Raw genomic sequence first — 67,670 nt, 5'->3', positions numbered from 1 at the left:
GCCAAGGCAACACAGGACGAGCGGACCCAGGCAAAGTCCGGGCTTTCCTCCCGTCATGAAAGGTGATCAGCTAGCTCCGTGTCGATCCCAGGCGCGAAGGGATTGCACTCGCTGCACTTTGGCACGGGAGCCCCCCCTTACTCACCAAGTCAGGAAAGCCCCCAGTCTCTTTCCTTCGCTTGCCAACGGCCTACACACACTCACTCAGGCACAAAGATGCACGGCCACGCGGCACGTGGACACAGACACGTGCACGCTGCCAGCACAAACGCTAGGTCTCAGGCAAAAGTACTCACAGGCGCCAGCCACAATACATTCACAGACACACTCTAGTGGACCTGTGCACTCACTCATGCCCTCTGCCACATCCCACTCACGAGGCTAGCTCCTCCTCACGACTCACACTTGCTTTCCCCCCTCACACAGCACGTGCATTTGTCCTGGGGCCCAACCTGGCTGAAAACTAGGGCAGATTCAGGACCTCCATTGGGTCACGGAAGCTTGCATTGAGATGCCAAGGAAAGAGAGCCACAACTGATACCAACCTTCCAGTACCAATGGCACCGGAACATGGCATGTGGAGAAACACCAGCTACGACTAGGTTCCCTGGCTCCTCGGCTCCTGCCCTTTCTTCAGACCCTCTCAACACTGGGCAGTCCCTTGGGTTTCAGTACCTCCCAGCTGGCTGCAACCTACAGGGCAAGGGCCAAGGGACTGACCTTTCTCAGTTCACATGTATACCCAGCTTGTGTGGGCTGCCTGGAGGCAGTCACGGCTTAGGAGGTCTGGATGTGCTCTGACCCCTGGTACTTGTGCGTTCCTTTGTGTGTTCCCCTGCAGCCCTGTGCCATCAGCAGCCTACTCCGTCCATATGGACACGCACAGCTCACGGAAACCCAGATGCACTGATACTGTGCAAGGACAGCACAGAGACAGAGAAAGAGAGATGGAGGTGCGGGAGGGAGGAAGCGTTCCCTCAAGAAAATGATCACAGGGACTCAGAGACAGACAGAGGCCAGAGGGACATGGAAGGAGGCCGAAGAAGGAGAGTAAGTCGCCACTAGAGACAGCCACAGAGGGGGAGTGTGTGTGTGTGTGCCCGTGCCCGTGCGTGTGCGTGTGAGTGCGTATGAATGAGTGAAATTGTCTGGGACTGAGACAGGGGTGTTGCCACGATTCCTGGACTCTCGAACGCCCTCTTCCAGCAGAATGGAGGCCCGGTATTGTCAGCAATCTCAGCGTTTTCCGGAACAGGACTCCCTTGCTTTGGGGCCCTAGCCCATCCTCAGGCTAGGGCCATAGAGCAGAAGGAGTGGGAACTTGAGGCATGAGGCTCCAGACTAGGCCCAGCAGGTGGAGTGTCAAGGCCCAAGGTTTTTAAATGCCTGCTGCCTCCTTCTGGAGCCCACCAGCATTTGGGAAGCACGCCCACGGCCCCGTGGCCCTTCGGACACTGAAGTGGCTGTGGCTGTGGCTGTGGCTGTGGCTGTGGCTGCGGTGGAGGTGGGGGAGAGGCAGAGGCAGAGGCAGTGAACTTTTTGACCATGGGTCCTTGGGGTGAAGGCGCTCCAGGCCAGACCCAGACAGTTGGCTGCTGTTCAGGAACAATCAGCTGGAGGGCAGTGGGCGTGGCTCCAGCATTTGAGCCCCTGCCTCCCCTCCCAGGTCTGGAGCAGGTTCTCTGCCTCCCCCTCCAGGGTGACCTCCCTGTTTGGTACATGCCCTTTTCCGCTTTGTCACCGACCACAACTTTCCTGTGGGATGTCTCATATCGGAGAACTGGTGCTACAGATCTCACCTCTTTGGGGAGGAGCCCGGATGGCAGACAGCATGGAAGCTTCTTAAGTGTCTCGCGTGCATGAGATACAGCCAGACCAACACTAAACCATCCTACCCACCCAGGAAACTGACTGGAGGATTAGCACAGCAATCTGCATATCCTGAACCACCGAATTCAGCAGGTACGTGGCATGCAGAAGTGAACTTGGAGAGCGAGGAGGCATGGGAAGGGAGGTGCTTTTGTGCGCGGAGAGGCGAAGGAGACTGGGCAGGTGGAAATTTTACTAACTTTCTTTAATACTCTTCTACATGATTCTTTCCTTTTGTGTCTATATTCACAGATTCTATTTTACTCCCATCTTCTCCTTTTAGTCTACTTCAGTGTATTGGTTTTTCAAATTCTCACAACATTTCCCTTTTTAATATTTTTTATTAGTATTTTCTAAATTTTTCTCCACTCCCACGTTTTTTTCTCTCCTGTGTCAAAACCACTTTCAACACCCAGGTGAAACATGCCTAGAATCTAGCATCATTCATTCCATTATTCACATGTGTGTTTTTAAGTTTTTACTTTTAACATTTTATAATTTGAATATTTCATTGAATTTTCTACCTCATGAGTTCCTTTTCTCCATTCAAAATGACAAAGGGAAGGAATTCACCCAGAAAGAAAGAGCCTGAAGAAACGAGAGCCAGGGATTCAACCAACACAGACACAAGCAAGATGTCTGAAGCAGCATTTAGAAGCACGATTATGAGAATACTAGCTGCAGTCCAATGTAGATTAGAGTCCCTTTGTGCAGAGAAAAAATGCAGTAAAAACTGGCCAGAATGAAATTAAAAATGATATAACTGAGCTGCAATGACGGATGGATGCAGCGGTGTCAAGGATGGATGAGACAGAACAGAGAATCAGCGATTCAGAGGACCAACTTATGGAGACTATGGAAGCAGCAAAATCGAGGGAGATTAAGGAAAAGAGCACGATTGAAGAATTGGAGAAATCAGTGACTCATGCAGAACGAAAAACAACATCAGAATCATAGGGGTCCCGAAGAGGAAGAGAGAGAAAAAGGGGTAGAAAGGTTATGTGAGCAAATCATAGTGGGAAATTTTGCTAACCTGGGGAAAGACACACCATCAAAATCCAGGAAGCACCGAGGACCCCATCAGATTCAACAAAAACTGACCCTCAGCAAGGCATATCATATTCAAACTCACAAAGTACTCAGGCAAAGAGAATCATCAAGGCAGCAAGGGAAACAAGTCCCTAAACTACAAGAGAAGACAGATCAGGTTTGCAGCAGACCTATCCAGAGAAACTTGGCAGGCCTGAAAGGAGTGGTAGGATACGTTCAAAGTGCTGAATTAGAAACATCCACAGTGAAGAATTCTTTATGCAGCAAGGCCATCATTCAAAATAGAAACAGAGGAAAAAGGTTCCCAGATACACAAAATTTAAAGGAGTTTGTGACCGCTAAATCACACCTGCATGCAATTTTAAGGGGGGACACTCAGAGGGAAATTGATATCTATCTATCTATCTATCTAACTATCTATCTATCTATCTATCTTTATAATTATATTTATATATACAAATAGATATAGAATTATATATATAGATGTATATAGACATATACATATCGATATAGATATAGATATATAGATACAGTTAATACAATACATATACATATACATACATACACATACACATACACATATACATACACATACACATATACATATAGATGGAGATGGAGACGTAGATACAGATATAAAGATATATAGATATGTTTTCCTCCAACTCTTCAAACAAGATAATGGCCATAAAATCGTGTCTTTCAGTACTACTTTAAACGTCAGTGGACTGAATGCTCCAATCAAAAAACATAGGGGAACAGAATGGATGAGAAAACAAGTTCCATCGATATGCTGTTTACCAGAGACCCACTTTAGATGTGAAAACAACTTCAGAGTGAAAAGAAGGGGATGGAGAATCATCTGTCATGCTACCCGTCAACAAAACAAAGCCAAAGTAGCCATACTTCTATCAGACAATCTAGACTTTAATTTAAGACTGTGTCAAGTGGTACACAAGGGCATGATGTCATAATTCAGGGGTCTATCCACCAAGAAGACCTAGCAAATGGATACATTTATGTGGCGTATTTGAGAGCAACCAAATATACAAACCAATTAAACGCAAACATAAGGAACCTCATTCTTAGTAATGCCATCATAGGAGGAGACTTCTATGCACTCACTCACTGCAATAGACAGATCATGTAAACGAAAAATCAACAAGCAAACGGGGGCTTTGAATGACACACTGGACAAGATGGGCTTCACAGATATGTTCAGAACATTTCATAATAAAGCAGCAGAATATACATTCTTCTCCGGTGCTCACGGAATATTCTCCTCTATAGATCATATGCTGGGGAAAACAGTCATCCCTAAGGAAGTTCAAAGAGATCGAGGTCACACCGTGCATATTTTCAGACCACAACACTAAGAGACTCGAAATCAACTACAAGAAACAATTTGGAAAGGTAACAAATACTGGGAGACTGAAGAACATCCTACTAAAGATTGAACGGGCTAAGCAAGGGTTGAAAGAGAATATAAAAAGTATACGGAAGTCAATGAAAATGTATATGGAAGTCAGTGATAACACCACAACCCAAAACCTCTGGGACGCACCAGGGTCGGTTATAAGAGGACCTATCTAGCAAGTCAGGTCTTGCTAAAGAAGAAAGAAAGATCTCAGAGACACAACCTCACCTTACGCCTTAAGAGGCTGTAAAAAGAACACCATACGAAACCCAAAACATTCAGGAGACAGAAAATAACAATGATTAACGGAAATTAATGCTATTGAAACCAAAAATCAAACAAAACAAAAACAAAAACAACCTCAAACAAACAAACAAAGAAACAAACCAAAATAGGAGAACAGATCAATGAGCCCAGAAGCTGCTTCTTTGAAGGAATTACCAAAATTGATAAGCCAGTCATCAGTTTGATGAAAAAGAAAAAGGAAAGGGCCCAAATAAAGAAACGCAAGAATGAAAGAGGAGACATCACAACCAACACAGCAGAAAGGCAAACAATAAGAAGAGAATATTAGGAGCAATTATTTGCCAATACAATGGGCAATCTGGAAGAAATGGACAAATTCCTAGAAATGTATACACTACCAAAGCTGAAAGAGGAAGAAAAGGAAAATTTGAACAGACCCATCGCCAGTAAAGAAATCAAATTAGTAATCAAAAACCTGCCGGAGGAAGAAGACTGCAGGGCCAGATGGCTTTCCAGGGGAGTGCCAGCAAACATTTAAGGAAGAGTTAACACTTATTCTCTTGAAGCTGTTCTCACAATAGAAATGGAAGGAAAACTTCCAAACTCTTTCTATGAAGCCAGCGTTACCTTGATTCCAAAACCGGAAAGAGACCCCACTGAAAAGGAGAACTATAGGCCAATTTCCCTGATGCACATGGATGCAAAACTCCTCAACAAGGTATTAGACACTCGGATCCAACAATACATGAAAATGTTATTCACCACGACCCAGTGGGATTTGTACCTGGGACGCAGGGCTGGTTCAACATCTGCAAAACAATTAACGTGATTCCTCACATCAATAAAAGAAAGGACGAGAACCACAGGATCCTCTCAATCGATGCAGACAGAGTGATGGACAAAATACAGCATCCTTTCCTGGTAAAACCCCTCAAGAAAGTAGGGATAGAAGGAGCACACATCGAGATCATAAAGCCATGTATGAACGACCCAACGTGAATATCATCTCAAGGAGCAAAAGCTCTCAGCTCAAGTCACGAACGAGACAGGAATGTCCACCGCCTCCACTGTTATTCAACACAGTATTGGAAGTCTTAGCCTCGGGCCTCTTCATCCTTCTGCTCCCCCTCTGCAGCTACTGCTCTTCCAGCCCTGGCTCTACCTTTCCTCCTCCTCCTCTTCTTCCCTCTGCTCACGTCCTCCTCAATTTCCTCCCCAGCTACTACTGCTCTTCGACTCGTGCTCCTCCTCTTGCTCGTCCTGGACTTCCTCCTCCTCCACTTCTTCCCTCGCCTGCACCCGATCATTCACTCGTCTTCCTCCTCCTGTAACTCCTCCCAGTCCTCTTCCTCCATCTGATCCTCCTCGTCCTTCACCTCTTCCTCCTCCTCCTCCAACTCTTCCTCCTAGGACTCTTCCTCCTTCTCCAGGTCCTCTCCTGCTACTGCCCTTCCTGCCCTACCTCTGACCTTTCACCTCTTCTTCCCTCTGCTCTCGTCCTAGTCGACTCCGTCCTCCAGCTGCTCCTGCTCCTCTGGCCCGTAATCCTCCTCTTCCTGGTGCTGGACATCATCCTCTTCCATTTGTCCTTCTCCTGCACCCAGTCATTCACTGCTCCTTCTCCTCCTCCTCTTCTTCTAACCCCACCCAATCCTCTTCCTCCAACTCCTCCTGCTCCTCCTCTCCCTCCACCTCTTCCTCCTCGGGCTCTTCCTCCTTCTGCTCCTACACTTCTACTCATGCTCTGGAACCCTGGCTCTATCTTTTCTCCCCACCCTCTTCCCTCTGCTCTCGTCCTCCTCAACATCCTCCCCCAGCTGCTCCTGCTCCTTTGGCTCGTGCTCCTCCTCATCCTGGACATCCTCCTCCTCCACTTGTTCCCTCTCCTGCACCCAATCATTCACCCTTCTCTTCCAGCTCTAACTCCTCCCAATCCTCTTCCTCCAACTCCTCCTCATCCTCCTACTCCTCCTCGTCCTCTTCCTCCTCCAATGCTTCCTCTGGACATCCTTCTATTCTCCAGGCACATCTTTGTCCCTTAAGACTACCACAATCTCCTCTAAGGACGGGAGCAATAGATCTCGCACTGCCCCCAAGTCATCCGCAATGAGCACCGGACCCTGCGGATGGGCTCTCACAGGCCTTTGTGTCCCTGCAAAAGGAGCCTGGCAACCTCCCAGGCCTCCCGGGGAGACTCGGTAGTGGGAACCTGGGAGCAGCGACGGGATCCCCGGTGCAGCGACACCCAAGGGATGGTCATATCGTGCTCTGTCTTTTCAACAACACCTACAGCAGTATCGGACCTAGAGGCCGGGACCCAACGGGCCTCCCACGCGACCCCTGACCAGCCAGCCTTGTGTCGGCAGCGCCATCCAGGAGGAAGCTCACCGACACGTATGCCAGGCCTGGGACCCCAAGGCGCTTCGATCACCCCCTAGGCGGATAAGGTCAGGCCTAGGTTACTGCATGGGACCTGATGCATCCGTACAGTCGTCCCCAGTTCCTTGTAGGACAGGTCGGACATCCTCCACTGGGCCATGGGGTCTCCATGCTGTCAGCTGGCAGCAGCCAACACATGACCAGCGGTACTGGGACACCGTCAAGCCTTTCCTCTCATGCTGGACGGTGGCCGTGTGTTTACCGAAAGCCCTGTATGGGGGCCACGGGCTGCGGGGAAGGCAGGTAGGTGGGTGGCCAGGCACAGACGAGACCACCCGCTGTGATCCCGCAGGGTCACTGGGACTTCACTTCCATCTGGCCCACACGCAAATTCTAGGGATGGGGCTTTGGGGGCAGTGCGGAAGCCTTGCAGCTTCAGCGTCAAGGAGCTGGGCACACACACCTGTGGGCACAGCCGGCAGCAGACTGGGACCAGTGTTCCTCCCTAGGCCCCTTTGACCGTCCACCACCTGAGAAGAATACTGGAGGGGCTGTACGGCTTTAGCCTCCCCAAAGCGCACACACAGTGGGCCATGTGCTGCCCACTGTGGTTTGGGGCAGGGCGGGGGGAGCCCGGTCAGAATCCTGACCACAATGTCCACAGCATCCTCTGTCGACATGCAACCGCTGAGACACTGAGAAAGGAACCCAGTTCCCCATTTACATGAGGCCAGGAGTCGACAAAGCCTGAGGCTAATCAGGGTCACCCGCACAGGGACTGAGAGGCGCATTCTGGCACCACTTACATGCAAGGGGAACACAGTTCTGGGACACACCTTGACATGTCCCCAGCCCAGCTGCAGCGACAGTGGTGATCTTGTGCTGCGGGGAGAGGTGTTGCTGGCAAGGAACTGTCCCCTCAGAGAGCAGCTGGCAGGCTGCTCACCTGCCCATCCACACATGGATCACGCACACCACCCTGCTATGGCACCCCTGGGGGACTCAAGTCACCTGAGGTCTAGGGTCCCAGCTCCTCCCTTTCCCTGGGCCTGGTGCACAGGAAGCAGAGAGGAGAGCCCCAAGGAAGAGCTGACTGGCGACAAAACATGGCTCGTCTGCCAAGAGCAGAGATTTTTGCTAGACGGCTCCCTCCAGGGAAATACCTACGCCCTCTGCACACCACGTAGCCTGACAGGTTGGGTTCCCTAGCTACCCTGTGCACAAAGCCTGGGCACACCATGTAGCCCCTACGTATTTGCTACTGTCGGCCCACCAGAGCCACTCACACACACACACACACACACACACACACACACACACACACACACACACTCACTCCCACATAGACACACACTAACACACACACAAGCACACTTACTCACAAGTGGTCCACTGGCCACTGGACACAGGCTGTCCTCCCCTCGGCCCCCCTCTTGACCTTGCACCAATCTCCCTTTTGCATCCTGACTTGAGCCCCCTGGCACAGCAACGATTGCACCCATCCCAGCGATTACCATCAGGACTCAGGAGGGAAGGGACTGCACTCTTGTATTCTGGCACCTGACCGTCCCACATAAGCACCTCATTCACACAGACCGCTGTGTCTCTCCTTGTCTCTCCAGTGGCCTAACCACCCACTCCTGCACACACAGAGACACACGGCTACGCAATCGCACGAACATATGCACGCTCACACTGCCGGCACCACCACGGATCTCAGGCCCAGTTTGCCACAGACGCCCACACACACTCGCACGAACTCACGCTGGATCTCTGCCCTCGTGCGTACTCTCTCCATGAATTCCCACTCATAAGCCTCGCTGCTGCCCACAACCCACACCTGCCCCTCCCCCTCACACATCTCCCATCCTGAGCCACTGTCTGAGGACAGGGCTCGGGGTCAAAGGAGCCCCGGGTGTGGGAGGCAGCAGCAAGGTATACTGCCATCGACTATGAGAAGGCTGCCTGCTCCTGAGTTGTCCGGGGACATGTGGTCTTAGCTCTGATCCTGACTGGAGGCTTTGCTGACTGGATTCTATCTCACCAAGGACACAACACCCCTCTGGGAGCAAGGGTCCTGGATGAAACCCCCCCGAGTCCTGGCCACACTGTACCACGACCCAATGGACCAATTTGGTCCCACTGTGCAATCCCCTTCCCTGCCTTTCGGCTCTGGCCTATACAATAAATCTCCAAATAACAGGTCTGTCTCTTCCTCCTCCTCCTTCCAGGCTCTTCCTGCCCAAGAAGGCAGGCCTCTGTGCACATGGCAACACCGGCCCCACCCCAGTACCGCACCTCTCCTGCACACACAGAATCACCCGGGCAGCGGCTAGGACAGTCACACTCAGGTCCCGTTCTCGTCGAGCCTCCTTGCGTCCCCCATAAACACACACAAACACATACACAAAAACAGAAGGGTTTTTAGCTTCCTGTATGTGTCCACATAAACATCGTGGAACCTCTTCAAGGCTGCCACACGTTATCTCTTCCTCAATTCTCTCCGGGGCACGTAGAAGACAGGAGACTCATCCACCCATCTCTTCCAGCACTGGTGGCGTCCTCCATTGTTTCTGCATGGGCAAAGATAGAAGCTCTGCGCCATTCACGCCCACACAGATGCAGAGCCCCTGACGCATGTGGGCACACGCAGACACATTTGCGTACACGCGCACACACGCACCCCCACGCAACAGACACCAAGAATGATACGGGATATTTGCAGATACATCCCAGATGGTGTCACTCTTGTGCCTCGCCCTTTTGCGATCCCCCTTGCTTTCTCACCCAGGGATTCATTTCCAGCCCCCAATGGCCTTGGACCAGTTCTAAGAATGGCTGTCGGGTTGCGGGAGGACATGGCGTGGTGGGGCACATGGAAGGAAGTGCGAGATTCTCACCACAGTGGCGCCTGGGGACACGGCAGCTCCTGACCCAAAGACTGGCAGGCAAATCCAGACTGAAGGAGCAGGGGGAAGCCCGGGACAGGGCGGACATCCACGGGGAGCATTTGTGGTGAAGCACTGCTCCTCCCCAGTTGCTCTCCAAAGCCCCAGCCCACAGCACAACTGCATTTGGTTTGCAGGCTTCGACCCTCTGTGTGTTTGCAGCTGAGTCTCTGCAGGTCCCCTGTCATCCTCCCACCCTCTCCCCATGCTACCTGTGTCCCTGTGTCGGCGGACCTTCCATTTCCAAGCCAATGTGTGGCCCACGTTCCCTTGCCCATACAACACGCAGGTCAACACACCGCATACTGGGGTCCTCACCGACACGTGAGCACGTCAGATCACTGTCTTCTGGTCCCTTCCTCCCTCAGGTAGTACTGCAGGGGATTGGGCCACAGGTCCTCGATGATGATCTGGAAGAGGACACAGGCCGGCGCCACATTGGGCATAGCCCACTCTCCTCTCTGGCCGGGGGCCACCCACATCCCCACTGCTGACGAAGGCCTCAGGGGCCCCACCTCGGCAATCCTGTTCGCCCCTGGGCAGCTGTGCTCACACAGCCAGTTGAACAAGTTAAGGCTGGTGGGGTCATGCCTGCGACTGGGAGCTCCACGTTCATAATCCCAGAACCACTGGACTGGAGTGGAACGCGATACCCTGTAGCCTGCAGGAAGAGAGGATTTGAGGAGCAAGCTGATGGCCTCCTCCCCACCCACCTGCCCCTCCCCCTCCCCCTCCCTCCTGCCCCTGATTCATGCTCCTCATCCCCCTGCCCCGCACCATCATGGGACCCACACCCTACCAGCAAAGCTCAGCTGATACTCCTTAATGATCACTGGGTTCCGGAAGTACGGGTTGGCCCCAAAGAAAAACATCACTCTGCAGCGGTACTTGGGATGGCCCACTTCTTCCACCTGCCGTGAGCAATGGGACAGGAGGGGGCAAGTGTCCTCCCTCGGGGTCCTGAGCTACTTGCCTGGCTGTGAGGGTGAGCACCTTTGCCTCACCTTCTCCTGCCCAAATCCCACACCCGACGGGACGGCCCCCAGCCACAGCCTCCCCGGTCTCACCTCCAAGTCGACCACATAGCTGAGCACGTCTTTGTCCTGGGCACCGATCATGGCCGACAACCGGGGGTGATTCAGAATCTGTGCTGTGTCAAGGAGCTGTGCCTTCAGATGCTGTGGAAACAGACACAGCCCCCCTCCAACCCTCCCAGGCTAAGAGCAAGGGACTAGATCACGGCATGTGCAGAAAGACCAGGAAACACTAGTCCCCACACTCCTCAGCCTCTGCAGATGCATCAGACCCCATCGACACTGGGCAGTCCGTTGGCTTCCTGTACCTGCCACGCTGTCTGCACACAGCAGGGAGAGACTCCACTGCCTGCACGCCTCACAGTTCCTTCCTATATCTGACCTGTGTGGGCTGCCAGCAGCCCATCATAGCTTGTGATGTCGGCATGTGCTCTGACCCCTCCTCACGGCTGGGTTTCTTGGCATATTCCCGTGAAGACCTATGTTGTCACCAGCCTCCTGAGTCCAGATGGAATAACATGGCTTACAGGAACCCGACTGCACACTTACGCTGCAAGCAGAGGGTGTGGGAGGGAGAAAGAGATCGAGAAGCACGGACGAGGAGGGCCGAGGAGGGAAAAGGATTAGACACAGTGACACAGCCAGTCCGGAGAGAAAGACATGGGTGGGACCGAGCCGGAGCCTGAGGACAGAGAGGGAAGCAGGGGTGGAGATACCAGGAGAGAATCCTCTGTGTGTGTGTGTGTGTGTGTGTGTGTGTGTCATGTGTCAGGGTCTGGGGAGGCAGCTTGTACCCCATTCGGAGTGGGTCTCAGTCGTCCTACTGTCTGGCAAAGGGGCGTGGCGTGGTTCCACTAAAGGTCATGAGTGTGTGTCTGAAATGCTCTCTTTTGAAGGAACTGCTAGGAAACGTGCACAGCCTGTGAATGTGAAGGTGGGTGTGCGGCCTGCGTAACTCTCCCATTTTGCAGCGAAATGTTTCCTTGCCTTATCTGCTCTGAGTGAAGGCTGCTTTGTGCTACCCTAGCTCTGGTAGCATGGGGACACATGGCTCGTGTCTGCAAGTAATATTTGAGACCAGCCTGCAGGCCAACGTTGGCGGAGACCTAGAGGAAACAGACCCAGTCACCAAGTCCCCCCATCCCCAACAACCGCCCCTGTCCAAGGCCTTACACTGGATCCCAGACCACACCAACCCAGGGCCAGGGACCATTCCCCAGCTCTCCTCTCTGGGGGCCATCGCCCTGAGGCACCCTGCTCTCAGTGCCCAGCCCTCCTGCACAACAGCCCCCGCCATCACCCACCAGCACAAGGAAGGATACCGCCTGGGCCCAGAAGCCAGGGATGTGCTTGATGATGGCCCTTCTGTGATCCAGGTAAGAAATCTGCCTCCGAAGAATCCTGCGCTTCAGCCGCCATAAGGCCCTGGAATCCTGGGCATTCCCAGCGCTGATCTCCAGCTGAAGACGCTCCAGTGCTGCCAGCGGGTCCTGGGCTGAGGCAGGACGCAGCGCTGGCTCTTGCTGCTGCAGCGGCTGTGAGAGCTGGGGCCCCTCCTCCGCCTCTGCATCTGCCTCGCGCTTCTCCTCTTGCTCCTGAAACTCCTCCTGCTGCTGTCTCTCAACTTCCACCTCCTCCTCCTCCTCGTGCATGTCCTCTGCTTCTGGCTTGGCTTCCTCAGAATTCTCCTCTCCAGCCACCTCATCCTTGGTCGCCTCGCCGTCCTCTTCCTCCTCCCCGATCACCACCTCAGCCGCCACCATTCCGTCATCCAATATCAGCACCAATTCCTCCGCTGGGCTTGCCACCTGTATCTCACACCCGGCCTGGGTTTCCTGCACAGGATGGGCGCTTGCCGCCCCTGAACCTGGGGACTGCGGCCAGCCCACGCCCTCCAGCGCCCCTGCATTCCCGCGGGGCCGGGACTCTCCACCTTTCGCATCCGGGACGATCAGGGCCCAGGGTCGGCGGGAATCTCCGCTTTGTCCGGACCGCGACACGCTGGCCATGACGCTCGGCCCCGGCCCCAGTGTAGCTAGGGCAGCCTCAGGACAAGGACAGGAAACGGCAGCAGGTGGGGGGAGCCTTGGCCGCAAGACCATTAGCTCCCTGAAGCCTCCCGCCGCAGCCCGCCAAAGTTGAGCGCAGGCGCACAGGCTCTGGGATTTGAGGACTCCGCATTGGCTGTGGCTGCTGTGGAGGAGGGGCCGAGACAGAGGCAGTGAAGAGTGTGCGCATGCGGCCTGGGGGCGAAGTGGTTCCAGGGCAGGTCAGGCCAGCTGGCCAGGTTCGGGGAGCAATCAGTTGCAAGACAGCAAGACAGGGTGCTGGCCGCCAGCAAGCGCGCGCCAATGGCCGGTCCAGGCTCTGGAGCGAGTGCCAAGGTGCCAGCGTGGCCCCCGTTTGCCGCATGTCCTCTTCAGCGCTGTCACCTTCCAGCCTTCACTTGCGAGGTCCCCGGTATCGCGCAGTCTGTGGTCGCTTGTACACCCTTTCCCCAGAGGCCTCACTACGGGCACCAGAGCATTCAGCACAGGATCGTCCACGCCGTGAGCCACTCCCTGCTCCGTGCCTTGCCCCTTCTTCATGAAGCTGGGGCAAAGCCTGGAGAAGTCCTTAGTGTCACGCCTACCGGGGCCACATGGCCGTCCCCACGGTATCTCCTCGTTGGCCGTCAGGCTGAGGGCGGCGGTAAGGTGGGTGCCCACCCAGAACCAGTGACACCCACCCTAGACCCACCCCACCGCCATGTCCTTGCAAGAACACAGCTCAGTAGACCTCACTGCACTGCAATGCAGAGCAAAGAACAACCCCCAGAGCACCATCTGCCACTGGTGCCCTACTGATCTCCGTACAGAGCGCCAGGGAGATGGGGTAGTAGGATTTAGCAGCTTGCTCCGGTCCTGAAATCTAACCTTCCACTAAAAGGAGGACGACTCCAACCACGCAGGGCACGTAGGGGCCCTTCACCGAGAATTGCAGACTTGTCTGTGTCTGTCTCTGAGAAAGCCCCGTGCCTGCTTTCACTAGTACACACGAAAGCAGACGAGTTCCCTTCCCATTTCCCAGGCACCAACAAGAATTCTGAAGAAGCATGCACCCAGACACAGAAGGTCCACTGAGAGAGACAGTGAAAAAGAGACACACAGAGAGACAGAGCTATAGAGGGAGAGAGAGAGACACGTGCTAGCAGAGCAGATGAAGGAAGGACGAGTGGAGGGGAAGACCAGCCTGGAGAGGGAGAGTCTGGGGAGATTGGCGGGAGAGACAGGGAGGAGGAGCAAGACAAGAAGAGACAGAGGGGCACCTATTACAAGGAAGACAGGCGGAGACAGGGGGAGGCATTAGTGATGGAGAGGAGGGAGACGAAGACAAAGAGAGCTGGAAGGAAAGTGGGAGGGAGGGACAGGAAGAAGACAAGGGAGGGGGAGGCAAGGAGAGGGTAGGAGGAAGGAGAGCAGGGGCAGCCGAGGCGGAGACAGGTGGGCTGACTCTGAAGACAGGGCAACTGCAGTGTGCACTCTCTTTCACCTGGTGAAATTCACCTGTGCAATTTGCACAGAGACGAATGCTCTACAGTGGTCAGCCCTCAGCACAAAAGGCACCGCTCCCACCTGGACCTTAAGGGCAGTCTGAAACGATTGCTGAACTAGAAGGAAGCTGCAGTGAGGTCATTCGGGGTGAGGAAGAGGGCACCGCAGGGAAGAAAACAAGGACCCGTTCCCCACAGGGCTGCTGGAAGTCCTGTACTTACCAGCAGGAGACAGCAAACGGGACTGCCGGAAAGACACAGCAGAGATTTAGGCACAGCACATGCGGGAAGAAATCACGTCCCAAAGCTCGGCAAATTCAAGCAAAAGCAGAGGCTGCACATCCATGAATGTCAATGCTTTCCGAGTGGAACCAACGAAGTTCTCACAGATGCCCAGGAAATGTGCTCAACTCTGAGGCCCCCTCGCCTCTGGCAAGCTTCTCATCCAAAGCGACTCATTACAGAGAAAGTGTGGACCGTGAGCAAAAGAGCCAAGGTCTCCTTCGGATCCCCGGACGCAGACAGGTGATCCGCCCAGTAATTTCAAGCCAACGTATGGTGATAAAGGTTACCTTCCACCACAGTGATGGAGGAAACTCGCACCCGAGGGGAGGACAATGAGTGAGAACCGCATCCCAGGCTGTAAGCTAAGGACAGACCATCAAGCTGTATTGGAAGGTCACGAGACCGTGACTCAAATGTCTGTACAGACACAGAGGGTCTGCAGAAGCACGAGGGCTGGATAGTTGTAAGCAGGTAGCAGGATTTCTAAGTCTGGGCTGCCTGTATGATACGAAAGGCTAACACGTACAAGCAGAGCTATGCCCATGTGATGCGGATCAGCCTCCTGAGGCGGTACTTTGTACCCTGTGGAGGACCTGGGAGACGCATGCAGGCAGGCTCCTTGTGCACCTCTGCCACCAGGCACACGTGTGGGAAACGTAGGGCCAAAGGGTTTGCCGCCGGGCTTAGTGTGGCTCACCCTTCTGCGGGTGCATTGAGCATCAGTGCAGAAAGCACTGGGCTCACTGAAAGAAGCCAGCCCCTGACAGAAGCACAGTGGTGGTGAGCCCTGCCTGATGGATTCCTGAGGAGACTAAAGGAGTTAAAGGCATGCAGTCCACCAGAGAGTAGAGTGGTGCTAATCAGGGGAGGGTGCGATGAGGAGGTGTCGGGGCTCGGGTGTGAAGATGCAGTCATGCCATGTGCATGAGTTCTGGAGATTTAACTTGCACAGGGCAGCCGTAAGCAATGCTTCACCGCCTCGTCAGATTTCTCAGAGGCAAGTGCTCTCACCACACACAAAGAGGGGTCGCTGAGAAATGTCCCGGTGAAGGTGGCTGGACGGAGCGCTTGCACGTGAAGGATACGGGCACATCCGTCACTGCCCGTTGTGTCCCTCAGGCACGCACTAGTCCTGGTGGACTAAGCTGAGCTCAGAACCCAGCAGTCAAAGGTGTCAGCCTCGTTCCTGCAAACATGGATCAGACTCCCAGGTAGGACGTAATGGACAAATTAGGGACCAGAACACACAGGAGGCACAGGGAAACGAGACACACACTGGCAGGGGGAAGTCTCTCCCAGCCAGGAACATGCCACGTGGCAAAAGAGTAAGTGGGAAAACGTTGCCGGTCCGCTTTTCACAATTTACGCCTGCATCTGCAATGTGCAGGCCAGTGACGTTTGAGCCCCTCGGGCGCAAAGGGTTTGAAAACAGAAGGACAGAAAATAGAGGTGTGACGGAATGCTCACAGCAAGCCAGCTGCATTTGGGGACATTAACTGGCTGGCAGTGAGTGCATGGCCAATCCTCTGACGAAGGTCCTACAGGCACGGAAGGATTTCTGGCTCCTGGAACATAGAACAGAACACGCAGAAGCCCCTCCACCTGACAGCAGGACAGCAACTGGATCTGTCAGTGGAAGAAAGGGGTTGAATGCAGAGGGAAGCACACTCAAGCGCAGAAGCATACACCAAAGACAAGACAGGCCACCAGAGCCACAGCTGACCCAACACACAGGTGTGCAGAGACGAAGGCGGTTACACGGGTACAGCTGTGCCCACTTAGGCCAGGCAAGGAGGCATCACCAGAGAGGTGTCGGCACAGGCAAAGCCAGGAAAAGACACAAACACGCCAGGGCTCACTCAGGGAGACAGAGGAGCACAGGCAATGCGAGACATTTCCTGTGAACAGAGAACAACGTGACGATCCCGACAGGCCAATGAGACACGTGTGGTTCAGAGACATGGAAGTCAGAAGGCTCCTGAATTGCTGAGGGTGTCCTCTCTCGAGGGACAGCACTCTGGAGCCCACACACGCTGATGTTGGGGTGGAAGAGGCCGCTGGGCAGCAGATACAGTTGTGCAGGGGGTTTAGCAGCTCCTGGACCCTAGGGCTCCCCGGGGAGAGCTGCGGATACGGGAGGACACCCGGGGATGCCGGGTGTGCAGCATGAGGGCTGTAATCCCTCGGACACAGAGCACCGAGGCCTCTGCCCACGGACCTCAAGTGTCCACACTCGAGGGTTTGGCTCTGGGTGCCGTGAGTGCATTCCACACCCACACCTTGTCCGTACCTTGTCTTTGGGACAGGCCGGGCGGAAACGTCACCCTGGCCCCTAAGGAGGTATTGGCTGGAGATATTAACATGTGGGGGACCCTGTGTTCACCTGTCCCCTAAAGTGTTCCTGCTCGGCAAGACCTATCAAGTAACGGCCTGCTTGTGCAGGAAGATGCCCCAAAGGGCCCAGCCTCATGACCACTGAGGCCGTATTCCCACTGCACAATCACTGGCCATACTTTCTTTGGATGTTCACACCCAAAGACTCGGGTCAGCACTGGGAGCTTTTCCAGGGTACCCTGACATTTACCCATCAAGCAGCTGAGAAGACGTGCCTCTCCAGCCAGTGTGCAGACAGCAGCGAGAGAAAGGCCTCCTTCCCTTCTAGAGAGTGCGACAGCCTCTGCCCTGGAAGAGGTAAGGCTTGGTCGCACAGATCCTCAACTCCACAGCGTGCTGACACCCCGCTGACCGTGTTGTCTGCATATGATAGGGGCAAGAGGCCTCCATGCATTGGGACTGCCCACGCCTTCTCTGGAATAGAGCCACTGCAGAGAAGGCTCTTGTACTGCAGAGCTGTGCAGTGGGGATCCTGGGGAGCTTGGGCAGCTTGGGAGACAGGAATATTAGTGTCGGGAGGTCAGTGTCAGGCACGCTGTGCTGGGGGCCGTGTTACATGGGGATACAGAAGAGCCTGCGATGGACAAGGCTGAACTCTGTCGACTGCACTGCTCGCACGGTGGAGCTTTTGCCCCATCCCTAGCACAGACATCTCTGGCAAGCAGCCATCTGCTGTGTAAGGAGTATCCCAGCACTCACGTCTTCGCAGGTGAGGCTCGTCCCAGTCCTTTCTAAGCTCCAGGCCTGCCGGGGACCTCTGCACAGAATGCTAAGGCCTCACAAGTCCATCGTTCCCTATGTGGCTGAGGCAGCCTTTGTCCTGGCACTCAGGCAAAGGAACACAGGCTGCCTGGGACGAGGCGACCTCCCTGAGCGCCTGCTGGTGTTTGCACTTGGGAGTCTTCTCACAAGTCTCACATGGCGTGTTGGACACACGGCTTAAGCCTGTGGACACAGAGGAAGAGCATCACCCGACTCATCACGGCTGATGATGAGAGGGCAGAGGGCACACGGGAGAGGTTGGCGTGTTCGTGCCCTTGAAGAGCCCCACCTCCCCGCGACCCTCCCCTCTGTTGGCTTGCAATCCGGGCCACCCATTCGTAACCAGAGGTCTTTTCAGAAACAGCAAAGTTCACACAAGGGCATCAGCACTAGGACTCCTTCAGGAGTCTTGTGTGTGTGTGTGTGTGTGTGTGTGTGTGTGTGTGTGTGAGAATAAGTGAAGCGGTGTTTGGGAGGCTCAGCTTCAGGAAGTGGAACCAGAAAAGTTCGCTGTGATTTTGGAGTTGCGTGAGACTGTAGTGGGCTGTTTTCTCTGCAGTGTGTATGTTGTCCCTGTCAACTCTGCCTGAAGCAGAACTTCATCGGTCTTACCCACCCACTCTGCCTCTGGTCCCTCGGTTCCTTCCCCTGGACGCCAATCTTACAACCTGCTCACAATCCCTCAAATATGTGTGGCTGGTCCTGAGATCCTGACCTTGTCCACAAGACAGTCTGCATTGGTAGACGTCTGAAAACCAGAGGGTAATCAACCCTGGGAATTCCTCCCTGTGTGGCGGTTCAGTCAACATGACTGAGGGTGTCCCCATGCGGGATTCTGGGGGCACCATCATGGACATGCCCAATCCCTGAATATTGGACATCCCTGGCCTGTGCTGGCCTCTCCGTTTCCTTGAATTTCCTCATTTTCACAGGAAAGCTATGAACCTGGGCACTGGCCTTTCTCTCAGGTTTGTGCCCTGGCCTCCCTCACTCAAGTCCCCATTGCTTCAATCTTACTGACCTCACATGCAATCCCAATGTGTGACCCATCCCTACGGACAATGTCCTACGTCCCGCCCTTCCTTGGAACTCCAATGTGCAGGCACAGAACACTTACACCTCTGGACAGCCGCATGTATACATGGACACGCCCCAGAGCGAACCTGAGAGGAAGACACACACAAACACTTCATGCTGTTTATCCTCCATTCTATATTTCTTCAAATGTATTGGACCCCCGCCCTGCGCCACGTGTCACCACCACCCTTGTCCTTATTTCATGGCCAGGAGAATCTTGTGGACCATCGGTGAGCATCGGAAGGGTTTCCACTGGGGTCGATGAAGTGCGACGCTCCTTCATACTCTTCTCAAGATCGTGCATATCCCTGGGATATATGGGTACACACAGACAGACAGACAGACAGACACACACACATACACACACACACACACACACACACACACACACGCACACACACACACACACACACACACACAGGACAGGTGAGAGTCTTATCTTGGCCCTGAGTAAGGTTGCTTGAATGTTTCCAAACGGAAAGTAGGATGGGAGGGTGTGATAAGCTGTGCCAAAGCTGACAAGGGGATCCAGAAGCCAGACAACATGTGGGATGGTGGTAGGAGGCCTGAGGGTGGGGTTCATGGTCCGGGAATGACAGTTGTCACCGTGCTATGTGATGAGCCAGCTTTGGTTGTCCCGCTTTGCTCATTCTTTTTGTCTAGCCCCCTTCCCACCTTCAGGCTCCCCAAAGGGGCAAAGCCTCTTTGACACGTTACTTCTTAAGACTCCCTGTCTCAGGCTGATGCCCTTTTGACCTGGGGTCACCTCCTGTGCCGCTGTGAGTCTCGGTGCCTCCATGCAGAAGAGAATTGTGCCCTGGACCCCATGACACACATTTCCGTGCCCACACCCTTGGCTGCTCACCTCTTTCCCTCTCAGTTCTCTCTCCTGGGGCCTCCTTCATCTTGAAATACGGCAGGGGGTTGGGCCAAAGATCCTCTATGATTATCTGGTAGGGGAGACAGGCCAGGCCTCAGGTAGCTATCCCACGCAGTGGGGGAACCCATGAAAATCACCTCCCTTCCTTGTTACAGGGCCCCACCTCAGCAATCCTGCTAGAGCCGGCAAAGCTGTGGTCAGAGAACCAGTTGAAGAAGTTGAGGCTGCTGTTGTCATGCCTGCGTCTGTAGGCCTCCTGTCTGTACCTTGGGTACCACTGGATGGGACTGGAATGAGACGCCCTATACCCTGCAGGAAGACGAGTATGTGAGAAGGCGCCAGAGAACTAATCACATTCAACCCTGCACCCACTGCCGCCCATGCAGTCAGTGGACACTTACCATCAAGGCCTAGGACATACTCCTTCGTAACGACTTCATTCTGGAAGTAGGAGTTCTTGCCAAAAAACAGCAGGATCTTCCGGCATTCCCTGGGAAACTTGTGTTCCTCCACCTGCCGTGGTACAGTGGGGCAGAAATGTGAAATCTTGTTCCAGGAGACCCGCCCTCCCCTGAGGAAGGAACACATCACTTCTCCCCACCACCTCCCCTCCCCACACAGCCAGCCACCCACACCACCTCCCACTCCCAGGCCGACCTTCAAATTGGTCATGTGGCGAAGCATGCTTTCATCGGGCTTACTAATCAGGGCTGACATCTGAGGGTGGTTCACAAACTGCCGCAGGTCAAAGAGCCTTCAGGTGCTGGGCGTGAGAGAGCTCGAACCAGAGAACCAGTGTGGACAGCATCCAGGCGTCCTCCCCCCGGGACTGGCGTCCTCCCCCAGGGTCTCAAGCCCTCCCCACAGGCTGCGTCCAGGCCCACGGGGTCTCAGGATCGCGCAGGGCTCTGCTAGACACGCACAGGAGGCTGTGCATGCCCAGACGCCCGCAACCACGCCTAGCTTTGTGTGCTCGTGAGGACACTGAGGACGCTTACTTCCACACAGCCAGACAGCACACATCCGGTCTCGCGCCGACCAGTGGGCATTCACATCGCCTTCCCCGCAGCAAGATGCTTAGCGGGACCCAGAAACGTGCCCCCACGCGGCTTTGTGTGGGAAGAAGCCCTCGGTCATTTCCCCGACCTGGCCTGGACCTCCACCGCCACTCCCCACTCTCCCAGCGCTGTTTCCGTGCCAGGTGCGACGTAAAGCACACATGCCTCCCCCACCCCGGCACTGCCCTCCTCCCACACTCATTGCAGAGCCAGGACCACCGGATGGGATCACGTTTGCACGTTCCCGGCCACTGGAGCGTGGCTTAGCTCCAGTCCCTGTCCTGGGTTCCTCTAAATGGCACCTCCCTTTCCTTCCTCTTGCGCAAGCCCAGCCCCCTGTGGACCCTCCACCAGCAGCAGGAAGGATACAGCCTTGGCCCAGAAACCACGGATGCCCTGGATAAGGGCACCTCTCTGCTGCAGATGTCGCTGCCGCCTCTGCCACATCCTGAGTTTGAGTCGAGCGTGCTCCCGGCTGGCTTGTTTATTCACCGGCTGTAGCTCTATCTGAAGGGCCTCCAGAGCCTCCAGAGCCTCCAGTGGGGAAGGGCAAGGACGGAGGCCTGACTCTACCTGCTCCTTCTTAGCCTGCTTCACCTGCAGCTCCTGGGCTTCTTCCACCCATCGGCCTTCCTGCTCACTCGGCTTCTGTTCCTCCTCCACCCGCTCCTCCTTGTCCTCCTTGCCCTCCACCTCCTCCTCGCCCTGCTGCTGCTCCTCCAGCGCTTCCTTCTCCTGCTCCTCTTCCTCCTCGGTTTGCAATTCTGCTCTCCCTTTAATGGCTCGCACGCCTTCCCTTCCTCCTCCTGCTCCTCCTCCTGGTCCCCTTCCCCTGCCACTGCCGCCGCCAATGCCTCCACCGCCACCGCCGCGGCCGGCGCCGTGGCCGCCGCCGCGCCCGCTTCTATACCCTGCTGCTCCTGCTCCTCCCCTTTCATTTCCGCCAACTCCTCCTCCTTCCGCTCTTCCTCCTTCTGCTTGGGCTTCTGCTGCTCCTCCTCCTTCTAATCTTTTACTCCTGCTGCCTCTCCCCCTCTTCCTCCTCCTCCTCCTCCTCCTTCTGCTCTTCTGGTCCTGCTGCTCCCCCTCGCCCTTCAGGTCCTCCTCCTCGTGAACTTGGACCTTCTCCTTCCCCGGCTCCTGCTCCTCGTCCTCCTCCCCCTTCTTCCTCTGCTCATGCCCCTCTTCCCCAGGCGCGTCCTCTTCCGCGGCCGCCACCTCAACCTCCTCCTCCGCCAGGCCCCACAGCGCCTCCACCGCCACTATGTCATGCACCAGCGGCACCGATATCTCGCTGGGGCCGCCCACCTGCCTCTCGGGTCGGGCCTGGCCTTCCTGCACAGGCTGTTCGCTTGTGGCCTGCGAGCCTTCGGCCTGCGGCACCTCCGGCCCTGCCGGAGACCCAGTGTCCCCACGGGCCCTCGTCTCTCGACCGCCCCGTTCCCGGTCGAAGGCGGCATGGGGGCTCCGGGCATCCCCAGTGTTTCGGAAACACGAGTCGCGCAACATGCGGCCCCGGCCCGAGACACCAACTGTGGCTCCTACCGACGACGAAGCGGGAGGTGAAAGCACGGCCCCCCTCCCCAGACCCAGTGAGTGGAGCCCTGAGGGCAATGGCTGGCAACTCGCTCCCCCTTCCTCCCAGAGCCCAAAGGTCGAGGGGGCGCATGCGCATGCGCATGCGCATGGTGCTGTACCCAGGATGCCTCGGCGGTGGCTATCGCTATGCCGATGCTGCCTCGGAGGCCTTTGTGGTGAGAGGTGTGCGCCTGCGGCTTTGAGGCTGAGGGAGCTCCAAGCCACGCCCAGGCCGCTTCACTGCCTTCAGGACCAATCATAGGGACGGTGGCGTGCGTGGCTTCGGCGGTCCCGCCCCTAGGTCACCCGGAAACTGGGGCGCGTCTGTTGCATAGGCAGGAAGGCTCTGGGCCCCGTGCAGTGCAACTCCTCCGGGGGGCTTGCAGCCGGCCCTCTGTGCGCTCTGGGTGCCCTGTTTGGCTTCTGGCCATGCGAAAGCGACCTTTGCATTCCACGCTGCGCTGGGCACGCGGCTATCTACACACACGGGTAAAGGGGGACCTCCCCGCTTTGCCCATTTACACCGCCACCTTTGTTCATTGTGCCCCTAGTCCGACAAATCCACTCAGCGGATCACCTTGGCTGTCCGGGAGACGCATGTCAGCTGTGCGCCTGCTGTCTGTGCACCCCGGTTTTCCATCTGCTCAGCCTCCTTTGCATACTCTCTACGTCCATCCTTGCTCCCAGAAGACATGTATGTCATGACAGCAGTCTAGCAGTGCACCGGCTAGGGAAGGTCGGTGACCAGAGGTGTGTGACGTGGAGAGGACGCCACACTAGGGGAGGCTGCGTATCATGCGCGCCGCTCTTGCCGTTTGTCCCCGTTGCCTGGAAAGTGACACACTGGCAAGCACACACCCCCCTCTCATGATGGGCTGCCCATTGCTCCCGTGTGTGGCAGTGCACAGGAAAGACCCGTGACCGTGGGCCCTGGGATTCCTGGAGCTTGTGTCTGTCCCACAGACAGCGGTCCCCTTCCTCCCACAATGCTTGGCCATCTTCTCACAGGGACCCTCCCCAGGCCTTCGTTGGCCGTATGTCTGTTCATCCTGGTCCCATTTCCTTTACCACTCACTTAGGCGGCAGGCTGCCATGAGCGTGGGCGCTGGCTCAAAACACTGTCCCCCTGTGCCACAGGCAGCGTGATTTCAAGGGTCTCCGAGAGGTATCGGGGGGTTGGGGGATGCAGTGTTGGGACCCAAGTGAGGGACACGCCCCAGGGTCTACATGAAGCCACATGACCACTTTGGGGAAGCAATAAGCTGCAGACGGTGTGCAGTGAGGGCGATGATGTGGTCTCCCTCCCTGTCAGGGCAGTGGTGATGTGGACTCCCTGCCGGTCTATGTCAGACAGCATAAGCTACACACACACACACCACACAGAGCCACTGCAGGATTGGAGGCTCGAGATGCATTGCCTGGCCAGGCACCACACTCATGCATTGCCTTTTCCCTTTGGTGGAATGCAGTGTTCCCCTACCTCTTTATGGGACCAGGAGGCTGCCAGGCAGGCGGGGGATTCTAGGATTTCCAAATTCGTGTGCCGGGCCCTCTGGCCAACATGTTGCTTCCGTGACACAGAAGAGGTTCCTCCAGACTCGCTGGGCTATGTCAGGATACGAACGGGGTACAGAAATGCTCCAGGGTGGCTGTGATATATGAGGCAGCACACCACCGCTTCAGGTGACAGCAATGCATAGAAACGCAGGTGGATGGGGGGAGGCTGAACAGGTGGTAGGGGGCTGAGAGGGGGTGGCCAGTGTGACCGACAGAGAGGCAAACTCTTACCCAGAAAGGGAGAGGAACAGGTCCAGTGGTGAGCCCTCAAGCTGCCCTCAGCAGAGGACGTAGCGGGTGGGCAAGACAGGAAAGCAGGCCCAGACCCTGGTGCACCTGACCTATGCAACTCACTCCCTCCAGAGAAATGGGGCCTGTCAAACTCCCACGCATCGCCGGGAGACCCCGTGGCAGGAACGTGGGAACAAATCTGGGTCCCAGGTGCAGGGACTGTCTGGGACAAGCAGGCAATGCCTTTCAGTTTGAACAACACCTACCACAGTATTGGGGTCCCGGGGCCGGGCCCCAACTTCGCAAGGGACTCTAGACCAGCCAGGCCTGTCTCTGCAGGGTCATCCAGGAGGATGTTCACCGAGACACATACCCTGGCTGGGACCACAAGGCCTTGCGATGATCCCCTAGGCCGCTCCAGGAGCAGGGCCAGACTTACTCATGCTCTCTGCTGCCTCCCTCCACTAACGCCCACTTCCTTGCAGGGAACTTTGGTCCTCCTCCACTGCGCCATGGGTGGCCCAACCCCAACTTGCCCCTGGCCAAGGCAACACAGGACGAGCGGACCCAGGCAAAGTCCGGGCTTTCCTCCCGTCATGAAAGGTGATCAGCTAGCTCCGTGTCGATCCCAGGCGCGAAGGGATTGCACTCGCTGCACTTTGGCACGGGAGCCCCCCCTTACTCACCAAGTCAGGAAAGCCCCCAGTCTCTTTCCTTCGCTTGCCAACGGCCTACACACACTCACTCAGGCACAAAGATGCACGGCCACGCGGCACGTGGACACAGACACGTGCACGCTGCCAGCACAAACGCTAGGTCTCAGGCAAAAGTACTCACAGGCGCCAGCCACAATACATTCACAGACACACTCTAGTGGACCTGTGCACTCACTCATGCCCTCTGCCACATCCCACTCACGAGGCTAGCTCCTCCTCACGACTCACACTTGCTTTCCCCCCTCACACAGCACGTGCATTTGTCCTGGGGCCCAACCTGGCTGAAAACTAGGGCAGATTCAGGACCTCCATTGGGTCACGGAAGCTTGCATTGAGATGCCAAGGAAAGAGAGCCACAACTGATACCAACCTTCCAGTACCAATGGCACCGGAACATGGCATGTGGAGAAACACCAGCTACGACTAGGTTCCCTGGCTCCTCGGCTCCTGCCCTTTCTTCAGACCCTCTCAACACTGGGCAGTCCCTTGGGTTTCAGTACCTCCCAGCTGGCTGCAACCTACAGGGCAAGGGCCAAGGGACTGACCTTTCTCAGTTCACATGTATACCCAGCTTGTGTGGGCTGCCTGGAGGCAGTCACGGCTTAGGAGGTCTGGATGTGCTCTGACCCCTGGTACTTGTGCGTTCCTTTGTGTGTTCCCCTGCAGCCCTGTGCCATCAGCAGCCTACTCCGTCCATATGGACACGCACAGCTCACGGAAACCCAGATGCACTGATACTGTGCAAGGACAGCACAGAGACAGAGAAAGAGAGATGGAGGTGCGGGAGGGAGGAAGCGTTCCCTCAAGAAAATGATCACAGGGACTCAGAGACAGACAGAGGCCAGAGGGACATGGAAGGAGGCCGAAGAAGGAGAGTAAGTCGCCACTAGAGACAGCCACAGAGGGGGAGTGTGTGTGTGTGTGCCCGTGCCCGTGCGTGTGCGTGTGAGTGCGTATGAATGAGTGAAATTGTCTGGGACTGAGACAGGGGTGTTGCCACGATTCCTGGACTCTCGAACGCCCTCTTCCAGCAGAATGGAGGCCCGGTATTGTCAGGAATCTCAGCGTTTTCCGGAACAGGACTCCCTTGCTTTGGGGCCCTAGCCCATCCTCAGGCTAGGGCCATAGAGCAGAAGGAGTGGGAACTTGAGGCATGAGGCTCCAGACTAGGCCCAGCAGGTGGAGTGTCAAGGCCCAAGGTTTTTAAATGCCTGCTGCCTCCTTCTGGAGCCCACCAGCATTTGGGAAGCACGCCCACGGCCCCGTGGCCCTTCGGACACTGAAGTGGCTGTGGCTGTGGCTGTGGCTGTGGCTGTGGCTGTGGCTGCGGTGGAGGTGGGGGAGAGGCAGAGGCAGAGGCAGTGAACTTTTTGACCATGGGTCCTTGGGGTGAAGGCGCTCCAGGCCAGACCCAGACAGTTGGCTGCTGTTCAGGAACAATCAGCTGGAGGGCAGTGGGCGTGGCTCCAGCATTTGAGCCCCTGCCTCCCCTCCCAGGTCTGGAGCAGGTTCTCTGCCTCCCCCTCCAGGGTGACCTCCCTGTTTGGTACATGCCCTTTTCCGCTTTGTCACCGACCACAACTTTCCTGTGGGATGTCTCATATCGGAGAACTGGTGCTACAGATCTCACCTCTTTGGGGAGGAGCCCGGATGGCAGACAGCATGGAAGCTTCTTAAGTGTCTCGCGTGCATGAGATACAGCCAGACCAACACTAAACCATCCTACCCACCCAGGAAACTGACTGGAGGATTAGCACAGCAATCTGCATATCCTGAACCACCGAATTCAGCAGGTACGTGGCATGCAGAAGTGAACTTGCAGAGCGAGGAGGCATGGGAAGGGAGGTGCTTTTGTGCGCGGAGAGGCGAAGGAGACTGGGCAGGTGGAAATTTTACTAACTTTCTTTAATACTCTTCTACATGATTCTTTCCTTTTGTGTCTATATTCACAGATTCTATTTTACTCCCATCTTCTCCTTTTAGTCTACTTCAGTGTATTGGTTTTTCAAATTCTCACAACATTTCCCTTTTTAATATTTTTTATTAGTATTTTCTAAATTTTTCTCCACTCCCACGTTTTTTTCTCTCCTGTGTCAAAACCACTTTCAACACCCAGGTGAAACATGCCTAGAATCTAGCATCATTCATTCCATTATTCACATGTGTGTTTTTAAGTTTTTACTTTTAACATTTTATAATTTGAATATTTCATTGAATTTTCTACCTCATGAGTTCCTTTTCTCCATTCAAAATGACAAAGGGAAGGAATTCACCCAGAAAGAAAGAGCCTGAAGAAACGAGAGCCAGGGATTCAACCAACACAGACACAAGCAAGATGTCTGAAGCAGCATTTAGAAGCACGATTATGAGAATACTAGCTGCAGTCCAATGTAGATTAGAGTCCCTTTGTGCAGAGAAAAAATGCAGTAAAAACTGGCCAGAATGAAATTAAAAATGATATAACTGAGCTGCAATGACGGATGGATGCAGCGGTGTCAAGGATGGATGAGACAGAACAGAGAATCAGCGATTCAGAGGACCAACTTATGGAGACTATGGAAGCAGCAAAATCGAGGGAGATTAAGGAAAAGAGCACGATTGAAGAATTGGAGAAATCAGTGACTCATGCAGAACGAAAAACAACATCAGAATCATAGGGGTCCCGAAGAGGAAGAGAGAGAAAAAGGGGTAGAAAGGTTATGTGAGCAAATCATAGTGGGAAATTTTGCTAACCTGGGGAAAGACACACCATCAAAATCCAGGAAGCACCGAGGACCCCATCAGATTCAACAAAAACTGACCCTCAGCAAGGCATATCATATTCAAACTCACAAAGTACTCAGGCAAAGAGAATCATCAAGGCAGCAAGGGAAACAAGTCCCTAAACTACAAGAGAAGACAGATCAGGTTTGCAGCAGACCTATCCAGAGAAACTTGGCAGGCCTGAAAGGAGTGGTAGGATACGTTCAAAGTGCTGAATTAGAAACATCCACAGTGAAGAATTCTTTATGCAGCAAGGCCATCATTCAAAATAGAAACAGAGGAAAAAGGTTCCCAGATACACAAAATTTAAAGGAGTTTGTGACCGCTAAATCACACCTGCATGCAATTTTAAGGGGGGACACTCAGAGGGAAATTGATATCTATCTATCTATCTATCTAACTATCTATCTATCTATCTATCTATCTTTATAATTATATTTATATATACAAATAGATATAGAATTATATATATAGATGTATATAGACATATACATATCGATATAGATATAGATATATAGATACAGTTAATACAATACATATACATATACATACATACACATACACATACACATATACATACACATACACATATACATATAGATGGAGATGGAGACGTAGATACAGATATAAAGATATATAGATATGTTTTCCTCCAACTCTTCAAACAAGATAATGGCCATAAAATCGTGTCTTTCAGTACTACTTTAAACGTCAGTGGACTGAATGCTCCAATCAAAAAACATAGGGGAACAGAATGGATGAGAAAACAAGTTCCATCGATATGCTGTTTACCAGAGACCCACTTTAGATGTGAAAACAACTTCAGAGTGAAAAGAAGGGGATGGAGAATCATCTGTCATGCTACCCGTCAACAAAACAAAGCCAAAGTAGCCATACTTCTATCAGACAATCTAGACTTTAATTTAAGACTGTGTCAAGTGGTACACAAGGGCATGATGTCATAATTCAGGGGTCTATCCACCAAGAAGACCTAGCAAATGGATACATTTATGTGGCGTATTTGAGAGCAACCAAATATACAAACCAATTAAACGCAAACATAAGGAACCTCATTCTTAGTAATGCCATCATAGGAGGAGACTTCTATGCACTCACTCACTGCAATAGACAGATCATGTAAACGAAAAATCAACAAGCAAACGGGGGCTTTGAATGACACACTGGACAAGATGGGCTTCACAGATATGTTCAGAACATTTCATAATAAAGCAGCAGAATATACATTCTTCTCCGGTGCTCACGGAATATTCTCCTCTATAGATCATATGCTGGGGAAAACAGTCATCCCTAAGGAAGTTCAAAGAGATCGAGGTCACACCGTGCATATTTTCAGACCACAACACTAAGAGACTCGAAATCAACTACAAGAAACAATTTGGAAAGGTAACAAATACTGGGAGACTGAAGAACATCCTACTAAAGATTGAACGGGCTAAGCAAGGGTTGAAAGAGAATATAAAAAGTATACGGAAGTCAATGAAAATGTATATGGAAGTCAGTGATAACACCACAACCCAAAACCTCTGGGACGCACCAGGGTCGGTTATAAGAGGACCTATCTAGCAAGTCAGGTCTTGCTAAAGAAGAAAGAAAGATCTCAGAGACACAACCTCACCTTACGCCTTAAGAGGCTGTAAAAAGAACACCATACGAAACCCAAAACATTCAGGAGACAGAAAATAACAATGATTAACGGAAATTAATGCTATTGAAACCAAAAATCAAACAAAACAAAAACAAAAACAACCTCAAACAAACAAACAAACAAAGAAACAAACCAAAATAGGAGAACAGATCAATGAGCCCAGAAGCTGCTTCTTTGAAGGAATTACCAAAATTGATAAGCCAGTCATCAGTTTGATGAAAAAGAAAAAGGAAAGGGCCCAAATAAAGAAACGCAAGAATGAAAGAGGAGACATCACAACCAACACAGCAGAAAGGCAAACAATAAGAAGAGAATATTAGGAGCAATTATTTGCCAATACAATGGGCAATCTGGAAGAAATGGACAAATTCCTAGAAATGTATACACTACCAAAGCTGAAAGAGGAAGAAAAGGAAAATTTGAACAGACCCATCGCCAGTAAAGAAATCAAATTAGTAATCAAAAACCTGCCGGAGGAAGAAGACTGCAGGGCCAGATGGCTTTCCAGGGGAGTGCCAGCAAACATTTAAGGAAGAGTTAACACTTATTCTCTTGAAGCTGTTCTCACAATAGAAATGGAAGGAAAACTTCCAAACTCTTTCTATGAAGCCAGCGTTACCTTGATTCCAAAACCGGAAAGAGACCCCACTGAAAAGGAGAACTATAGGCCAATTTCCCTGATGCACATGGATGCAAAACTCCTCAACAAGGTATTAGACACTCGGATCCAACAATACATGAAAATGTTATTCACCACGACCCAGTGGGATTTGTACCTGGGACGCAGGGCTGGTTCAACATCTGCAAAACAATTAACGTGATTCCTCACATCAATAAAAGAAAGGACGAGAACCACAGGATCCTCTCAATCGATGCAGACAGAGTGATGGACAAAATACAGCATCCTTTCCTGGTAAAACCCCTCAAGAAAGTAGGGATAGAAGGAGCACACATCGAGATCATAAAGCCATGTATGAACGACCCAACGTGAATATCATCTCAAGGAGCAAAAGCTCTCAGCTCAAGTCACGAACGAGACAGGAATGTCCACCGCCTCCACTGTTATTCAACACAGTATTGGAAGTCTTAGCCTCGGGCCTCTTCATCCTTCTGCTCCCCCTCTGCAGCTACTGCTCTTCCAGCCCTGGCTCTACCTTTCCTCCTCCTCCTCTTCTTCCCTCTGCTCACGTCCTCCTCAATTTCCTCCCCAGCTACTACTGCTCTTCGACTCGTGCTCCTCCTCTTGCTCGTCCTGGACTTCCTCCTCCTCCACTTCTTCCCTCGCCTGCACCCGATCATTCACTCGTCTTCCTCCTCCTGTAACTCCTCCCAGTCCTCTTCCTCCATCTGATCCTCCTCGTCCTTCACCTCTTCCTCCTCCTCCTCCAACTCTTCCTCCTAGGACTCTTCCTCCTTCTCCAGGTCCTCTCCTGCTACTGCCCTTCCTGCCCTACCTCTGACCTTTCACCTCTTCTTCCCTCTGCTCTCGTCCTAGTCGACTCCGTCCTCCAGCTGCTCCTGCTCCTCTGGCCCGTAATCCTCCTCTTCCTGGTGCTGGACATCATCCTCTTCCATTTGTCCTTCTCCTGCACCCAGTCATTCACTGCTCCTTCTCCTCCTCCTCTTCTTCTAACCCCACCCAATCCTCTTCCTCCAACTCCTCCTGCTCCTCCTCTCCCTCCACCTCTTCCTCCTCGGGCTCTTCCTCCTTCTGCTCCTACACTTCTACTCATGCTCTGGAACCCTGGCTCTATCTTTTCTCCCCACCCTCTTCCCTCTGCTCTCGTCCTCCTCAACATCCTCCCCCAGCTGCTCCTGCTCCTTTGGCTCGTGCTCCTCCTCATCCTGGACATCCTCCTCCTCCACTTGTTCCCTCTCCTGCACCCAATCATTCACCCTTCTCTTCCAGCTCTAACTCCTCCCAATCCTCTTCCTCCAACTCCTCCTCATCCTCCTACTCCTCCTCGTCCTCTTCCTCCTCCAATGCTTCCTCTGGACATCCTTCTATTCTCCAGGCACATCTTTGTCCCTTAAGACTACCACAATCTCCTCTAAGGACGGGAGCAATAGATCTCGCACTGCCCCCAAGTCATCCGCAATGAGCACCGGACCCTGCGGATGGGCTCTCACAGGCCTTTGTGTCCCTGCAAAAGGAGCCTGGCAACCTCCCAGGCCTCCCGGGGAGACTCGGTAGTGGGAACCTGGGAGCAGCGACGGGATCCCCGGTGCAGCGACACCCAAGGGATGGTCATATCGTGCTCTGTCTTTTCAACAACACCTACAGCAGTATCGGACCTAGAGGCCGGGACCCAACGGGCCTCCCACGCGACCCCTGACCAGCCAGCCTTGTGTCGGCAGCGCCATCCAGGAGGAAGCTCACCGACACGTATGCCAGGCCTGGGACCCCAAGGCGCTTCGATCACCCCCTAGGCGGATAAGGTCAGGCCTAGGTTACTGCATGGGACCTGATGCATCCGTACAGTCGTCCCCAGTTCCTTGTAGGACAGGTCGGACATCCTCCACTGGGCCATGGGGTCTCCATGCTGTCAGCTGGCAGCAGCCAACACATGACCAGCGGTACTGGGACACCGTCAAGCCTTTCCTCTCATGCTGGACGGTGGCCGTGTGTTTACCGAAAGCCCTGTATGGGGGCCACGGGCTGCGGGGAAGGCAGGTAGGTGGGTGGCCAGGCACAGACGAGACCACCCGCTGTGATCCCGCAGGGTCACTGGGACTTCACTTCCATCTGGCCCACACGCAAATTCTAGGGATGGGGCTTTGGGGGCAGTGCGGAAGCCTTGCAGCTTCAGCGTCAAGGAGCTGGGCACACACACCTGTGGGCACAGCCGGCAGCAGACTGGGACCAGTGTTCCTCCCTAGGCCCCTTTGACCGTCCACCACCTGAGAAGAATACTGGAGGGGCTGTACGGCTTTAGCCTCCCCAAAGCGCACACACAGTGGGCCATGTGCTGCCCACTGTGGTTTGGGGCAGGGCGGGGGGAGCCCGGTCAGAATCCTGACCACAATGTCCACAGCATCCTCTGTCGACATGCAACCGCTGAGACACTGAGAAAGGAACCCAGTTCCCCATTTACATGAGGCCAGGAGTCGACAAAGCCTGAGGCTAATCAGGGTCACCCGCACAGGGACTGAGAGGCGCATTCTGGCACCACTTACATGCAAGGGGAACACAGTTCTGGGACACACCTTGACATGTCCCCAGCCCAGCTGCAGCGACAGTGGTGATCTTGTGCTGCGGGGAGAGGTGTTGCTGGCAAGGAACTGTCCCCTCAGAGAGCAGCTGGCAGGCTGCTCACCTGCCCATCCACACATGGATCACGCACACCACCCTGCTATGGCACCCCTGGGGGACTCAAGTCACCTGAGGTCTAGGGTCCCAGCTCCTCCCTTTCCCTGGGCCTGGTGCACAGGAAGCAGAGAGGAGAGCCCCAAGGAAGAGCTGACTGGCGACAAAACATGGCTCGTCTGCCAAGAGCAGAGATTTTTGCTAGACGGCTCCCTCCAGGGAAATACCTACGCCCTCTGCACACCACGTAGCCTGACAGGTTGGGTTCCCTAGCTACCCTGTGCACAAAGCCTGGGCACACCATGTAGCCCCTACGTATTTGCTACTGTCGGCCCACCAGAGCCACTCACACACACACACACACACACACACACACACACACACACACACACTCACTCCCACATAGACACACACTAACACACACACAAGCACACTTACTCACAAGTGGTCCACTGGCCACTGGACACAGGCTGTCCTCCCCTCGGCCCCCCTCTTGACCTTGCACCAATCTCCCTTTTGCATCCTGACTTGAGCCCCCTGGCACAGCAACGATTGCACCCATCCCAGCGATTACCATCAGGACTCAGGAGGGAAGGGACTGCACTCTTGTATTCTGGCACCTGACCGTCCCACATAAGCACCTCATTCACACAGACCGCTGTGTCTCTCCTTGTCTCTCCAGTGGCCTAACCACCCACTCCTGCACACACAGAGACACACGGCTACGCAATCGCACGAACATATGCACGCTCACACTGCCGGCACCACCACGGATCTCAGGCCCAGTTTGCCACAGACGCCCACACACACTCGCACGAACTCACGCTGGATCTCTGCCCTCGTGCGTACTCTCTCCATGAATTCCCACTCATAAGCCTCGCTGCTGCCCACAACCCACACCTGCCCCTCCCCCTCACACATCTCCCATCCTGAGCCACTGTCTGAGGACAGGGCTCGGGGTCAAAGGAGCCCCGGGTGTGGGAGGCAGCAGCAAGGTATACTGCCATCGACTATGAGAAGGCTGCCTGCTCCTGAGTTGTCCGGGGACATGTGGTCTTAGCTCTGATCCTGACTGGAGGCTTTGCTGACTGGATTCTATCTCACCAAGGACACAACACCCCTCTGGGAGCAAGGGTCCTGGATGAAACCCCCCCGAGTCCTGGCCACACTGTACCACGACCCAATGGACCAATTTGGTCCCACTGTGCAATCCCCTTCCCTGCCTTTCGGCTCTGGCCTATACAATAAATCTCCAAATAACAGGTCTGTCTCTTCCTCCTCCTCCTTCCAGGCTCTTCCTGCCCAAGAAGGCAGGCCTCTGTGCACATGGCAACACCGGCCCCACCCCAGTACCGCACCTCTCCTGCACACACAGAATCACCCGGGCAGCGGCTAGGACAGTCACACTCAGGTCCCGTTCTCGTCGAGCCTCCTTGCGTCCCCCATAAACACACACAAACACATACACAAAAACAGAAGGGTTTTTAGCTTCCTGTATGTGTCCACATAAACATCGTGGAACCTCTTCAAGGCTGCCACACGTTATCTCTTCCTCAATTCTCTCCGGGGCACGTAGAAGACAGGAGACTCATCCACCCATCTCTTCCAGCACTGGTGGCGTCCTCCATTGTTTCTGCATGGGCAAAGATAGAAGCTCTGCGCCATTCACGCCCACACAGATGCAGAGCCCCTGACGCATGTGGGCACACGCAGACACATTTGCGTACACGCGCACACACGCACCCCCACGCAACAGACACCAAGAATGATACGGGATATTTGCAGATACATCCCAGATGGTGTCACTCTTGTGCCTCGCCCTTTTGCGATCCCCCTTGCTTTCTCACCCAGGGATTCATTTCCAGCCCCCAATGGCCTTGGACCAGTTCTAAGAATGGCTGTCGGGTTGCGGGAGGACATGGCGTGGTGGGGCACATGGAAGGAAGTGCGAGATTCTCACCACAGTGGCGCCTGGGGACACGGCAGCTCCTGACCCAAAGACTGGCAGGCAAATCCAGACTGAAGGAGCAGGGGGAAGCCCGGGACAGGGCGGACATCCACGGGGAGCATTTGTGGTGAAGCACTGCTCCTCCCCAGTTGCTCTCCAAAGCCCCAGCCCACAGCACAACTGCATTTGGTTTGCAGGCTTCGACCCTCTGTGTGTTTGCAGCTGAGTCTCTGCAGGTCCCCTGTCATCCTCCCACCCTCTCCCCATGCTACCTGTGTCCCTGTGTCGGCGGACCTTCCATTTCCAAGCCAATGTGTGGCCCACGTTCCCTTGCCCATACAACACGCAGGTCAACACACCGCATACTGGGGTCCTCACCGACACGTGAGCACGTCAGATCACTGTCTTCTGGTCCCTTCCTCCCTCAGGTAGTACTGCAGGGGATTGGGCCACAGGTCCTCGATGATGATCTGGAAGAGGACACAGGCCGGCGCCACATTGGGCATAGCCCACTCTCCTCTCTGACCGGGGGCCACCCACATCCCCACTGCTGACGAAGGCCTCAGGGGCCCCACCTCGGCAATCCTGTTCGCCCCTGGGCAGCTGTGCTCACACAGCCAGTTGAACAAGTTAAGGCTGGTGGGGTCATGCCTGCGACTGGGAGCTCCACGTTCATAATCCCAGACCCACTGGACTGGAGTGGAACGCGATACCCTGTAGCCTGCAGGAAGAGAGGATTTGAGGAGCAAGCTGATGGCCTCCTCCCCACCCACCTGCCCCTCCCCCTCCCCCTCCCTCCTGCCCCTGATTCATGCTCCTCATCCCCCTGCCCCGCACCATCATGGGACCCACACCCTACCAGCAAAGCTCAGCTGATACTCCTTAATGATCACTGGGTTCCGGAAGTACGGGTTGGCCCCAAAGAAAAACATCACTCTGCAGCGGTACTTGGGATGGCCCACTTCTTCCACCTGCCGTGAGCAATGGGACAGGAGGGGGCAAGTGTCCTCCCTCGGGGTCCTGAGCTACTTGCCTGGCTGTGAGGGTGAGCACCTTTGCCTCACCTTCTCCTGCCCAAATCCCACACCCGACGGGACGGCCCCCAGCCACAGCCTCCCCGGTCTCACCTCCAAGTCGACCACGTAGCTGAGCACGTCTTTGTCCTGGGCACCGATCATGGCCGACAACCGGGGGTGATTCAGAATCTGTGCTGTGTCAAGGAGCTGTGCCTTCAGATGCTGTGGAAACAGACACAGCCCCCCTCCAACCCTCCCAGGCTAAGAGCAAGGGACTAGATCACGGCATGTGCAGAAAGACCAGGAAACACTAGTCCCCACACTCCTCAGCCTCTGCAGATGCATCAGACCCCATCGACACTGGGCAGTCCGTTGGCTTCCTGTACCTCCCACGCTGTCTGCACACAGCAGGGAGAGACTCCACTGCCTGCACGCCTCACAGTTCCTTCCTATATCTGACCTGTGTGGGCTGCCAGCAGCCCATCATAGCTTGTGATGTCGGCATGTGCTCTGACCCCTCCTCACGGCTGGGTTTCTTGGCATATTCCCGTGAAGACCTATGTTGTCACCAGCCTCCTGAGTCCAGATGGAATAACATGGCTTACAGGAACCCGACTGCACACTTACGCTGCAAGCAGAGGGTGTGGGAGGGAGAAAGAGATCGAGAAGCACGGACGAGGAGGGCCGAGGAGGGAAAAGGATTAGACACAGTGACACAGCCAGTCCGGAGAGAAAGACATGGGTGGGACCGAGCCGGAGCCTGAGGACAGAGAGGGAAGCAGGGGTGGAGATACCAGGAGAGAATCCTCTGTGTGTGTGTGTGTGTGTGTGTGTGTGTGTGTGTGTGTGTGTCAGGGTCTGAGGAGGCAGCTTGTACCCCATTCGGAGTGGGTCTCAGTCGTCCTACTGTCTGGCAAAGGGGCGTGGCGTGGTTCCACTAAAGGTCATGAGTGTGTGTCTGAAATGCTCTCTTTTGAAGGAACTGCTAGGAAACGTGCACAGCCTGTGAATGTGAAGGTGGGTGTGCGGCCTGCGTAACTCTCCCATTTTGCAGCGAAATGTTTCCTTGCCTTATCTGCTCTGAGTGAAGGCTGCTTTGTGCTACCCTAGCTCTGGTAGCATGGGGACACATGGCTCGTGTCTGCAAGTAATATTTGAGACCAGCCTGCAGGCCAACGTTGGCGGAGACCTAGAGGAAACAGACCCAGTCACCAAGTCCCCCCATCCCCAACAACCGCCCCTGTCCAAGGCCTTACACTGGATCCCAGACCACACCAACCCAGGGCCAGGGACCATTCCCCAGCTCTCCTCTCTGGGGGCCATCGCCCTGAGGCACCCTGCTCTCAGTGCCCAGCCCTCCTGCACAACAGCCCCCGCCATCACCCACCAGCACAAGGAAGGATACCGCCTGGGCCCAGAAGCCAGGGATGTGCTTGATGATGGCCCTTCTGTGATCCAGGTAAGAAATCTGCCTCCGAAGAATCCTGCGCTTCAGCCGCCATAAGGCCCTGGAATCCTGGGCATTCCCAGCGCTGATCTCCAGCTGAAGACGCTCCAGTGCTGCCAGCGGGTCCTGGGCTGAGGCAGGACGCAGCGCTGGCTCTTGCTGCTGCAGCGGCTGTGAGAGCTGGGGCCCCTCCTCCGCCTCTGCATCTGCCTCGCGCTTCTCCTCTTGCTCCTGAAACTCCTCCTGCTGCTGTCTCTCAACTTCCACCTCCTCCTCCTCCTCGTGCATGTCCTCTGCTTCTGGCTTGGCTTCCTCAGAATTCTCCTCTCCAGCCACCTCATCCTTGGTCGCCTCGCCGTCCTCTTCCTCCTCCCCGATCACCACCTCAGCCGCCACCATTCCGTCATCCAATATCAGCACCAATTCCTCCGCTGGGCTTGCCACCTGTATCTCACACCCGGCCTGGGTTTCCTGCACAGGATGGGCGCTTGCCGCCCCTGAACCTGGGGACTGCGGCCAGCCCACGCCCTCCAGCGCCCCTGCATTCCCGCGGGGCCGGGACTCTCCACCTTTCGCATCCGGGACGATCAGGGCCCAGGGTCGGCGGGAATCTCCGCTTTGTCCGGACCGCGACACGCTGGCCATGACGCTCGGCCCCGGCCCCAGTGTAGCTAGGGCAGCCTCAGGACAAGGACAGGAAACGGCAGCAGGTGGGGGGAGCCTTGGCCGCAAGACCATTAGCTCCCTGAAGCCTCCCGCCGCAGCCCGCCAAAGTTGAGCGCAGGCGCACAGGCTCTGGGATTTGAGGACTCCGCATTGGCTGTGGCTGCTGTGGAGGAGGGGCCGAGACAGAGGCAGTGAAGAGTGTGCGCATGCGGCCTGGGGGCGAAGTGGTTCCAGGGCAGGTCAGGCCAGCTGGCCAGGTTCGGGGAGCAATCAGTTGCAAGACAGCAAGACAGGGTGCTGGCCGCCAGCAAGCGCGCGCCAATGGCCGGTCCAGGCTCTGGAGCGAGTGCCAAGGTGCCAGCGTGGCCCCCGTTTGCCGCATGTCCTCTTCAGCGCTGTCACCTTCCAGCCTTCACTTGCGAGGTCCCCGGTATCGCGCAGTCTGTGGTGCTTGTACACCCTTTCCCCAGAGGCCTCACTACGGGCACCAGAGCATTCAGCACAGGATCGTCCACGCCGTGAGCCACTCCCTGCTCTGTGCCTTGCCCCTTCTTCATGAAGCTGGGGCAAAGCCTGGAGAAGTCCTTAGTGTCACGCCTACCGGGGCCACATGGCCGTCCCCACGGTATCTCCTCGTTGGCCGTCAGGCTGAGGGCGGCGGTAAGGTGGGTGCCCACCCAGAACCAGTGACACCCACCCTAGACCCACCCCACCGCCATGTCCTTGCAAGAACACAGCTCAGTAGACCTCACTGCACTGCAATGCAGAGCAAAGAACAACCCCCAGAGCACCATCTGCCACTGGTGCCCTACTGATCTCCGTACAGAGCGCCAGGGAGATGGGGTAGTAGGATTTAGCAGCTTGCTCCGGTCCTGAAATCTAACCTTCCACTAAAAGGAGGACGACTCCAACCACGCAGGGCACGTAGGGGCCCTTCACCGAGAATTGCAGACTTGTCTGTGTCTGTCTCTGAGAAAGCCCCGTGCCTGCTTTCACTAGTACACACGAAAGCAGACGAGTTCCCTTCCCATTTCCCAGGCACCAACAAGAATTCTGAAGAAGCATGCACCCAGACACAGAAGGTCCACTGAGAGAGACAGTGAAAAAGAGACACACAGAGAGACAGAGCTATAGAGGGAGAGAGAGAGACACGTGCTAGCAGAGCAGATGAAGGAAGGACGAGTGGAGGGGAAGACCAGCCTGGAGAGGGAGAGTCCGGGGAGATTGGCGGGAGAGACAGGGAGGAGGAGCAAGACAAGAAGAGACAGAGGGGCACCTATTACAAGGAAGACAGGCGGAGACAGGGGGAGGCATTAGTGATGGAGAGGAGGGAGACGAAGACAAAGAGAGCTGGAAGGAAAGTGGGAGGGAGGGACAGGAAGAAGACAAGGGAGGGGGAGGCAAGGAGAGGGTAGGAGGAAGGAGAGCAGGGGCAGCCGAGGCGGAGACAGGTGGGCTGACTCTGAAGACAGGGCAACTGCAGTGTGCACTCTCTTTCACCTGGTGAAATTCACCTGTGCAATTTGCACAGAGACGAATGCTCTACAGTGGTCAGCCCTCAGCACAAAAGGCACCGCTCCCACCTGGACCTTAAGGGCAGTCTGAAACGATCGCTGAACTAGAAGGAAGCTGCAGTGAGGTCATTCGGGGTGAGGAAGAGGGCACCGCAGGGAAGAAAACAAGGACCCGTTCCCCACAGGGCTGCTGGAAGCCCTGTACTTACCAGCAGGAGACAGGAAACGGGACTGCCGGAAAGACACAGCAGAGATTTAGGCACAGCACATGCGGGAAGAAATCACGTCCCAAAGCTCGGCAAATTCAAGCAAAAGCAGAGGCTGCACATCCATGAATGTCAATGCTTTCCGAGTGGAACCAACGAAGTTCTCACAGATGCCCAGGAAATGTGCTCAACTCTGAGGCCCCCTCGCCTCTGGCAAGCTTCTCATCCAAAGCGACTCATCACAGAGAAAGGGTGGACCGTGAGCAAAAGAGCCAAGGTCTCCTTCGGATCCCCGGACGCAGACAGGTGATCCGCCCAGTAATTTCAAGCCAACGTATGGTGATAAAGGTTACCTTCCACCACAGTGATGGAGGAAACTCGCACCCGAGGGGAGGACAATGAGTGAGAACCGCATCCCAGGCTGTAAGCTAAGGACAGACCATCAAGCTGTATTGGAAGGTCACGAGACCGTGACTCAAATGTCTGTACAGACACAGAGCGTCTGCAGAAGCACGAGGGCTGGATAGTTGTAAGCAGGTAGCAGGATTTCTAAGTCTGGGCTGCCTGTATGATACGAAAGGCTAACACGTGCAAGCAGAGCTATGCCCATGTGATGCGGATCAGCCTCCTGAGGCGGTACTTTGTACCCTGTGGAGGACCTGGGAGACGCATGCAGGCAGGCTCCTTGTGCACCTCTGCCACCAGGCACACGTGTGGGAAACGTAGGGCCAAAGGGTTTGCCGCCGGGCTTAGTGTGGCTCACCCTTCTGCGGGTGCATTGAGCATCAGTGCAGAAAGCACTGGGCTCACTGAAAGAAGCCAGCCCCTGACAGAAGCACAGTGGTGGTGAGCCCTGCCTGATGGATTCCTGAGGAGACTAAAGGAGTTAAAGGCATGCAGTCCACCAGAGAGTAGAGTGGTGCTAATCAGGGGAGGGTGCGATGAGGAGGTGTCGGGGCTCGGGTGTGAAGATGCAGTCATGCCATGTGCATGAGTTCTGGAGATTTAACTTGCACAGGGCAGCCGTAAGCAATGCTTCACCGCCTCGTCAGATTTCTCAGAGGCAAGTGCTCTCACCACACACAAAGAGGGGTCGCTGAGAAATGTCCCGGTGAAGGTGGCTGGACGGAGCGCTTGCACGTGAAGGATACGGGCACATCCATCACTGCCCGTTGTGTCCCTCAGGCACGCACTAGTCCTGGTGGACTAAGCTGAGCTCAGAACCCAGCAGTCAAAGGTGTCAGCCTCGTTCCTGCAAACATGGATCAGACTCCCAGGTAGGACGTAATGGACAAATTAGGGACCAGAACACACAGGAGGCACACGGAAACGAGACACACACTGGCAGGGGGAAGTCTCTCCCAGCCAGGAACATGCCACGTGGCAAAAGAGTAAGTGGGAAAACGTTGCCGGTCCGCTTTTCACAATTTACGCCTGCATCTGCAATGTGCCGGCCAGTGACGTTTGAGCCCCTCGGGCGCAAAGGGTTTGAAAACAGAAGGACAGAAAATAGAGGTGTGACGGAATGCTCACAGCAAGCCAGCTGCATTTGGGGACATTAACTGGCTGGCAGTGAGTGCATGGCCAATCCTCTGACGAAGGTCCTACAGGCACGGAAGGATTTCTGGCTCCTGGAACATAGAACAGAACACGCAGAAGCCCCTCCACCTGACAGCAGGACAGCAACTGGATCTGTCAGTGGAAGAAAGGGGTTGAATGCAGAGGGAAGCACACTCAAGCGCAGAAGCATACACCAAAGACAAGACAGGCCACCAGAGCCACAGCTGACCCAACACACAGGTGTGCAGAGACGAAGGCGGTTACACGGGTACAGCTGTGCCCACTTAGGCCAGGCAAGGAGGCATCACCAGAGAGGTGTCGGCACAGGCAAAGCCAGGAAAAGACACAAACACGCCAGGGCTCACTCAGGGAGACAGAGGAGCACAGGCAATGCGAGACATTTCCTGTGAACAGAGAACAACGTGACGATCCCGACAGGCCAATGAGACACGTGTGGTTCAGAGACATGGAAGTCAGAAGGCTCCTGAATTGCTGAGGGTGTCCTCTCTCGAGGGACAGCACTCTGGAGCCCACACACGCTGATGTTGGGGTGGAAGAGGCCGCTGGGCAGCAGATACAGTTGTGCAGGGGGTTTAGCAGCTCCTGGACCCTAGGGCTCCCCGGGGAGAGCTGCGGATACGGGAGGACACCCGGGGATGCCGGGTGTGCAGCATGAGGGCTGTAATCCCTCGGACACAGAGCACCGAGGCCTCTGCCCACGGACCTCAAGTGTCCACACTCGAGGGTTTGGCTCTGGGTGCCGTGAGTGCATTCCACACCCACACCTTGTCCGTACCTTGTCTTTGGGACAGGCCGGGCGGAAACGTCACCCTGGCCCCTAAGGAGGTATTGGCTGGAGATATTAACATGTGGGGGACCCTGTGTTCACCTGTCCCCTAAAGTGTTCCTGCTCGGCAAGACCTATCAAGTAACGGCCTGCTTGTGCAGGAAGATGCCCCAAAGGGCCCAGCCTCATGACCACTGAGGCCGTATTCCCACTGCACAATCACTGGCCATACTTTCTTTGGATGTTCACACCCAAAGACTCGGGTCAGCACTGGGAGCTTTTCCAGGGTACCCTGACATTTACCCATCAAGCAGCTGAGAAGACGTGCCTCTCCAGCCAGTGTGCAGACAGCAGCGAGAGAAAGGCCTGCCTTCCCTTCTAGAGAGTGCGACAGCCTCTGCCCTGGAAGAGGTAAGGCTTGGTCGCACAGATCCTCAACTCCACAGCGTGCTGACACCCCGCTGACCGTGTTGTCTGCATATGATAGGGGCAAGAGGCCTCCATGCATTGGGACTGCCCACGCCTTCTCTGGAATAGAGCCACTGCAGAGAAGGCTCTTGTACTGCAGAGCTGTGCAGTGGGGATCCTGGGGAGCTTGGGCAGCTTGGGAGACAGGAATATTAGTGTCGGGAGGTCAGTGTCAGGCACGCTGTGCTGGGGGCCGTGTTACATGGGGATACAGAAGAGCCTGCGATGGACAAGGCTGAACTCTGTCGACTGCACTGCTCGCACGGTGGAGCTTTTGCCCCATCCCTAGCACAGACATCTCTGGCAAGCAGCCATCTGCTGTGTAAGGAGTATCCCAGCACTCACGTCTTCGCAGGTGAGGCTCGTCCCAGTCCTTTCTAAGCTCCAGGCCTGCCGGGGACCTCTGCACAGAATGCTAAGGCCTCACAAGTCCATCGTTCCCTATGTGGCTGAGGCAGCCTTTGTCCTGGCACTCAGGCAAAGGAACACAGGCTGCCTGGGACGAGGCGACCTCCCTGAGCGCCTGCTGGTGTTTGCACTTGGGAGTCTTCTCACAAGTCTCACATGGCGTGTTGGACACACGGCTTAAGCCTGTGGACACAGAGGAAGAGCATCACCCGACTCATCACGGCTGATGATGAGAGGGCAGAGGGCACACGGGAGAGGTTGGCGTGTTCGTGCCCTTGAAGAGCCCCACCTCCCCGCGACCCTCCCCTCTGTTGGCTTGCAATCCGGGCCACCCATTCGTAACCAGAGGTCTTTTCAGAAACAGCAAAGTTCACACAAGGGCATCAGCACTAGGACTCCTTCAGGAGTCTTGTGTGTGTGTGTGTGTGTGTGTGTGTGTGTGTGTGTGTGTGTGTGTGTGTGTGAGAATAAGTGAAGCGGTGTTTGGGAGGCTCAGCTTCAGGAAGTGGAACCAGAAAAGTTCGCTGTGATTTTGGAGTTGCGTGAGACTGTAGTGGGCTGTTTTCTCTGCAGTGTGTATGTTGTCCCTGTCAACTCTGCCTGAAGCAGAACTTCATCGGTCTTACCCACCCACTCTGCCTCTGGTCCCTCGGTTCCTTCCCCTGGACGCCAATCTTACAACCTGCTCACAATCCCTCAAATATGTGTGGCTGGTCCTGAGATCCTGACCTTGTCCACAAGACAGTCTGCATTGGTAGACGTCTGAAAACCAGAGGGTAATCAACCCTGGGAATTCCTCCCTGTGTGGCGGTTCAGTCAACATGACTGAGGGTGTCCCCATGCGGGATTCTGGGGGCACCATCATGGACATGCCCAATCCCTGAATATTGGACATCCCTGGCCTGTGCTGGCCTCTCCGTTTCCTTGAATTTCCTCATTTTCACAGGAAACCTATGAACCTGGGCACTGGCCTTTCTCTCAGGTTTGTGCCCTGGCCTCCCTCACTCAAGTCCCCATTGCTTCAATCTTACTGACCTCACATGCAATCCCAATGTGTGACCCATCCCTACGGACAATGTCCTACGTCCCGCCCTTCCTTGGAACTCCAATGTGCAGGCACAGAACACTTACACCTCTGGACAGCCGCATGTATACATGGACACGCCCCAGAGCGAACCTGAGAGGAAGACACACACAAACACTTCATGCTGTTTATCTCCCATTCTATATTTCTTCAAATGTATTGGACCCCCGCCCTGCGCCACGTGTCACCACCACCCTTGTCCTTATTTCATGGCCAGGAGAATCTTGTGGACCATCGGTGAGCATCGGAAGGGTTTCCACTGGGGTCGATGAAGTGCGACGCTCCTTCATACTCTTCTCAAGATCGTGCATATCCCTGGGATATATGGGTACACACAGACAGACAGACAGACAGACACACACACATACACACACACACACACACACACACACACGCACACACACACACACACACACACACACAGGACAGGTGAGAGTCTTATCTTGGCCCTGAGTAAGGTTGCTTGAATGTTTCCAAACGGAAAGTAGGATGGGAGGGTGTGATAAGCTGTGCCAAAGCTGACAAGGGGATCCAGAAGCCAGACAACATGTGGGATGGTGGTAGGAGGCCTGAGGGTGGGGTTCATGGTCCGGGAATGACAGTTGTCACCGTGCTATGTGATGAGCCAGCTTTGGTTGTCCCGCTTTGCTCATTCTTTTTGTCTAGCCCCCTTCCCACCTTCAGGCTCCCCAAAGGGGCAAAGCCTCTTTGACACGTTACTTCTTAAGACTCCCTGTCTCAGGCTGATGCCCTTTTGACCTGGGGTCACCTCCTGTGCCGCTGTGAGTCTCGGTGCCTCCATGCAGAAGAGAATTGTGCCCTGGACCCCATGACACACATTTCCATGCCCACACCCTTGGCTGCTCACCTCTTTCCCTCTCAGTTCTCTCTCCTGGGGCCTCCTTCATCTTGAAATACGGCAGGGGGTTGGGCCAAAGATCCTCTATGATTATCTGGTAGGGGAGACAGGCCAGGCCTCAGGTAGCTATCCCACGCAGTGGGGGAACCCATGAAAATCACCTCCCTTCCTTGTTACAGGGCCCCACCTCAGCAATCCTGCTAGAGCCGGCAAAGCTGTGGTCAGAGAACCAGTTGAAGAAGTTGAGGCTGCTGTTGTCATGCCTGCGTCTGTAGGCCTCCTGTCTGTACCTTGGGTACCACTGGATGGGACTGGAATGAGACGCCCTATACCCTGCAGGAAGACGAGTATGTGAGAAGGCGCCAGAGAACTAATCACATTCAACCCTGCACCCACTGCCGCCCATGCAGTCAGTGGACACTTACCATCAAGGCCTAGGACATACTCCTTCGTAACGACTTCATTCTGGAAGTAGGAGTTCTTGCCAAAAAACAGCAGGATCTTCCGGCATTCCCTGGGAAACTTGTGTTCCTCCACCTGCCGTGGTACAGTGGGGCAGAAATGTGAAATCTTGTTCCAGGAGACCCGCCCTCCCCTGAGGAAGGAACACATCACTTCTCCCCACCACCTCCCCTCCCCACACAGCCAGCCACCCACACCACCTCCCACTCCCAGGCCGACCTTCAAATTGGTCATGTGGCGAAGCATGCTTTCATCGGGCTTACTAATCAGGGCTGACATCTGAGGGTGGTTCACAAACTGCCGCAGGTCAAAGAGCCTTCAGGTGCTGGGCGTGAGAGAGCTCGAACCAGAGAACCAGTGTGGACAGCATCCAGGCGTCCTCCCCCCGGGACTGGCGTCCTCCCCCAGGGTCTCAAGCCCTCCCCACAGGCTGCGTCCAGGCCCACGGGGTCTCAGGATCGCGCAGGGCTCTGCTAGACACGCACAGGAGGCTGTGCATGCCCAGACGCCCGCAACCACGCCTAGCTTTGTGTGCTCGTGAGGACACTGAGGACGCTTACTTCCACACAGCCAGACAGCACACATCCGGTCTCGCGCCGACCAGTGGGCATTCACATCGCCTTCCCCGCAGCAAGATGCTTAGCGGGACCCAGAAACGTGCCCCCACGCGGCTTTGTGTGGGAAGAAGCCCTCGGTCATTTCCCCGACCTGGCCTGGACCTCCACCGCCACTCCCCACTCTCCCAGCGCTGTTTCCGTGCCAGGTGCGACGTAAAGCACACATGCCTCCCCCACCCCGGCACTGCCCTCCTCCCACACTCATTGCAGAGCCAGGACCACCGGATGGGATCACGTTTGCACGTTCCCGGCCACTGGAGCGTGGCTTAGCTCCAGTCCCTGTCCTGGGTTCCTCTAAATGGCACCTCCCTTTCCTTCCTCTTGCGCAAGCCCAGCCCCCTGTGGACCCTCCACCAGCAGCAGGAAGGATACAGCCTTGGCCCAGAAACCACGGATGCCCTGGATAAGGGCACCTCTCTGCTGCAGATGTCGCTGCCGCCTCTGCCACATCCTGAGTTTGAGTCGAGCGTGCTCCCGGCTGGCTTGTTTATTCACCGGCTGTAGCTCTATCTGAAGGGCCTCCAGAGCCTCCAGAGCCTCCAGTGGGGAAGGGCAAGGACGGAGGCCTGACTCTACCTGCTCCTTCTTAGCCTGCTTCACCTGCAGCTCCTGGGCTTCTTCCACCCATCGGCCTTCCTGCTCACTCGGCTTCTGTTCCTCCTCCACCCGCTCCTCCTTGTCCTCCTTGCCCTCCACCTCCTCCTCGCCCTGCTGCTGCTCCTCCAGCGCTTCCTTCTCCTGCTCCTCTTCCTCCTCGGTTTGCAATTCTGCTCTCCCTTTAATGGCTCGCACGCCTTCCCTTCCTCCTCCTGCTCCTCCTCCTGGTCCCCTTCCCCTGCCACTGCCGCCGCCAATGCCTCCACCGCCACCGCCGCGGCCGGCGCCGTGGCCGCCGCCGCGCCCGCTTCTATACCCTGCTGCTCCTGCTCCTCCCCTTTCATTTCCGCCAACTCCTCCTCCTTCCGCTCTTCCTCCTTCTGCTTGGGCTTCTGCTGCTCCTCCTCCTTCTAATCTTTTACTCCTGCTGCCTCTCCCCCTCTTCCTCCTCCTCCTCCTCCTCCTTCTGCTCTTCTGGTCCTGCTGCTCCCCCTCGCCCTTCAGGTCCTCCTCCTCGTGAACTTGGACCTTCTCCTTCCCCGGCTCCTGCTCCTCGTCCTCCTCCCCCTTCTTCCTCTGCTCATGCCCCTCTGCCCCAGGCGCGTCCTCTTCCGCGGCCGCCACCTCAACCTCCTCCTCCGCCAGGCCCCACAGCGCCTCCACCGCCACTATGTCATGCACCAGCGGCACCGATATCTCGCTGGGGCCGCCCACCTGCCTCTCGGGTCGGGCCTGGCCTTCCTGCACAGGCTGTTCGCTTGTGGCCTGCGAGCCTTCGGCCTGCGGCACCTCCGGCCCTGCCGGAGACCCAGTGTCCCCACGGGCCCTCGTCTCTCGACCGCCCCGTTCCCGGTCGAAGGCGGCATGGGGGCTCCGGGCATCCCCAGTGTTTCGGAAACACGAGTCGCGCAACATGCGGCCCCGGCCCGAGACACCAACTGTGGCTCCTACCGACGACGAAGCGGGAGGTGAAAGCACGGCCCCCCTCCCCAGACCCAGTGAGTGGAGCCCTGAGGGCAATGGCTGGCAACTCGCTCCCCCTTCCTCCCAGAGCCCAAAGGTCGAGGGGGCGCATGCGCATGCGCATGCGCATGGTGCTGTACCCAGGATGCCTCGGCGGTGGCTATCGCTATGCCGATGCTGCCTCGGAGGCCTTTGTGGTGAGAGGTGTGCGCCTGCGGCTTTGAGGCTGAGGGAGCTCCAAGCCACGCCCAGGCCGCTTCACTGCCTTCAGGACCAATCATAGGGACGGTGGCGTGCGTGGCTTCGGCGGTCCCGCCCCTAGGTCACCCGGAAACTGGGGCGCGTCTGTTGCATAGGCAGGAAGGCTCTGGGCCCCGTGCAGTGCAACTCCTCCGGGGGGCTTGCAGCCGGCCCTCTGTGCGCTCTGGGTGCCCTGTTTGGCTTCTGGCCATGCGAAAGCGACCTTTGCATTCCACGCTGCGCTGGGCACGCGGCTATCTACACACACGGGTAAAGGGGGACCTCCCCGCTTTGCCCATTTACACCGCCACCTTTGTTCATTGTGCCCCTAGTCCGACAAATCCACTCAGCGGATCACCTTGGCTGTCCGGGAGACGCATGTCAGCTGTGCGCCTGCTGTCTGTGCACCCCGGTTTTCCATCTGCTCAGCCTCCTTTGCATACTCTCTACGTCCATCCTTGCTCCCAGAAGACATGTATGTCATGACAGCAGTCTAGCAGTGCACCGGCTAGGGAAGGTCGGTGACCAGAGGTGTGTGACGTGGAGAGGACGCCACACTAGGGGAGGCTGCGTATCATGCGCGCCGCTCTTGCCGTTTGTCCCCGTTGCCTGGAAAGTGACACACTGGCAAGCACACACCCCCCTCTCATGATGGGCTGCCCATTGCTCCCGTGTGTGGCAGTGCACAGGAAAGACCCGTGACCGTGGGCCCTGGGATTCCTGGAGCTTGTGTCTGTCCCACAGACAGCGGTCCCCTTCCTCCCACAATGCTTGGCCATCTTCTCACAGGGACCCTCCCCAGGCCTTCGTTGGCCGTATGTCTGTTCATCCTGGTCCCATTTCCTTTACCACTCACTTAGGCGGCAGGCTGCCATGAGCGTGGGCGCTGGCTCAAAACACTGTCCCCCTGTGCCACAGGCAGCGTGATTTCAAGGGTCTCCGAGAGGTATCGGGGGGTTGGGGGATGCAGTGTTGGGACCCAAGTGAGGGACACGCCCCAGGGTCTACATGAAGCCACATGACCACTTTGGGGAAGCAATAAGCTGCAGACGGTGTGCAGTGAGGGCGATGATGTGGTCTCCCTCCCTGTCAGGGCAGTGGTGATGTGGACTCCCTGCCGGTCTATGTCAGACAGCATAAGCTACACACACACACACCACACAGAGCCACTGCAGGATTGGAGGCTCGAGATGCATTGCCTGGCCAGGCACCACACTCATGCATTGCCTTTTCCCTTTGGTGGAATGCAGTGTTCCCCTACCTCTTTATGGGACCAGGAGGCTGCCAGGCAGGCGGGGGATTCTAGGATTTCCAAATTCGTGTGCCGGGCCCTCTGGCCAACATGTTGCTTCCGTGACACAGAAGAGGTTCCTCCAGACTCGCTGGGCTATGTCAGGATACGAACGGGGTACAGAAATGCTCCAGGGTGGCTGTGATATATGAGGCAGCACACCACCGCTTCAGGTGACAGCAATGCATAGAAACGCAGGTGGATGGGGGGAGGCTGAACAGGTGGTAGGGGGCTGAGAGGGGGTGGCCAGTGTGACCGACAGAGAGGCAAACTCTTACCCAGAAAGGGAGAGGAACAGGTCCAGTGGTGAGCCCTCAAGCTGCCCTCAGCAGAGGACGTAGCGGGTGGGCAAGACAGGAAAGCAGGCCCAGACCCTGGTGCACCTGACCTATGCAACTCACTCCCTCCAGAGAAATGGGGCCTGTCAAACTCCCACGCATCGCCGGGAGACCCCGTGGCAGGAACGTGGGAACAAATCTGGGTCCCAGGTGCAGGGACTGTCTGGGACAAGCAGGCAATGCCTTTCAGTTTGAACAACACCTACCACAGTATTGGGGTCCCGGGGCCGGGCCCCAACTTCGCAAGGGACTCTAGACCAGCCAGGCCTGTCTCTGCAGGGTCATCCAGGAGGATGTTCACCGAGACACATACCCTGGCTGGGACCACAAGGCCTTGCGATGATCCCCTAGGCCGCTCCAGGAGCAGGGCCAGACTTACTCATGCTCTCTGCTGCCTCCCTCCACTAACGCCCACTTCCTTGCAGGGAACTTTGGTCCTCCTCCACTGCGCCATGGGTGGCCCAACCCCAACTTGCCCCTGGCCAAGGCAACACAGGACGAGCGGACCCAGGCAAAGTCCGGGCTTTCCTCCCGTCATGAAAGGTGATCAGCTAGCTCCGTGTCGATCCCAGGCGCGAAGGGATTGCACTCGCTGCACTTTGGCACGGGAGCCCCCCCTTACTCACCAAGTCAGGAAAGCCCCCAGTCTCTTTCCTTCGCTTGCCAACGGCCTACACACACTCACTCAGGCACAAAGATGCACGGCCACGCGGCACGTGGACACAGACACGTGCACGCTGCCAGCACAAACGCTAGGTCTCAGGCAAAAGTACTCACAGGCGCCAGCCACAATACATTCACAGACACACTCTAGTGGACCTGTGCACTCACTCATGCCCTCTGCCACATCCCACTCACGAGGCTAGCTCCTCCTCACGACTCACACTTGCTTTCCCCCCTCACACAGCACGTGCATTTGTCCTGGGGCCCAACCTGGCTGACAACTAGGGCAGATTCAGGACCTCCATTGGGTCACGGAAGCTTGCATTGAGATGCCAAGGAAAGAGAGCCACAACTGATACCAACCTTCCAGTACCAATGGCACCGGAACATGGCATGTGGAGAAACACCAGCTACGACTAGGTTCCCTGGCTCCTCGGCTCCTGCCCTTTCTTCAGACCCTCTCAACACTGGGCAGTCCCTTGGGTTTCAGTACCTCCCAGCTGGCTGCAACCTACAGGGCAAGGGCCAAGGGACTGACCTTTCTCAGTTCACATGTATACCCAGCTTGTGTGGGCTGCCTGGAGGCAGTCACGGCTTAGGAGGTCTGGATGTGCTCTGACCCCTGGTACTTGTGCGTTCCTTTGTGTGTTCCCCTGCAGCCCTGTGCCATCAGCAGCCTACTCCGTCCATATGGACACGCACAGCTCACGGAAACCCAGATGCACTGATACTGTGCAAGGACAGCACAGAGACAGAGAAAGAGAGATGGAGGTGCGGGAGGGAGGAAGCGTTCCCTCAAGAAAATGATCACAGGGACTCAGAGACAGACAGAGGCCAGAGGGACATGGAAGGAGGCCGAAGAAGGAGAGTAAGTCGCCACTAGAGACAGCCACAGAGGGGGAGTGTGTGTGTGTGTGCCCGTGCCCGTGCGTGTGCGTGTGAGTGCGTATGAATGAGTGAAATTGTCTGGGACTGAGACAGGGGTGTTGCCACGATTCCTGGACTCTCGAACGCCCTCTTCCAGCAGAATGGAGGCCCGGTATTGTCAGCAATCTCAGCGTTTTCCGGAACAGGACTCCCTTGCTTTGGGGCCCTAGCCCATCCTCAGGCTAGGGCCATAGAGCAGAAGGAGTGGGAACTTGAGGCATGAGGCTCCAGACTAGGCCCAGCAGGTGGAGTGTCAAGGCCCAAGGTTTTTAAATGCCTGCTGCCTCCTTCTGGAGCCCACCAGCATTTGGGAAGCACGCCCACGGCCCCGTGGCCCTTCGGACACTGAAGTGGCTGTGGCTGTGGCTGTGGCTGTGGCTGTGGCTGTGGCTGCGGTGGAGGTGGGGGAGAGGCAGAGGCAGAGGCAGTGAACTTTTTGACCATGGGTCCTTGGGGTGAAGGCGCTCCAGGCCAGACCCAGACAGTTGGCTGCTGTTCAGGAACAATCAGCTGGAGGGCAGTGGGCGTGGCTCCAGCATTTGAGCCCCTGCCTCCCCTCCCAGGTCTGGAGCAGGTTCTCTGCCTCCCCCTCCAGGGTGACCTCCCTGTTTGGTACATGCCCTTTTCCGCTTTGTCACCGACCACAACTTTCCTGTGGGATGTCTCATATCGGAGAACTGGTGCTACAGATCTCACCTCTTTGGGGAGGAGCCCGGATGGCAGACAGCATGGAAGCTTCTTAAGTGTCTCGCGTGCATGAGATACAGCCAGACCAACACTAAACCATCCTACCCACCCAGGAAACTGACTGGAGGATTAGCACAGCAATCTGCATATCCTGAACCACCGAATTCAGCAGGTACGTGGCATGCAGAAGTGAACTTGCAGAGCGAGGAGGCATGGGAAGGGAGGTGCTTTTGTGCGCGGAGAGGCGAAGGAGACTGGGCAGGTGGAAATTTTACTAACTTTCTTTAATACTCTTCTACATGATTCTTTCCTTTTGTGTCTATATTCACAGATTCTATTTTACTCCCATCTTCTCCTTTTAGTCTACTTCAGTGTATTGGTTTTTCAAATTCTCACAACATTTCCCTTTTTAATATTTTTTATTAGTATTTTCTAAATTTTTCTCCACTCCCACGTTTTTTTCTCTCCTGTGTCAAAACCACTTTCAACACCCAGGTGAAACATGCCTAGAATCTAGCATCATTCATTCCATTATTCACATGTGTGTTTTTAAGTTTTTACTTTTAACATTTTATAATTTGAATATTTCATTGAATTTTCTACCTCATGAGTTCCTTTTCTCCATTCAAAATGACAAAGGGAAGGAATTCACCCAGAAAGAAAGAGCCTGAAGAAACGAGAGCCAGGGATTCAACCAACACAGACACAAGCAAGATGTCTGAAGCAGCATTTAGAAGCACGATTATGAGAATACTAGCTGCAGTCCAATGTAGATTAGAGTCCCTTTGTGCAGAGAAAAAATGCAGTAAAAACTGGCCAGAATGAAATTAAAAATGATATAACTGAGCTGCAATGACGGATGGATGCAGCGGTGTCAAGGATGGATGAGACAGAACAGAGAATCAGCGATTCAGAGGACCAACTTATGGAGACTATGGAAGCAGCAAAATCGAGGGAGATTAAGGAAAAGAGCACAATTGAAGAATTGGAGAAATCAGTGACTCATGCAGAACGAAAAACAACATCAGAATCATAGGGGTCCCGAAGAGGAAGAGAGAGAAAAAGGGGTAGAAAGGTTATGTGAGCAAATCATAGTGGGAAATTTTGCTAACCTGGGGAAAGACACACCATCAAAATCCAGGAAGCACCGAGGACCCCATCAGATTCAACAAAAACTGACCCTCAGCAAGGCATATCATATTCAAACTCACAAAGTACTCAGGCAAAGAGAATCATCAAGGCAGCAAGGGAAACAAGTCCCTAAACTACAAGAGAAGACAGATCAGGTTTGCAGCAGACCTATCCAGAGAAACTTGGCAGGCCTGAAAGGAGTGGTAGGATACGTTCAAAGTGCTGAATTAGAAACATCCACAGTGAAGAATTCTTTATGCAGCAAGGCCATCATTCAAAATAGAAACAGAGGAAAAAGGTTCCCAGATACACAAAATTTAAAGGAGTTTGTGACCGCTAAATCACACCTGCATGCAATTTTAAGGGGGGACACTCAGAGGGAAATTGATATCTATCTATCTATCTATCTAACTATCTATCTATCTATCTATCTATCTTTATAATTATATTTATATATACAAATAGATATAGAATTATATATATAGATGTATATAGACATATACATATCGATATAGATATAGATATATAGATACAGTTAATACAATACATATACATATACATACATACACATACACATACACATATACATACACATACACATATACATATAGATGGAGATGGAGACGTAGATACAGATATAAAGATATATAGATATGTTTTCCTCCAACTCTTCAAACAAGATAATGGCCATAAAATCGTGTCTTTCAGTACTACTTTAAACGTCAGTGGACTGAATGCTCCAATCAAAAAACATAGGGGAACAGAATGGATGAGAAAACAAGTTCCATCGATATGCTGTTTACCAGAGACCCACTTTAGATGTGAAAACAACTTCAGAGTGAAAAGAAGGGGATGGAGAATCATCTGTCATGCTACCCGTCAACAAAACAAAGCCAAAGTAGCCATACTTCTATCAGACAATCTAGACTTTAATTTAAGACTGTGTCAAGTGGTACACAAGGGCATGATGTCATAATTCAGGGGTCTATCCACCAAGAAGACCTAGCAAATGGATACATTTATGTGGCGTATTTGAGAGCAACCAAATATACAAACCAATTAAACGCAAACATAAGGAACCTCATTCTTAGTAATGCCATCATAGGAGGAGACTTCTATGCACTCACTCACTGCAATAGACAGATCATGTAAACGAAAAATCAACAAGCAAACGGGGGCTTTGAATGACACACTGGACAAGATGGGCTTCACAGATATGTTCAGAACATTTCATAATAAAGCAGCAGAATATACATTCTTCTCCGGTGCTCACGGAATATTCTCCTCTATAGATCATATGCTGGGGAAAACAGTCATCCCTAAGGAAGTTCAAAGAGATCGAGGTCACACCGTGCATATTTTCAGACCACAACACTAAGAGACTCGAAATCAACTACAAGAAACAATTTGGAAAGGTAACAAATACTGGGAGACTGAAGAACATCCTACTAAAGATTGAACGGGCTAAGCAAGGGTTGAAAGAGAATATAAAAAGTATACGGAAGTCAATGAAAATGTATATGGAAGTCAGTGATAACACCACAACCCAAAACCTCTGGGACGCACCAGGGTCGGTTATAAGAGGACCTATCTAGCAAGTCAGGTCTTGCTAAAGAAGAAAGAAAGATCTCAGAGACACAACCTCACCTTACGCCTTAAGAGGCTGTAAAAAGAACACCATACGAAACCCAAAACATTCAGGAGACAGAAAATAACAATGATTAACGGAAATTAATGCTATTGAAACCAAAAATCAAACAAAACAAAAACAAAAACAACCTCAAACAAACAAACAAACAAAGAAACAAACCAAAATAGGAGAACAGATCAATGAGCCCAGAAGCTGCTTCTTTGAAGGAATTACCAAAATTGATAAGCCAGTCATCAGTTTGATGAAAAAGAAAAAGGAAAGGGCCCAAATAAAGAAACGCAAGAATGAAAGAGGAGACATCACAACCAACACAGCAGAAAGGCAAACAATAAGAAGAGAATATTAGGAGCCATTATTTGCCAATACAATGGGCAATCTGGAAGAAATGGACAAATTCCTAGAAATGTATACACTACCAAAGCTGAAAGAGGAAGAAAAGGAAAATTTGAACAGACCCATCGCCAGTAAAGAAATCAAATTAGTAATCAAAAACCTGCCGGAGGAAGAAGACTGCAGGGCCAGATGGCTTTCCAGGGGAGTGCCAGCAAACATTTAAGGAAGAGTTAACACTTATTCTCTTGAAGCTGTTCTCACAATAGAAATGGAAGGAAAACTTCCAAACTCTTTCTATGAAGCCAGCGTTACCTTGATTCCAAAACCGGAAAGAGACCCCACTGAAAAGGAGAACTATAGGCCAATTTCCCTGATGCACATGGATGCAAAACTCCTCAACAAGGTATTAGACACTCGGATCCAACAATACATGAAAATGTTATTCACCACGACCCAGTGGGATTTGTACCTGGGACGCAGGGCTGGTTCAACATCTGCAAAACAATTAACGTGATTCCTCACATCAATAAAAGAAAGGACGAGAACCACAGGATCCTCTCAATCGATGCAGACAGAGTGATGGACAAAATACAGCATCCTTTCCTGGTAAAACCCCTCAAGAAAGTAGGGATAGAAGGAGCACACATCGAGATCATAAAGCCATGTATGAACGACCCAACGTGAATATCATCTCAAGGAGCAAAAGCTCTCAGCTCAAGTCACGAACGAGACAGGAATGTCCACCGCCTCCACTGTTATTCAACACAGTATTGGAAGTCTTAGCCTCGGGCCTCTTCATCCTTCTGCTCCCCCTCTGCAGCTACTGCTCTTCCAGCCCTGGCTCTACCTTTCCTCCTCCTCCTCTTCTTCCCTCTGCTCACGTCCTCCTCAATTTCCTCCCCAGCTACTACTGCTCTTCGACTCGTGCTCCTCCTCTTGCTCGTCCTGGACTTCCTCCTCCTCCACTTCTTCCCTCGCCTGCACCCGATCATTCACTCGTCTTCCTCCTCCTGTAACTCCTCCCAGTCCTCTTCCTCCATCTGATCCTCCTCGTCCTTCACCTCTTCCTCCTCCTCCTCCAACTCTTCCTCCTAGGACTCTTCCTCCTTCTCCAGGTCCTCTCCTGCTACTGCCCTTCCTGCCCTACCTCTGACCTTTCACCTCTTCTTCCCTCTGCTCTCGTCCTAGTCGACTCCGTCCTCCAGCTGCTCCTGCTCCTCTGGCCCGTAATCCTCCTCTTCCTGGTGCTGGACATCATCCTCTTCCATTTGTCCTTCTCCTGCACCCAGTCATTCACTGCTCCTTCTCCTCCTCCTCTTCTTCTAACCCCACCCAATCCTCTTCCTCCAACTCCTCCTGCTCCTCCTCTCCCTCCACCTCTTCCTCCTCGGGCTCTTCCTCCTTCTGCTCCTACACTTCTACTCATGCTCTGGAACCCTGGCTCTATCTTTTCTCCCCACCCTCTTCCCTCTGCTCTCGTCCTCCTCAACATCCTCCCCCAGCTGCTCCTGCTCCTTTGGCTCGTGCTCCTCCTCATCCTGGACATCCTCCTCCTCCACTTGTTCCCTCTCCTGCACCCAATCATTCACCCTTCTCTTCCAGCTCTAACTCCTCCCAATCCTCTTCCTCCAACTCCTCCTCATCCTCCTACTCCTCCTCGTCCTCTTCCTCCTCCAATGCTTCCTCTGGACATCCTTCTATTCTCCAGGCACATCTTTGTCCCTTAAGACTACCACAATCTCCTCTAAGGACGGGAGCAATAGATCTCGCACTGCCCCCAAGTCATCCGCAATGAGCACCGGACCCTGCGGATGGGCTCTCACAGGCCTTTGTGTCCCTGCAAAAGGAGCCTGGCAACCTCCCAGGCCTCCCGGGGAGACTCGGTAGTGGGAACCTGGGAGCAGCGACGGGATCCCCGGTGCAGCGACACCCAAGGGATGGTCATATCGTGCTCTGTCTTTTCAACAACACCTACAGCAGTATCGGACCTAGAGGCCGGGACCCAACGGGCCTCCCACGCGACCCCTGACCAGCCAGCCTTGTGTCGGCAGCGCCATCCAGGAGGAAGCTCACCGACACGTATGCCAGGCCTGGGACCCCAAGGCGCTTCGATCACCCCCTAGGCGGATAAGGTCAGGCCTAGGTTACTGCATGGGACCTGATGCATCCGTACAGTCGTCCCCAGTTCCTTGTAGGACAGGTCGGACATCCTCCACTGGGCCATGGGGTCTCCATGCTGTCAGCTGGCAGCAGCCAACACATGACCAGCGGTACTGGGACACCGTCAAGCCTTTCCTCTCATGCTGGACGGTGGCCGTGTGTTTACCGAAAGCCCTGTATGGGGGCCACGGGCTGCGGGGAAGGCAGGTAGGTGGGTGGCCAGGCACAGACGAGACCACCCGCTGTGATCCCGCAGGGTCACTGGGACTTCACTTCCATCTGGCCCACACGCAAATTCTAGGGATGGGGCTTTGGGGGCAGTGCGGAAGCCTTGCAGCTTCAGCGTCAAGGAGCTGGGCACACACACCTGTGGGCACAGCCGGCAGCAGACTGGGACCAGTGTTCCTCCCTAGGCCCCTTTGACCGTCCACCACCTGAGAAGAATACTGGAGGGGCTGTACGGCTTTAGCCTCCCCAAAGCGCACACACAGTGGGCCATGTGCTGCCCACTGTGGTTTGGGGCAGGGCGGGGGGAGCCCGGTCAGAATCCTGACCACAATGTCCACAGCATCCTCTGTCGACATGCAACCGCTGAGACACTGAGAAAGGAACCCAGTTCCCCATTTACATGAGGCCAGGAGTCGACAAAGCCTGAGGCTAATCAGGGTCACCCGCACAGGGACTGAGAGGCGCATTCTGGCACCACTTACATGCAAGGGGAACACAGTTCTGGGACACACCTTGACATGTCCCCAGCCCAGCTGCAGCGACAGTGGTGATCTTGTGCTGCGGGGAGAGGTGTTGCTGGCAAGGAACTGTCCCCTCAGAGAGCAGCTGGCAGGCTGCTCACCTGCCCATCCACACATGGATCACGCACACCACCCTGCTATGGCACCCCTGGGGGACTCAAGTCACCTGAGGTCTAGGGTCCCAGCTCCTCCCTTTCCCTGGGCCTGGTGCACAGGAAGCAGAGAGGAGAGCCCCAAGGAAGAGCTGACTGGCGACAAAACATGGCTCGTCTGCCAAGAGCAGAGATTTTTGCTAGACGGCTCCCTCCAGGGAAATACCTACGCCCTCTGCACACCACGTAGCCTGACAGGTTGGGTTCCCTAGCTACCCTGTGCACAAAGCCTGGGCACACCATGTAGCCCCTACGTATTTGCTACTGTCGGCCCACCAGAGCCACTCACACACACACACACACACACACACACACACACACACACACACACACACACACACTCACTCCCACATAGACACACACTAACACACACACAAGCACACTTACTCACAAGTGGTCCACTGGCCACTGGACACAGGCTGTCCTCCCCTCGGCCCCCCTCTTGACCTTGCACCAATCTCCCTTTTGCATCCTGACTTGAGCCCCCTGGCACAGCAACGATTGCACCCATCCCAGCGATTACCATCAGGACTCAGGAGGGAAGGGACTGCACTCTTGTATTCTGGCACCTGACCGTCCCACATAAGCACCTCATTCACACAGACCGCTGTGTCTCTCCTTGTCTCTCCAGTGGCCTAACCACCCACTCCTGCACACACAGAGACACACGGCTACGCAATCGCACGAACATATGCACGCTCACACTGCCGGCACCACCACGGATCTCAGGCCCAGTTTGCCACAGACGCCCACACACACTCGCACGAACTCACGCTGGATCTCTGCCCTCGTGCGTACTCTCTCCATGAATTCCCACTCATAAGCCTCGCTGCTGCCCACAACCCACACCTGCCCCTCCCCCTCACACATCTCCCATCCTGAGCCACTGTCTGAGGACAGGGCTCGGGGTCAAAGGAGCCCCGGGTGTGGGAGGCAGCAGCAAGGTATACTGCCATCGACTATGAGAAGGCTGCCTGCTCCTGAGTTGTCCGGGGACATGTGGTCTTAGCTCTGATCCTGACTGGAGGCTTTGCTGACTGGATTCTATCTCACCAAGGACACAACACCCCTCTGGGAGCAAGGGTCCTGGATGAAACCCCCCCGAGTCCTGGCCACACTGTACCACGACCCAATGGACCAATTTGGTCCCACTGTGCAATCCCCTTCCCTGCCTTTCGGCTCTGGCCTATACAATAAATCTCCAAATAACAGGTCTGTCTCTTCCTCCTCCTCCTTCCAGGCTCTTCCTGCCCAAGAAGGCAGGCCTCTGTGCACATGGCAACACCGGCCCCACCCCAGTACTGCACCTCTCCTGCACACACAGAATCACCCGGGCAGCGGCTAGGACAGTCACACTCAGGTCCCGTTCTCGTCGAGCCTCCTTGCGTCCCCCATAAACACACACAAACACATACACAAAAACAGAAGGGTTTTTAGCTTCCTGTATGTGTCCACATAAACATCGTGGAACCTCTTCAAGGCTGCCACACGTTATCTCTTCCTCAATTCTCTCCGGGGCACGTAGAAGACAGGAGACTCATCCACCCATCTCTTCCAGCACTGGTGGCGTCCTCCATTGTTTCTGCATGGGCAAAGATAGAAGCTCTGCGCCATTCACGCCCACACAGATGCAGAGCCCCTGACGCATGTGGGCACACGCAGACACATTTGCGTACACGCGCACACACGCACCCCCACGCAACAGACACCAAGAATGATACGGGATATTTGCAGATACATCCCAGATGGTGTCACTCTTGTGCCTCGCCCTTTTGCGATCCCCCTTGCTTTCTCACCCAGGGATTCATTTCCAGCCCCCAATGGCCTTGGACCAGTTCTAAGAATGGCTGTCGGGTTGCGGGAGGACATGGCGTGGTGGGGCACATGGAAGGAAGTGCGAGATTCTCACCACAGTGGCGCCTGGGGACACGGCAGCTCCTGACCCAAAGACTGGCAGGCAAATCCAGACTGAAGGAGCAGGGGGAAGCCCGGGACAGGGCGGACATCCACGGGGAGCATTTGTGGTGAAGCACTGCTCCTCCCCAGTTGCTCTCCAAAGCCCCAGCCCACAGCACAACTGCATTTGGTTTGCAGGCTTCGACCCTCTGTGTGTTTGCAGCTGAGTCTCTGCAGGTCCCCTGTCATCCTCCCACCCTCTCCCCATGCTACCTGTGTCCCTGTGTCGGCGGACCTTCCATTTCCAAGCCAATGTGTGGCCCACGTTCCCTTGCCCATACAACACGCAGGTCAACACACCGCATACTGGGGTCCTCACCGACACGTGAGCACGTCAGATCACTGTCTGCTGGTCCCTTCCTCCCTCAGGTAGTACTGCAGGGGATTGGGCCACAGGTCCTCGATGATGATCTGGAAGAGGACACAGGCCGGCGCCACATTGGGCATAGCCCACTCTCCTCTCTGGCCGGGGGCCACCCACATCCCCACTGCTGACGAAGGCCTCAGGGGCCCCACCTCGGCAATCCTGTTCGCCCCTGGGCAGCTGTGCTCACACAGCCAGTTGAACAAGTTAAGGCTGGTGGGGTCATGCCTGCGACTGGGAGCTCCACGTTCATAATCCCAGAACCACTGGACTGGAGTGGAACGCGATATCCTGTAGCCTGCAGGAAGAGAGGATTTGAGGAGCAAGCTGATGGCCTCCTCCCCACCCACCTGCCCCTCCCCCTCCCCCTCCCTCCTGCCCCTGATTCATGCTCCTCATCCCCCTGCCCCGCACCATCATGGGACCCACACCCTACCAGCAAAGCTCAGCTGATACTCCTTAATGATCACTGGGTTCCGGAAGTACGGGTTGGCCCCAAAGAAAAACATCACTCTGCAGCGGTACTTGGGATGGCCCACTTCTTCCACCTGCCGTGAGCAATGGGACAGGAGGGGGCAAGTGTCCTCCCTCGGGGTCCTGAGCTACTTGCCTGGCTGTGAGGGTGAGCACCTTTGCCTCACCTTCTCCTGCCCAAATCCCACACCCGACGGGACGGCCCCCAGCCACAGCCTCCCCGGTCTCACCTCCAAGTCGACCACGTAGCTGAGCACGTCTTTGTCCTGGGCACCGATCATGGCCGACAACTGGGGGTGATTCAGAATCTGTGCTGTGTCAAGGAGCTGTGCCTTCAGATGCTGTGGAAACAGACACAGCCCCCCTCCAACCCTCCCAGGCTAAGAGCAAGGGACTAGATCACGGCATGTGCAGAAAGACCAGGAAACACTAGTCCCCACACTCCTCAGCCTCTGCAGATGCATCAGACCCCATCCACACTGGGCAGTCCGTTGGCTTCCTGTACCTCCCACGCTGTCTGCACACAGCAGGGAGAGACTCCACTGCCTGCACGCCTCACAGTTCCTTCCTATATCTGACCTGTGTGGGCTGCCAGCAGCCCATCATAGCTTGTGATGTCGGCATGTGCTCTGACCCCTCCTCACGGCTGGGTTTCTTGGCATATTCCCGTGAAGACCTATGTTGTCACCAGCCTCCTGAGTCCAGATGGAATAACATGGCTTACAGGAACCCGACTGCACACTTACGCTGCAAGCAGAGGGTGTGGGAGGGAGAAAGAGATCGAGAAGCACGGACGAGGAGGGCCGAGGAGGGAAAAGGATTAGACACAGTGACACAGCCAGTCCGGAGAGAAAGACATGGGTGGGACCGAGCCGGAGCCTGAGGACAGAGAGGGAAGCAGGGGTGGAGATACCAGGAGAGAATCCTCTGTGTGTGTGTGTGTGTGTGTGTGTGTGTGTGTGTGTGTCATGTGTCAGGGTCTGGGGAGGCAGCTTGTACCCCATTCGGAGTGGGTCTCAGTCGTCCTACTGTCTGGCAAAGGGGCGTGGCGTGGTTCCACTAAAGGTCATGAGTGTGTGTCTGAAATGCTCTCTTTTGAAGGAACTGCTAGGAAACGTGCACAGCCTGTGAATGTGAAGGTGGGTGTGCGGCCTGCGTAACTCTCCCATTTTGCAGCGAAATGTTTCCTTGCCTTATCTGCTCTGAGTGAAGGCTGCTTTGTGCTACCCTAGCTCTGGTAGCATGGGGACACATGGCTCGTGTCTGCAAGTAATATTTGAGACCAGCCTGCAGGCCAACGTTGGCGGAGACCTAGAGGAAACAGACCCAGTCACCAAGTCCCCCCATCCCCAACAACCGCCCCTGTCCAAGGCCTTACACTGGATCCCAGACCACACCAACCCAGGGCCAGGGACCATTCCCCAGCTCTCCTCTCTGGGGGCCATCGCCCTGAGGCACCCTGCTCTCAGTGCCCAGCCCTCCTGCACAACAGCCCCCGCCATCACCCACCAGCACAAGGAAGGATACCGCCTGGGCCCAGAAGCCAGGGATGTGCTTGATGATGGCCCTTCTGTGATCCAGGTAAGAAATCTGCCTCCGAAGAATCCTGCGCTTCAGCCGCCATAAGGCCCTGGAATCCTGGGCATTCCCAGCGCTGATCTCCAGCTGAAGACGCTCCAGTGCTGCCAGCGGGTCCTGGGCTGAGGCAGGACGCAGCGCTGGCTCTTGCTGCTGCAGCGGCTGTGAGAGCTGGGGCCCCTCCTCCGCCTCTGCATCTGCCTCGCGCTTCTCCTCTTGCTCCTGAAACTCCTCCTGCTGCTGTCTCTCAACTTCCACCTCCTCCTCCTCCTCGTGCATGTCCTCTGCTTCTGGCTTGGCTTCCTCAGAATTCTCCTCTCCAGCCACCTCATCCTTGGTCGCCTCGCCGTCCTCTTCCTCCTCCCCGATCACCACCTCAGCCGCCACCATTCCGTCATCCAATATCAGCACCAATTCCTCCGCTGGGCTTGCCACCTGTATCTCACACCCGGCCTGGGTTTCCTGCACAGGATGGGCGCTTGCCGCCCCTGAACCTGGGGACTGCGGCCAGCCCACGCCCTCCAGCGCCCCTGCATTCCCGCGGGGCCGGGACTCTCCACCTTTCGCATCCGGGACGATCAGGGCCCAGGGTCGGCGGGAATCTCCGCTTTGTCCGGACCGCGACACGCTGGCCATGACGCTCGGCCCCGGCCCCAGTGTAGCTAGGGCAGCCTCAGGACAAGGACAGGAAACGGCAGCAGGTGGGGGGAGCCTTGGCCGCAAGACCATTAGCTCCCTGAAGCCTCCCGCCGCAGCCCGCCAAAGTTGAGCGCAGGCGCACAGGCTCTGGGATTTGAGGACTCCGCATTGGCTGTGGCTGCTGTGGAGGAGGGGCCGAGACAGAGGCAGTGAAGAGTGTGCGCATGCGGCCTGGGGGCGAAGTGGTTCCAGGGCAGGTCAGGCCAGCTGGCCAGGTTCGGGGAGCAATCAGTTGCAAGACAGCAAGACAGGGTGCTGGCCGCCAGCAAGCGCGCGCCAATGGCCGGTCCAGGCTCTGGAGCGAGTGCCAAGGTGCCAGCGTGGCCCCCGTTTGCCGCATGTCCTCTTCAGCGCTGTCACCTTCCAGCCTTCACTTGCGAGGTCCCCGGTATCGCGCAGTCTGTGGTCGCTTGTACACCCTTTCCCCAGAGGCCTCACTACGGGCACCAGAGCATTCAGCACAGGATCGTCCACGCCGTGAGCCACTCCCTGCTCCGTGCCTTGCCCCTTCTTCATGAAGCTGGGGCAAAGCCTGGAGAAGTCCTTAGTGTCACGCCTACCGGGGCCACATGGCCGTCCCCACGGTATCTCCTCGTTGGCCGTCAGGCTGAGGGCGGCGGTAAGGTGGGTGCCCACCCAGAACCAGTGACACCCACCCTAGACCCACCCCACCGCCATGTCCTTGCAAGAACACAGCTCAGTAGACCTCACTGCACTGCAATGCAGAGCAAAGAACAACCCCCAGAGCACCATCTGCCACTGGTGCCCTACTGATCTCCGTACAGAGCGCCAGGGAGATGGGGTAGTAGGATTTAGCAGCTTGCTCCGGTCCTGAAATCTAACCTTCCACTAAAAGGAGGACGACTCCAACCACGCAGGGCACGTAGGGGCCCTTCACCGAGAATTGCAGACTTGTCTGTGTCTGTCTCTGAGAAAGCCCCGTGCCTGCTTTCACTAGTACACACGAAAGCAGACGAGTTCCCTTCCCATTTCCCAGGCACCAACAAGAATTCTGAAGAAGCATGCACCCAGACACAGAAGGTCCACTGAGAGAGACAGTGAAAAAGAGACACACAGAGAGACAGAGCTATAGAGGGAGAGAGAGAGACACGTGCTAGCAGAGCAGATGAAGGAAGGACGAGTGGAGGGGAAGACCAGCCTGGAGAGGGAGAGTCCGGGGAGATTGGCGGGAGAGACAGGGAGGAGGAGCAAGACAAGAAGAGACAGAGGGGCACCTATTACAAGGAAGACAGGCGGAGACAGGGGGAGGCATTAGTGATGGAGAGGAGGGAGACGAAGACAAAGAGAGCTGGAAGGAAAGTGGGAGGGAGGGACAGGAAGAAGACAAGGGAGGGGGAGGCAAGGAGAGGGTAGGAGGAAGGAGAGCAGGGGCAGCCGAGGCGGAGACAGGTGGGCTGACTCTGAAGACAGGGCAACTGCAGTGTGCACTCTCTTTCACCTGGTGAAATTCACCTGTGCAATTTGCACAGAGACGAATGCTCTACAGTGGTCAGCCCTCAGCACAAAAGGCACCGCTCCCACCTGGACCTTAAGGGCAGTCTGAAACGATCGCTGAACTAGAAGGAAGCTGCAGTGAGGTCATTCGGGGTGAGGAAGAGGGCACCGCAGGGAAGAAAACAAGGACCCGTTCCCCACAGGGCTGCTGGAAGTCCTGTACTTACCAGCAGGAGACAGCAAACGGGACTGCCGGAAAGACACAGCAGAGATTTAGGCACAGCACATGCGGGAAGAAATCACGTCCCAAAGCTCGGCAAATTCAAGCAAAAGCAGAGGCTGCACATCCATGAATGTCAATGCTTTCCGAGTGGAACCAACGAAGTTCTCACAGATGCCCAGGAAATGTGCTCAACTCTGAGGCCCCCTCGCCTCTGGCAAGCTTCTCATCCAAAGCGACTCATTACAGAGAAAGTGTGGACCGTGAGCAAAAGAGCCAAGGTCTCCTTCGGATCCCCGGACGCAGACAGGTGATCCGCCCAGTAATTTCAAGCCAACGTATGGTGATAAAGGTTACCTTCCACCACAGTGATGGAGGAAACTCGCACCCGAGGGGAGGACAATGAGTGAGAACCGCATCCCAGGCTGTAAGCTAAGGACAGACCATCAAGCTGTATTGGAAGGTCACGAGACCGTGACTCAAATGTCTGTACAGACACAGAGCGTCTGCAGAAGCACGAGGGCTGGATAGTTGTAAGCAGGTAGCAGGATTTCTAAGTCTGGGCTGCCTGTATGATACGAAAGGCTAACACGTGCAAGCAGAGCTATGCCCATGTGATGCGGATCAGCCTCCTGAGGCGGTACTTTGTACCCTGTGGAGGACCTGGGAGACGCATGCAGGCAGGCTCCTTGTGCACCTCTGCCACCAGGCACACGTGTGGGAAACGTAGGGCCAAAGGGTTTGCCGCCGGGCTTAGTGTGGCTCACCCTTCTGCGGGTGCATTGAGCATCAGTGCAGAAAGCACTGGGCTCACTGAAAGAAGCCAGCCCCTGACAGAAGCACAGTGGTGGTGAGCCCTGCCTGATGGATTCCTGAGGAGACTAAAGGAGTTAAAGGCATGCAGTCCACCAGAGAGTAGAGTGGTGCTAATCAGGGGAGGGTGCGATGAGGAGGTGTCGGGGCTCGGGTGTGAAGATGCAGTCATGCCATGTGCATGAGTTCTGGAGATCTAACTTGCACAGGGCAGCCGTAAGCAATGCTTCACCGCCTCGTCAGATTTCTCAGAGGCAAGTGCTCTCACCACACACAAAGAGGGGTCGCTGAGAAATGTCCCGGTGAAGGTGGCTGGACGGAGCGCTTGCACGTGAAGGATACGGGCACATCCGTCACTGCCCGTTGTGTCCCTCAGGCACGCACTAGTCCTGGTGGACTAAGCTGAGCTCAGAACCCAGCAGTCAAAGGTGTCAGCCTCGTTCCTGCAAACATGGATCAGACTCCCAGGTAGGACGTAATGGACAAATTAGGGACCAGAACACACAGGAGGCACAGGGAAACGAGACACACACTGGCAGGGGGAAGTCTCTCCCAGCCAGGAACATGCCACGTGGCAAAAGAGTAAGTGGGAAAACGTTGCCGGTCCGCTTTTCACAATTTACGCCTGCATCTGCAATGTGCAGGCCAGTGACGTTTGAGCCCCTCGGGCGCAAAGGGTTTGAAAACAGAAGGACAGAAAATAGAGGTGTGACGGAATGCTCACAGCAAGCCAGCTGCATTTGGGGACATTAACTGGCTGGCAGTGAGTGCATGGCCAATCCTCTGACGAAGGTCCTACAGGCACGGAAGGATTTCTGGCTCCTGGAACATAGAACAGAACACGCAGAAGCCCCTCCACCTGACAGCAGGACAGCAACTGGATCTGTCAGTGGAAGAAAGGGGTTGAATGCAGAGGGAAGCACACTCAAGCGCAGAAGCATACACCAAAGACAAGACAGGCCACCAGAGCCACAGCTGACCCAACACACAGGTGTGCAGAGACGAAGGCGGTTACACGGGTACAGCTGTGCCCACTTAGGCCAGGCAAGGAGGCATCACCAGAGAGGTGTCGGCACAGGCAAAGCCAGGAAAAGACACAAACACGCCAGGGCTCACTCAGGGAGACAGAGGAGCACAGGCAATGCGAGACATTTCCTGTGAACAGAGAACAACGTGACGATCCCGACAGGCCAATGAGACACGTGTGGTTCAGAGACATGGAAGTCAGAAGGCTCCTGAATTGCTGAGGGTGTCCTCTCTCGAGGGACAGCACTCTGGAGCCCACACACGCTGATGTTGGGGTGGAAGAGGCCGCTGGGCAGCAGATACAGTTGTGCAGGGGCTTTAGCAGCTCCTGGACCCTAGGGCTCCCCGGGGAGAGCTGCGGATACGGGAGGACACCCGGGGATGCCGGGTGTGCAGCATGAGGGCTGTAATCCCTCAGACACAGAGCACCGAGGCCTCTGCCCACGGACCTCAAGTGTCCACACTCGAGGGTTTGGCTCTGGGTGCCGTGAGTGCATTCCACACCCACACCTTGTCCGTACCTTGTCTTTGGGACAGGCCGGGCGGAAACGTCACCCTGGCCCCTAAGGAGGTATTGGCTGGAGATATTAACATGTGGGGGACCCTGTGTTCACCTGTCCCGTAAAGTGTTCCTGCTCGGCAAGACCTATCAAGTAACGGCCTGCTTGTGCAGGAAGATGCCCCAAAGGGCCCAGCCTCATGACCACTGAGGCCGTATTCCCACTGCACAATCACTGGCCATACTTTCTTTGGATGTTCACACCCAAAGACTCGGGTCAGCACTGGGAGCTTTTCCAGGGTACCCTGACATTTACCCATCAAGCAGCTGAGAAGACGTGCCTCTCCAGCCAGTGTGCAGACAGCAGCGAGAGAAAGGCCTGCCTTCCCTTCTAGAGAGTGCGACAGCCTCTGCCCTGGAAGAGGTAAGGCTTGGTCGCACAGATCCTCAACTCCACAGCGTGCTGACACCCCGCTGACCGTGTTGTCTGCATATGATAGGGGCAAGAGGCCTCCATGCATTGGGACTGCCCACGCCTTCTCTGGAATAGAGCCACTGCAGAGAAGGCTCTTGTACTGCAGAGCTGTGCAGTGGGGATCCTGGGGAGCTTGGGCAGCTTGGGAGACAGGAATATTAGTGTCGGGAGGTCAGTGTCAGGCACGCTGTGCTGGGGGCCGTGTTACATGGGGATACAGAAGAGCCTGCGATGGACAAGGCTGAACTCTGTCGACTGCACTGCTCGCACGGTGGAGCTTTTGTTTAGCACAGACATCTCTGGCAAGCAGCCATCTGCTGTGTAAGGAGTATCCCAGCACTCACGTCTTCGCAGGTGAGGCTCGTCCCAGTCCTTTCTAAGCTCCAGGCCTGCCGGGGACCTCTGCACAGAATGCTAAGGCCTCACAAGTCCATCGTT

The 67,670-nt window shown here is 55.1% G+C and overlaps 5 protein-coding genes across 5 annotated transcripts; all 5 read right to left on the bottom strand.

Moving 5' to 3' along the window:
* Positions 1-10,247: 10,247 nt before the first annotated feature.
* Positions 10,248-12,952, bottom strand: LOC128774525 (testis-specific Y-encoded protein 1-like). The gene is made up of 5 exons (XM_053893591.1): positions 12,266-12,952; positions 10,977-11,054; positions 10,709-10,820; positions 10,425-10,570; positions 10,248-10,319 (listed from the first exon to the last, which is right to left on the bottom strand). Exons 1-5 carry the CDS (start codon positions 12,950-12,952, stop codon positions 10,248-10,250), a joined length of 1,095 nt encoding a protein of 364 aa, XP_053749566.1.
* Positions 12,953-19,892: 6,940 nt separating this feature from the next.
* LOC128774566 (testis-specific Y-encoded protein 3-like) lies at positions 19,893-22,440 on the bottom strand (the record flags this gene model as incomplete). Its single annotated transcript, XM_053893632.1, has 6 exons — positions 22,258-22,440; positions 21,301-21,459; positions 20,531-20,608; positions 20,275-20,386; positions 20,037-20,182; positions 19,893-19,943 (listed from the first exon to the last, which is right to left on the bottom strand). Coding segments are annotated over exons 1-6 (729 nt in total), but the record flags the coding sequence as incomplete, so codon positions are not given.
* Positions 22,441-35,095: 12,655 nt separating this feature from the next.
* On the bottom strand, positions 35,096-37,805 carry LOC128774580 (testis-specific Y-encoded protein 1-like). Its single transcript, XM_053893647.1, has 5 exons — positions 37,119-37,805; positions 35,825-35,902; positions 35,557-35,668; positions 35,273-35,418; positions 35,096-35,167 (listed from the first exon to the last, which is right to left on the bottom strand). Exons 1-5 carry the CDS (start codon positions 37,803-37,805, stop codon positions 35,096-35,098), a joined length of 1,095 nt encoding a protein of 364 aa, XP_053749622.1.
* A 6,950-nt stretch (positions 37,806-44,755) lies between these two features.
* Positions 44,756-47,303, bottom strand: LOC128774565 (testis-specific Y-encoded protein 3-like; the record flags this gene model as incomplete). The annotated part of the gene is made up of 6 exons (XM_053893631.1): positions 47,121-47,303; positions 46,164-46,322; positions 45,394-45,471; positions 45,138-45,249; positions 44,900-45,045; positions 44,756-44,806 (listed from the first exon to the last, which is right to left on the bottom strand). Coding segments are annotated over exons 1-6 (729 nt in total), but the record flags the coding sequence as incomplete, so codon positions are not given.
* A 12,665-nt stretch (positions 47,304-59,968) lies between these two features.
* Positions 59,969-62,027, bottom strand: LOC128774564 (testis-specific Y-encoded protein 1-like; the record flags this gene model as incomplete). The annotated part of the gene is made up of 5 exons (XM_053893630.1): positions 59,969-60,040; positions 60,146-60,291; positions 60,430-60,541; positions 60,698-60,775; positions 61,995-62,027. Coding segments are annotated over 5 exons (441 nt in total), but the record flags the coding sequence as incomplete, so codon positions are not given.
* Positions 62,028-67,670: the final 5,643 nt, after the last annotated feature.

This window comes from Panthera pardus, unplaced genomic scaffold (genome assembly GCF_024362965.1).
Source record: "Panthera pardus isolate Hobbes unplaced genomic scaffold, ASM2436296v1 HiC_scaffold_333, whole genome shotgun sequence".
Classification (NCBI taxonomy): Eukaryota; Metazoa; Chordata; class Mammalia; order Carnivora; family Felidae; genus Panthera; species Panthera pardus.
Note: the sequence above shows the minus strand (reverse complement) of the source record. Positions and strands in the feature narration are given on the sequence as shown.

Coding starts and splice junctions, on each gene's coding strand:
- LOC128774525 (XM_053893591.1), bottom strand. CDS start 12,952: ATGGCCAGCGTGTCGCGGTCCGGACAAAGCGGAGATTCCCGCCGACCC. Junction 10,821..10,976: donor GCTATGTGGTCGACTTGGAG/GTGAGACCGGGG, acceptor TGCTCACGGCAG/GTGGAAGAAGTGGGCCATCC. Junction 10,571..10,708: donor GTATCAGCTGAGCTTTGCTG/GTAGGGTGTGGG, acceptor CTCTTCCTGCAG/GCTACAGGGTATCGCGTTCC.
- LOC128774580 (XM_053893647.1), bottom strand. CDS start 37,805: ATGGCCAGCGTGTCGCGGTCCGGACAAAGCGGAGATTCCCGCCGACCC. Junction 35,669..35,824: donor GCTACGTGGTCGACTTGGAG/GTGAGACCGGGG, acceptor TGCTCACGGCAG/GTGGAAGAAGTGGGCCATCC. Junction 35,419..35,556: donor GTATCAGCTGAGCTTTGCTG/GTAGGGTGTGGG, acceptor CTCTTCCTGCAG/GCTACAGGGTATCGCGTTCC.